The following is a 59,988-nucleotide window of genomic DNA, read 5'->3' as shown; positions in this document are numbered from 1 at the left end:
AGCTTCCATTTAGCCAGCAAAATACACCCTTTTAGCCACTTCCATTTGCCAAAGTGGGCTGTTCAACCTTTTACCCCCTGACACGACACATTATGATGGAGAACCATTATCGTGCATGCTTGTTTGTCTGTACGTCTCCCAGCCTCAAGCCGTATTGATCCATCTTTAGCTAATGCCTCTGAGGGGAGGGAGACCTGCTCTCCTCGGGACACACAGGCTGCTTGGGGCCATCGCTGCCAGGGCCGTGGCAGGGGAGCAGGAGGGTGCAGGATGGAGCTGGGCCATCGAGGATCCATGCACAGCACCTGCACGAATCCTCCCTGCAGCCCAGGGGAGGAGCTCTTGTCCCCAGCGAGCCCTGGAGGTGGCAGTGATGCTACTTACCACAGCTTCTTTTGCAAATGCTGAAGCAAGGCTTTGGGGAAACCTCTGGGGTGACAGCTCATGGACACGCAAGCTGATATTCATTAGCCAGTGCCCATGTGCAGAGCAGGCAGATGGGCAGATAGGAAAGGAAAAAAAAAAAAACACTGGTGACAGCATCTTCCAAAGTGCTCAGAGGGTTTTAAGGCTTTTCTCTTTCTGGGGTTGGAGGTGCTCTGGGTCTTACATGGGTGCTTCTGCTCAGAAGAGAGAAGTAATCCACTTGCATGGTTGTTGCAGAGGTGGTGTCCTCTTGCAGAAGATGGTTTGGAGACTAAGATGTGTTCTTTCAAACCAAACTCTGTGTTCTCCTCCCCGAGGCTCTGTCAGCTGGGGAGCGTATTTTTAGCTCTGCCATCAAAGGAGGCTTGATTGCTACTGTGATCTCAGCAGCTCGTCACTGGTGTTGCCTCTAAAGTCAGGGCTCATCAGATCGGAAAGTAACTCCCAGATGCAGGATAGGGACTCAGCAGACCTCCTCACTACAGATAAAAAGCAAAGGAAAACTTGGATTTTAGGTCTTCAGTGGAGCAAGGACAAGAGGTAGGAGGACTCGCAGTACCAAGTGCACCAAGCTGCTGGGCTGTCACATCTGGAGCCCTCGAGAGATGAGCTGTCAATGAGCTTGTGTGCAAACCCTGCTCTCCTGTCTCCTTCACAGCCTGGCCTGCCTCTGGCTCTTGTTTTCCAGCTTAGCTTCCCACTGCCACGCTAGATGAATTTAATCTCTCTGCTTATTTTTTTGTCTCATTCCCCGTTCCATTTTCCTAAATAAGCACAAGAAAGTGCTCTCTGCTTCCTTCCAGGGGGACTGCTGCCAGGCGGGGTCTGCAGCCTGCCCTGCTTGGGCATGCAGATGGCAAATGACCCAGCACCTGGTTCTGCACATCACAGCACATTTTTCTGTGCAAGGATCTCTGAAGATCCTGCCAGGAAGTCAGTGTTTCACTAAGAGAGTTGCCTGATTCCTGACAGGCCAGATACAGACATGATGGAAGAACCGGGACACAAATAAACTTTCCCCACGTGCAGTGCCATGGGGTGGTGCTGGGAGTTGCTGTTCCACCCTGATGTTTGGAGGAAATATCCTCCTCCACAGCACTGGTAAATTCTGTCCCCACCTCAGGAACTGGTCAGTCTACAACCCAACCTCCCAAGCAACTCTCCCTGTGTTTCCATCGAACTCCAAGGTACAAGGAAATGTTTATTTTTTCAAAAGCAGTTTAAATGAGTGGAAAGAATTCAACTATTACCAATAAACGCTCCAGAAAGTGATTTAACACTCAATGATGTATGTCAGAGTTAAACAACACATTCAGCAATGCAAGCTTGGGAGCCAATCACGCTGCCAGGCAGAGATGGATGAGGAGCTAAATTGCTCTTGGAGGGCCTTGCCAAAGGTTTTGTCCTGTGACACCACACACGGTATCTGACTGGAGTAGGGCAGATAATGACATTATGAATGGCTGTTTAATTTTGAGCCCAGGCCTTTCAACTAAATATGGATAAATAAATAAACAGATCCCAGCTCTTCTCAAATAAATACTGGCAATGGCGTTTATAGAACAGAGGGATTTTTATGCTGGAGAAAACTGAGAAGGAGAAACTATTTATTGGAGTGTAACGGCAAAGTTCTGTTTGCTTTATTTTATACACTCGTGCAGTTTTACTAATGGATTTCTGCCTGTGAGCTTGCTGTTTTTTCCCTGTGATTTGAAGAATATATATCCTTCCACTCCCACTGCAGGCAGGGAAGTCAGCTCGAAGCTGTGTATGGGTGTCCCTACGGAGAGCCGCAGTGCCCTAGTGAAGGGAGGCAGCCCTACTGCCCACTGTCCGACTGGGAACAAGGGGAGGTGGAGAGAAAGAAAGAGAAAGGGAGCAAAGCTTCTTTCCAAAGGCTGGTGTGGGCAAATAAACAGTATGTTATAGACTTGTGATAGAAGAGAGGACTGAATCTCTTCCATAAAACAAAAATCTGTTGGAGACGAAGCTTCCCCAAATATTTTCTCCCCGCTAAAGATGTCCTTGCTGCCAAAAGGACACTTCCATGAAACCAAAGGCTGGCAGCACTGTAAGTTTTCAAACTATTTAGAGCTGAGGACAGGCTATGACCCTGCTCTGTTGGTGTCAAGGGCAGATCCTCTAGCAGTTACAGATATTCTTGGAGTCAAAGGGATCTTCCCACTGCCGGCTCCTAGCCAAAAGCGCATCAGTGAGTCCCTGCCGAGCCAGGCTCCTCGCCGCATGAAACACCCTGCTTCTCGTGCTAGACCACCCTCTCTCCTGACATCATACAATTCTTGAATTATAAAAATATTTCTTTCTGGATATTTCTTAATTGTCACTGGCTGCTAGCAGATGATTAACTTGGAATCGACACCACAGGTCGGGATGCCTCCAACCACCCCACGCAATGGTCACTCACATGCCAGAGGAACGTGAGAGCAGCTGAGACACTGCAACATTGCCATTTAAAAACGGCACCACTGGTAACCTGTTCCTTATTACTGACTGCTCCGAGAGCTCTCGGGAGTCCCCAGGTCTCTTATCAGGCTTCCAGGCTTGACAAAGCACACTGACATTTGCAGAGCAGAGGCTGTGCTTGAGGCTCAGAGCGCTGGAAATTTCACCTCTGAAACACTTAAGTTTGCTCTGAGAATCCTTTCCCAGCTGATTTCCCAAGCAGATATGTCGGTAACAAGCTAAAGCTCGTACAGAGAGCACAGGTTTGGGGTTTTTATTTCTCCTTGTCTTAAGGCGATACATACAGCAGGCATTTAGATCAATGTGGGGTGAGCGGGGTTGTTCTGTCGGGGCTCTGTCGGTGTCACAGATGTGGCAGACTCCTGCAGAACCCTGTGCTCCATCCCACTGGATAAAGGCCAGATCCGTCCCCTGGTGCCTTTCTGTCCTGCAGTAATGTGTGTCCTCTCCCCTTACCCACGGAAGCCCAAGCGAACAATGTCAAATGGCACATGTTTTATTCAACGTGCCCACCAGTGTATCAGCAGAAACATTGCTCTGAGCCTTTCACAGGGGCTCTGTGGGGAAATACGGGCAGACAGGGGGAAGAAGCAGCTCCTCTGACATATGCTGATACAAGAGGGGCTGGAGAGCCCTTCTGCTGAAGGAGGTCACAGACAGCTCCGCGTTTCCCTTGGTATCAGGTGTTAATCTTACTGTTGTTGCGGCTAACCCGGTCTGAAACCAAATTAGCCTTTTGTTTGGGCAGGAGCTGTAGAGTTGGCGCTTTCTTTGTACGCCTTTGTCTTTCAGCTCTGCTATTGTGTGATTTCACCAGGTCTCTGAATGTGCTGGATTTTAAACAAGGCCTCAGGATCAGCCAATGTGGTGAAAGTCAGAAATGTCTGCAATAATCCAGAAAAGGAAAGGATTCTGGGTTCGAATGGGTGAGCAGAATTTGGTCCCTTGCATTGGAAAAAGCAAAGCTTTGTCTTCCTTTCAGTTTTCCCTTATCTAGCTTGAGATTCTTCAAGTGCCAAAAATAATATTGCATATTACTGCCAGAACATTTATCTTCTCGTTGAGCTCATTTCAGTGGAGGGATTTGTTCAGGAGGGCCTGGGAGGGGAAGTAGGATAGGTTTTTAATGCTCGTCGTTATCTCTAGTCTCAGTGTTTTGCAAGTTAAAAGACAAATCAGAAAAAGACAAAGTCACTCACACACACCAAGGGAGGTACCAATTTATCTTCAGACAACACAACCTCTATTTAATTTTCTATCCAGACACCCCAGCACCTTTTGCCAAAGTGTTACATGAATATGGGGCTGAATGAGGCTGTGGGAGGAAAGCATTTTTCTGCTGCTAATGGCAATACCTTAGTGTCACTCATGATTTATAGCCAGCAAAGAATGCTTTTTCTGGTCTATGTTCTGTTCAGTGTAATGAGTATAGGAGGAATAGTGAGGACGCCTCATGGAGCTCACAGGAGGAGACCTTCATTAGTTCAGTCCTCTCCAGTGTGGCAGCAAGGACTGTGAACATTAGAGGAGAAACCCTTTTGTTTCTAACTAGCTTATTGAAGTGCGTGAGCATGGAGTTGTCACCGTGTCACTCTGCTAATGTGTCAGCCACTCTGCTAATGTGCCACCAGCCCTCAGACACTGCTTGTCCCCGGGACGGGAGGGCAGCTCGGCTGCAAGGTGCGTCTCGCTGCGGTGTGGAAGGCAGAAGGATGATGGGTCAAAGAATGAGATTTCAAGCTATTAAGGAGAGGATGTGCCCCTGGATGAAATGTTGAGGTTAATATGTCTTTCTCTATGAAACACGGGGTAGATTATTGGCTCGGCTGGGACCAGGATGGGTAACATCAAAAGGGGACTGAACTCTGCCACGGCGCAGGAAGAACAGGGCCTCTACTAAAAAAGAGACAAGAAAGAAAGAAGAGGAAATCTGGATCCATCGTACCCTGTATTCTGTCTTAGACCACGGCAATAACAGATGTTTGGGAATGGGTGCCAACTTTGCCACTTTGGTGGTCCATTCCCTCATACTCCTAGCAGCAGCCACAACAGTTGTAGTAGAGATCTTAGGGGGAACAGCCCTGCCCAGACCATTTGTTGTCCATTTATAGGCGTTCCATTCACAAATTTGTCTGATCCCTCCCTGACCGTTCTGGCTGTTTCCTCAGCCTCCCGTGGCAGCCTGTTCCAGAAGCTCACTGCCCACTTTGTAAAGGAGCACTGCTTTTATCTGTCAAAGCCTGTCCCTGCTAGTTTCAGCAAATGCCCTCTCGTTCTAGCATGGTGCTGAACAGCAGCTGGACATTCAGCTTCTCCACTGCTTTCTTCATTTTATACAGCTTGATGCTATCTTCCTTCTCCAGACCTCTCCTCTTCCAGCTCAAGTCCCATTTCCCCCTAAGGCAGCTTCTTAATTCCTGATCATCTTATTTACTCTTCTGTGGACCTTGTCCAGGCCCACAAATATCAGAAAGGGCTGAATTTTGCTCCTAAGTCCCGTGAACGAGTCAGCTCAGTGAGGCATGAAGTGCATCCCCAGGTCTGTTTTTGAAGGCCAGAGCCACAAGGGCAGCAGATCCCTACCTCTCCTTGAACTCTGGATCTGATGTATTTATCCAGGGGCAAGGCTGAGATCCAAGCAATCTTGACCCCCAACTAGTGTCTAAATTGCAGCTTCATCTGTCCGTTCTACAAAGCAGAATTGTGAGGAATTGTGCATTTCAGGAAAGGAGTGACAAGTTTTTGTTACTCGGCAACTGTCGCTCCCACATATTTTGGAAGAATTTGAGAACATCCTGCACCTCGGAGAAATCAATAGCTTGGCTGAGGAGGAAGAGAACTGGCAGCAAGTCCCCAAAACTTTGAGCTGGGAAGAGCTCTTGGGGCTGAGGGAAGGAAAAAGTGCTTTATGTCTGCATGCTCCTCAGCTTGTCTCCTCAACGTGACTGTCTGCATCACTTTCTGGGCTCTTCATGGTGAAATAATCCATTGTTCTGCCATTTCTGTCTCACAGAGGCATTTCACAGCCATCTGAATGTGCTCTAATCCACCTGCCAGCTGCAATCGGCACACAGCATGGTTGCATTCCTGTCAGCCAAGACTGGAGCACCAGAAACAAAAACCTTCAAAAGAGGAATTGACAAGAGATCTGCCTGTGAAAACCAGGGAGGAGGCACTCAGGCCTGGGGGCTTGGTGGAGGTACAGGCACTGACCTTCAGAGCAAAGCCAGGCAGCGAGGCCAGGGCAAAATTTGACTTGCTTTCTGCCGTAGTGGCTGACTTCAGACAGGAATTCAGACGTGATTATTGAAACAATAATTTAGGGCTTCAGTTGCTGGGAGCTAATCTCCAGGGCTGAACTCAGCGGATGGCTGAGTAAGTGGACCCCAGCTAATGCATTTACGCAGCGGTTCAGTGTTTTTGGTCCAGTTTTGTTACTGACAACTTTGCTATGTGAAATCCCATTTCTGTTTCCTAGGTTAGATAAAAGAAAAGAGTGGTTTCAAAGTGCAGATCTCAACTCTCCAAGACAACCCTGCAGTACCCAATTAAGCAAAGCGAACGTAGCAAAACTAGCATGGCAAGAACTGACTGAATCTGTCTGCTGCTTGAAGAAGAGTAGGAACACAAGAATGCTGCAGCAACAAAGACGTCTTACTAGAGCACAGGGCTTGTCAGTCTATGTAAAATCTGCCTGGCACTGCAGGCCTTCGTTGTGTGAAATTCCAATTGGCTTCAAGCAAAATCAGTGGGAGCTGGGTCTTTAATACCCAGTGGTTTGTTTGGAAGTCCTGGTCTTTGCAATTATGTCATTAAAAGGACATGAGCTAATCTGCACAACCCAAGCAGACTGGTAGGAACTTCTCTCCCTGAAATGCAGCCATTTAAGTTTTTCTTGTAGATTTCTCAGACAGCGGGGAAACATTCAGGGGTATTTAGTCAGGTGCATGCTGTAAGAATAGTATAAGAAAAGATCACAGGAAATAAATTGAAGAGACCTGGAACTCCTCTGCCTAAACCATTTCTGATTGCAGGATGCCTCCTCTCTTCTGAGGCTCCTGTGAATGGGGATTTCACGCACTCCCTGCTCAGTCTGCTCTGAGCCCTTCACAATATCTAACCAACAGACCTTACTGAACTCCATTACCTCTTGTCTCCTGGTACACAAGGTTAGGAATTTATTACCTTCTCTACCACACCTTTATCTTTTTAAAGAGTATTATGCACCTTTTCCAACATCTCTAGACTAAAGCAAGCCGTTTTTCCTTTTCTTTCTCATAGGGCTCATATGCTGTACCTCTGCTTGCTCTTGCTGCTCTTCTCTGGGCTTTCTGTGCTCAACAGCCAGCAGTTTTGCAGGCAAACAAAAGGATTGAAGGAGGCAGAAGGGTTCTGCAGAAATGTTTGGCTCCTGGAGCAATCATGTATACTGGAATGCATAATTGGGAACTGCTCTTTTCCAAACACAGTGGCTGCCTCTACACTGTGGCAGGAGCCCAGGGTCTTTGTTTCACTGACAGCAGAGCTATTTCCATGTTCTGACTCATCGACGGCTGTTTCTATATGGGTGAAAGCAGCAGCACTTTGCAGCACCAGTCTAACCCTGCCTGGTGAAATCCACCGTGAAGTGAACTTTACCCTGTGAGTGGCACTGGTCCTGCAGAGCTCTGCCCCTTCTGAGCCTTGCCTCGTGTGGAGCTCTGGGTATGACCATAGCACGAGCACACATGTGGCTCCAGGATGCAGTGACACAACTGATGGGACACCATGAATAGTCACCGTGTCCAAGTTTGCCTTTCCCAAAGAAGCTGGTGTCTCCCTCCGAGTCAACCTCAGGACTAATCATTGTGCTGGTTGGTGGCTTTCAGCACTCACCATCCCCATTTTGAGTATTCACTTCCTTACCCCTTTTCATGTACAAACATGCCCAGAGAAAAAAACTTCAGGCAGTAGTTGGAGCCCTGCTCCTTGATCCAGAGGTGCTGGTGGAAGAGGTTGCAGCCTCAGCTCCGCCAAGGTGCTTGAGCAAACAGCTCTCCCTGCAGACCAGCAAAATGTGGGCAGTGCTGGCTTCTTACTGTCCCGGTATGCCCGTGCAGGGCAGCTCTAATTGCTGTTTCTTCCACTTTCCCTTAAAGAACAGCTCTTATATTGTACTTCCTTGTACTGTATTGTATTGCATTTCCTTGTATTGTGGATAGAAAGTTAAAAAAAATCAGCTGGTTCTCTCTCCCAGCTTTATCAAATCCTAGATGAACTGATCATAAACTGCTGAGCCTTTCTTTCCTCTTCTGTGGAACAAGGCAACTATAGCACTCGGAGGCTTGTAAAACATGTTGCATATGCTAGCTGAATAGTGCTACTGCGGTAAAAAGCATTATAATTGAACACATTATAATTACATTTCCATCAATCGTGTACTAAGAAGACAGACCTTACTTGGAAAGTGCTGCTAAATACTCACAGAAAAACAAATTTTGAATTCTCAGGGGTAAATATTTATTCCAGATTCTCAGAAAAGGAATGATTTGTGAATCCAGGTGTGGGAAGGTTATTAATGGCCACAGTGCCTGGAATTTTTCAGCAGCATCTGCTGCTTTCAATGTGGACCATGAATAGTTACTGAAGGATGACCACAGGCTTTGCTCCACTGCTCATAAGCATTTCTGAATTGTCTGGACAAGAATAATTCTAAACAACCCCTGACACTGTTATTTTATGTTCCAAGGAAGCTAATTAAAAAAGTGCAATTTTTAGCTAATTCGTATTGTTGTCTTATGCTGTTTTTTATTCCTCTCTCTGATGACTGCTCAAACGTGCAGTTGGAAGAAGTGGCTTCCTCTGCTGAAAGCACCGTGGAAGATGACAGTCTCCGTGCATCAGTGGGCAGCCTGAAGAGAAGCATGGGGCAGCGCTGCCACAGAGCAAATTTACAATGTCTCGTGCATACCCCAGCAATCATCAAAACAAAAAATTAAATCTTGGAACAGTGTGGAGGTGACCTCCTGGGACAGAACATCTATCACAGCCAGACTGGGAAGCTATGAAGCAGCTCGTTGTCATGGCTTTTTTGATCGGGTCCCGTCTTCACTGACCTGCGTTCTGTATTGCATCAATTATTGGTGGAGACATTTATTTCTCTTTCTCTCTCTCTCTTTTGAGGAAAATACTTTTTCCCCACCTGTGACCCTTTTATTCAAGGGTCTCAAATTGTTTCATGTTCCCCCAGAGGCTGGAGTCTCTCTTGGGAGGTGTTTGAGCATTTCTTTGTGGAAGTGTGACTTGCAGCTCATAGCACATGTATTAGCAAGCAGTTTGGTGAATCTCAGAAATAGGAAAGGTGGGTTTCCTAAAGGATTCTCGCTCTGGTGCCTAGTGACGTGTGAGCTCACACAAGTGCTGCTCTCTGCTTGCTGTGTTCTTACACAAAACTTTTTGAACATAACAGGTCTGAGCTCTGGCTCACTCCTCGTTAGCAAACACTAATGGGCATGGCACCAACTGCACGGGAGTCCTGTCATGGGGCAGAATCTCCTCCTTCTCTCCAATGCATTCACTCCTGCTTTGTCTCTTCAAGCTCTGTTTCCCAGAGCCCAAGGCATGGGTTCCCCCGGGTTGCTTGCTGGGCTGCTACACAGATGAATAGATCCTGCTGTGGGAAGCTGCTTTCTGTTTCTCAGCGTGTATTTCCTCTTTGTTACAGTCTTCTTATCATGTCTGGTCATACCCTCGTATTTCTGGTACCGCTCTGTCCTGGGAGAAATAAATCAATTAGCTGCTTCCTCACGTGCACACCTTTCGCTGTGCCAGCTCAGAAAACAGAATGCCAATCCTGCAGCAAAAATTCTTCATTTATGCATTCACACGACTTAAAAACGATTTACAAAAGCAAGTTAAAAATGTAGTTCCTAAACAAAATTTAATATACCGTTGTTGTTCAGTAGTTGTAACTCGGTGCAGATCCAATGTTTGCAATCCAGAATTGCAAGGATACGCTCTCTTTTTATTGGTCTGTTTTGATTTAAAAATTCTTATCTCTACTGAACTGTTGGCATTGGGCTAGCAGAACGTGCTGTATTAATAAACTCTCTTGGATATTTGTAGCCCTTTTATAAAGGGCAGGACTTCTTGAGGGTTAGAGCTAGCACAATGCTACACAGAGCTTATTTCTTCTGCCCCTGCATGGTTGTGCTAATCCATGGGAGACAGATGCCTTCGGGCATTAACGAACAGGTGCAGCCCCTCCAGAGTGACAAAGAAATGACTTTGCCTGGCACTGCCTCGTGGTATATTTTCAGAAGAGACCGTATAAACAAGCCAGCACTTGTTATAACAAGCTTGGGGGTGTGACTTCATTCCTGGATATCGTCCTACTTTACAGACTACAAAACCTCTTTAGGCACCGGAGCTTTGACGGCTGGAGGCAGCTTGACTGCATCTCTCCATGTGCTCTGCGCTGCTAGGGGTCTGCTCAGGAGCCCTCCAGAGGGACGAACGTGCCAAGTCACCGTGAGGTGCTATAGGAAAAGAGGCCCTGGCACCAAGTTCTGCTTGCCAGGGACTTGCAGACATTTAGAAATGTCGTGCAAGCTGAGCCACGGCTCGATGTTTTTTTAATTCCTGTAATCAACAGACAACTGCTGAATGCGATAAGGCGAGTGTCTGAGCTCGAAATGGAGCAGGGAACCGGGGAGGGGAGGGGAGAGAGACAGCAGGCAGATACCAGGTAGGAGGTGCAGATGTTAAAGCTTTGATGTTCTCCTCTTCAGTGGAAACAGCGAGCAGAAGATTAACAATATTGCACTCAGCAGTGGCATTATCCTGTCCAAAACACCAGGAGAAGCAGTTGTTCTGAATGTCACTGTGAAAACATGAACCATTGGGGTACTTGTTTCCTCTCTCAGCTGCTCTGTTTGAAAACAGATTAACATCACCGAGTCCAGGATTGCACCTTTTGTATTTGACAGTGAGAGCTGCTTTTTGTGCTCAGGAAAATTGCAGCCCTCCTCTTGGGTGCGTGGCACTTCAGCACTCGTCACACCATCAGCGTGGGGCAAGCCATCAGCTCCCATGGAAGGGGAAGGTGACAGATTTCTTTCCTGGCCATGCTGCTCAGGGTCCTGCAGCTCTGCACGCTGTCAGCATCCCTCATCATTTTCATACACACTGCAGAGGAGAATGAACACGACTCTGGAGGGATTCCTATGTACCCTGTGTATCTCGAACTGGCTGTACTGGTATCTGAGTACTCTGTGACACAGCACTAAGGGATTCACATTCTTCCATTGTTTCTCCAGGGCAAGATGTGAGTGCAAGAAGTGCCTTGTTCTGGTGGCTATCTTTAAAAAATATGTATTTCATTATCTTGCAGGAGGCAACATTAAAAACAAAAACAAACAAACACGGCCCCATTGCTTTGGGACCAGAAACCAATGGAGTTTGTCATGGCTCCCAGGTCCTGAGGGAGCTCAGTTTGCAATCCCAGCTCAGCTCTCACAGGGCTCTGCTCTCTCCTACCCAGGGAAGTTTTACCCTTTATTGCAGGCCACCAGCTGTGCTGTGCCAGAAGAGAAGCTGCTGGGGTTTGCCTTCACTGCTGGCACTGCACAGCCTTTTACAGCACATCCATGCTGCAGTGACGGTAACTTCTGCCAGCCTTTCCCAGTCGGCTTGAATCCAGCCGTGGCGAGGACCAGCAGTGCTGTGACACACTGGGGCTTGGTCCTTGGTTTTCCTGAGGAATAATTACCCAGCTCTTCCAGAGGAGCCTGCTGCTGCAGCTCCACAGCTACCAAATCCCTGCCCGTGCCAACTCATTTACAGCTGTGTGCCTGCCACGTGGGCCTTTTGTCTGTGCTGTAGAAAAAGAGTTTAGACATTCTCAGCCAGAAAATATGGGCCAAGACCTTGACTAGGACTTAAAGATTCCCTTTTCTTGTTGTCTGTTTTTGAGAAAGAAGTGATGCGGGGACACCCTGGAGTCCTGCTGTTCTGGTGACAGCTGTGGCTATGGGCAGCAGTGCTAAACGCTTCAGTTCCACAGGGACAGGAATAGATGTCTGTCCAGTTCACCAGTCGTGGGCTAGGAATATTTTAGGACACCCTACATGTCACATATTGTTCTGAACTCTCAGAGATGCAGGTTTGCTGAAAGCTGTAGGACATAGGTGGAGAAGTCTACAAATTTAATTATTATATGGTGGTTAATCTGGGACTGGTTCCTTCCCAATCCCCCCCAAAAAACTGAGATAGGGTTAGAATCAACTATCTGTGTCAACCAGTGAGCAAATTCAGTAGGACCATGGGATACTGATCTTCAGATAATCTTCTTCATCTTTTTGTGTTTCTTTTTTTTTCATCTTTAAAATGGGGAGTGAGAAGCAGTGTTTACCTGCCTCGCATGACATATTTAATTACTGCTGTAGGGTAAGTTTCACTACTTTTGCTGCTAAAGTGCCACATTAGAGCTGCAGCCGCAAATGCCAAGTCTTCAAGTAGCTTTTCCTTCATGGACCACATAGGCCAAGTCAAGCTTATCACATTTAACAGGCTCGGCACCAAGGACACTAATTTCCCAAGGTGATGACTTTGTAAGTGGCAGCTCCTCCCTAATGAATGTATTTACCACTCAATGAAACCCGTTTCTGTACTTTACAAGCTGTGAAAGGATCTGGGCAAACACTTTGCTCTGAGAGAAAAAAAAAAAAGAAAGAAAGAAAAAAAAAAAAGACAAAAAACCAACATGGATCAAACTCATTACCATGTTCAGTAAAGAATGGAGGCAGTTATCTTGACTAATTTCGGCAAAGTGTTACATGCTACTTAACTAAATTGTAAAAATATAAGGCAATACGTCCTGTCAGAGAGAGCAGCACAGCGTGAATACTGGAAAATAATAACACTTCACAGCTGCAAATTGCAAGAAGGACAGAATTCATGTGCCTTCTGGGGGATGAGCTGTCAGGCCCTGTGCCGGCTCTGTCTCCTACTCTCATTTACGACCCAGAAGATAACGACTCCCTCCTCTCGCATGGGCATGGCTGCTGTCAGAGCACATTGCTGCTGTGCCTGCACAGCCTGCCCTGTCCTGGCTGGCAGTCCTGCTCTGGACGGAGCTGCTCTGCTTTTTTCACGGCTAATTCTGCAGTTCTGCTGGGGCCTGGATGCTGTCGTGAATGTGCAGGGTGTCAGGGCTCCACCGGGTGTTTTGGGAGCAAGCAGTGAATGCAAGACAGTGGCAGAAAACTAAGAATCCATTTCTTGAAGCGGTAGGCGGCATCTTTTTTTTTTTTTTTTTTTTTTTGGTTCTCCAGGAAGAATGCCAGCAAAACCAGGGACAAGGACACACTATTCTCAGTGTTCCTGGGGAAATAAATGAGTAGAATAAAAAAGTTTATTTAAAGAAATATTCAAGGCCCTATAGAGACAGTGTCATAGTCACAACTCTGCCTCTAAGAGCCACCAGCACTGTATTCCACTCTCTGAAAAGTACTCTTGTGGTGATGTGCGGCTTTGGGGAACTTTTCCTAGTCTTTTAAATAGTGGTGAGTTTATTCTTAAACAGGAAGTCATTTTATTTGTTTATCCTGACGCAGTTTCCTAGATGGCTGCCTACTCCATATGAAGCTGTACTGGTTTTTGGATACCTGCAGAGGTATCATGCTCCTCTGTGACAAAATGGCAGCAAAGCTGGATGTATTTCTTCGTGACGGTTGTGAATGGTTACCCTTCAATTTCACTTTCCAAATCTGAATGGAATTAAAAATTTCAATTTTCATTTGAATTTCAAAAGCTCCCCCTTTTCCTTCTTTATTTCCTAATAAAGAAGGAATGGGAATGTCTGACGAGCCTTCTTTGTACTGATCATTATCTTACACAAATGTATCACAACCTCAGCTAGGTTTCTTCATAAACCCTCTAGACAGTATTAGTCTTTTTAACTGTGCTTCTTCTCATAGCTTTTATTATTTTCATCACCTAACATATAATATTTTCATACCTCATTTGATAGAAAAATGGGCAGAGATCATATTTTACTTTGAAATATGAAGGGCGCCTCTAAGCCTTGGTAACAATTTTACTGAAATAACTAGAATAGAGAAGTAATGTGAAGCATTGTTCCTATTTTATTGTTTAGGAAAATTTAAATGGAAGTCTTGAAAATGTTTTATATAACCCCTTTGAAAGAAATGCATTTCACTTATTGTAAAATATGTGCTAGTTTGACTATGGTTGAATAGATTTGGTTAAATGGCGACTTGGAAACTAAAGCCATTTCAAAGAAGAGAGGCGGATCCTGCTTTAAAAAATACAGGAACCCTGAGCACTATGTGAGGCTATAGCAACCTAGCTGAGAAATTGAAATTTTTATGATCCTGCAAGACTAAATGAGAGGTTGGTACAATAACTCTTTCGATTTAACAGTTATTTCATTATAGATAAAACAAGAAAATACTTTTTGCTACCTAATTTAAACCAAATATACCACTTTTGGTCTCTTTTCTTGTTTGATAATTTTGTGCTGTGAGTTACCTGTTCAATACAACAAAGGCAGCCACATTTAAGAGCCAGAAACTTGTGTATATAATTAGAAACTTTGAAAATGTTAACATTTTTGAGATCCCTGGTGTTTGTTCTTGCAAACAGTTCCCAAACATACCAGAATTCATCAGAAATATAACAAATCCCTTTGTGCTTTTACACTGGTGCCTTTTTAAAAATAGTAACATTTTAATTGCAACATTTATGAGGGAAAATGGGCTCCTTTAACCTTCTGCAGGCAGACTGATGCTCACTCTTTGTCTCCATTACTCCCTGCTGCTCTGTCATGTCGTTGCAGTTATGGTCAGCACAAAAACCATGAGTGGCAGTGAGATGGGAGCTACAGCAGATGTGTGCAGAGCCATGGTCGAACTAGTTCAGTGTGTGTTTGTGCTCAAATGGCTGCATAACCCCATGGTCACTATCTTGGAAAGCATTTCTGCTTGAGGGCTAACACAGAGATGATGTCCAATTGCATGCCACTCACTGGGAAAAGGCGCCTCAGCCCCACCGTACCAGAACGACATGATGTTGATTGAACAGGAGACAGGATTGAGCCTTGCAAGGCTTCACAGAAGAGGGAGGTCTGGATGGTTGACAGTAATAATAATCTGCTACGATATCTCATTTATTTAAGCAGACTCTGAAGTCAAGTCTCTCTGAAGTCAATTCAGAAACAAATGCTGGTACCTGCTGTAGGTCAGCAGTTGTCTTTTGAACTCCTTCAAAGTGGCCCTTGTACTTTATCAGCAAAACGAAGGGGGAGAGCCCTGTTTAATCTCCAGTGTTTTCTTTTGCAAGGCAACGGTGCTCAGAGCATCCTGAGAGCAAAGCAATGCTTCCCTCCTGAAGCAGCAGGCACTCCTTTGTAACACTCCTTGGGCTTACAACAGATATTGCTGTTCAGCAGTTTCCTTTGTTCCTCCAAACACTATTACAGAATAGTTAAATTAATTTACATGCTGCTAATATCGCTTTTCTGAGATAAAGCAGTGTGTCCATGGAAGAGTCAAAATGCCCAAGTAAGGAAAAAGCTTGAGTTTCTGACACAATGGACAATGTTCATGCAGTGAGAAGCTCCTGTGAAAAACGAGGGAAGCAGGGCTGCTTTCCCTCCCCCCCCCCCCTCCCCCCCACCATTTTTTTTCTCTCAAATTATTTTTTTTCCCAGTTCATTAGTCCTGTGAAGCCAACCAGCCTTTTCTTCCAAACATTTGGCTAGGTAATAATTCCAACAAAATTCTAGGAGTAACATATTGATCTGGATAAAATACGAAGCTTTGGAAACGTACATGGTCTGGATTAAGCTGCATAGGGTTTGATGCAGAACAGACAGTTTGCACCAATTATCTGTGCATAAACACAAGCAGACCACATAAACGGCTGCAGAACTTCAGGAGAATAAATAACTGGTTGCAGATTTAATACTGGCTGTCATATCACTACTTTGTGGGTTTTACTAATGACTTACTAGACAAGAGGAGCCCTTATTCTGCTTCTCTGAGATCTGAGAAGGCAGAAGATAGATGTGGTTTACATTTCTCTAAAGTTAGAACTCATGATGTAAAACACAGAAATAGACATGAATAGAAAAAAAGCCAAAATGTGTAATTTAAAAAACGTGTTAAAGTAATAACTGCACGATACCCCGCTTTCCAGAGGGTTCAAAGAATTGGCTACGTGTATATAGCCCTATAAGGCTGTTTGTTCCCCGGAGAGCAAAATGCTAATTTTCAGTGCTTGTGAACAGCAGGAAAACATGTACTGTGTTTTGTATGGCAACTTTTGTTCTTCAGAACTGAGGGATAAATGTTGGAGAAACGCTGGGAATCGGAGATCCCCTGGGCGTTTGGGTTGGCTGCACTCGGGGCGACACCACGCTTCGTGCCAGGAAAGTCTTCACCACCGGCTGGCTCTGGACCAACCACCACCATGGCATTGTGCTTTTGGGGCCGTTCGGGTGGGTCTGAGTTTTGGGTTGCCACCTTACTTGCCCCATGGCTGGGAATGGGAGCGGGACCGAGGGTGTTGGGAGGCCGAGGAAACAAGGAGCAGCGCTGTGCCCTGGTGTCTCCCCGTTACAGGAGGAGAAGGGGGCAGCTCTGGGCACTGCTTGAGGAGAACCAGGAGGGAGAGGGGCACATGGTGCTCGTGAGGGGCTGCGGGCGGCCTGCTCGGTGCCATTGGGGAAGGCAACATGGCGCTGCTCGTGATGTGTGGTGCTTGGAGAACGGCTGCGGACAGCCTCACCAGCCTGACTGGTGTCACCAAACAAGCCCATGGGGTGCTGCTTGTGCACACTCATCCCTTCCAGCTGCACGTGGCAGACACCCAGCCCTCATTTCCCACAACGCGTTTTACTCCACAGTCTTTTCCTTAACAACCTTGTCCCCTCCCGGCCACCGTCCCTCCCTCTCCCACCACTTCCGCCCTTCGCCGGGCAGGCGGCTGAGCCCCGCCGCCGCTCCGCCAGCCGGAAGCGGTTCCCGGCAGCACTTCCGGTGGCGGCGGGAGGCCGCTGAGGGCCCGGTGCGGTCTCGCCTCGTCCCCGCTCCCGGCCCGGGCCCAGGCCCCGCTCCCGGCCCCACCATGCGGGGCCCTCCCGGCCCTCCCCGCCGCCTGCCCGCAGCCCCGCCGCCTCCTCCCGCTCCCCCGGCTGCGATGTGACCGCCGCCGCCCGGTGAGCGCCGGCCTGGCCCCGGTGGGGCTCGGGGGGGGATCCGAGGGGCCGCTGTGGGGGCCCCGCCGCTTCCCTCAGCGCTCCCCGGGGCCTGCCGGGGGGCAGCGGGGCGAGGTGAGGCGCCCTTGGATGGCCAAAGGTGCCTTCAGGGCTTCCTGAGGCGCTGCAGCCCTTCGGTGCGCTCACAGGACGGTGTAAAAGTCACGGTAAAATGGGTGTTTTCTCCTCAAAATAAATAAGGAGGCAGCTCGCAGTTCTCTGGGCTGGTTAAAGTCGGGCCTGCGAGAACTGCTGTTAGTTTACAAGGGGTGGAGAGGAGCAGACTGTAGGGAGGGGGAGAGGTTTCCATAAAGCTGCACGTCCGTAACGCGAGGTGTGTGCTTGCTGTGTGCTCCTAGCAATGGAGGCTCCCTACGATGGCACCGAGGTAACCGTGGTGATGGAGGAAATAGAGGGCGCCTACACCTACGCGTCGCCCGTGCCTTCGAAGAAGAAGAAGAAATACAAAAACCCCGGTGATCATGGAGAAAAAGCCAAAAAGCCTAGGTGAGTTCTTTCTGCCTTCGTTTGTTTTGTGTTTTGAGTGCGGGGGCAATTTTTCTCCCTTCAGTTTATAAGAATAAACTTTGTAGTACATGTGGAACGCTTAATAGCATAGAAAACACAAAAAAACATAGCCTTACACTTTGGGCTCACTCTGGCGTGCCTTTGAGTGCTAACAGTGCTTGATCTAAGCTCTGTGTCCTCTAGAACAATTTCCCTTAGGCTCTTTCTCCTTACTGCAGAGGTTCTCTTCAAAATCTTAGTTTTTACTTGGTTTAAAAAATGCCTTTGCAAGTAGAAGTGAACATAACATGCTTATAATTTGTCCTTGGGACCAGTGTAAATCTTAGGAAGTTCTTTTTCCAAAGGGGCTGCTGTAGAATGCCATTAATGCTTGTCGCTGGTTGCATTTCAGATCCGCTTACCTCCTGTACTACTATGACATTTACTTGAAAGTACAGCAAGAGCTGCCCCACCTCCCTCAATCCGAAATCAACAAAAAGATCAGCGAGAGCTGGAGGTTGCTCAGCGTGGCTGATAAAAGCTATTATTTGGAGAAAGCCAAGCTAGAGAAAGAGGGTTTGGACCCGGTAAGTCTCTTTTCCTGCAGTTCTTTCTCGTGTGAAGAGAGGGAGAGGCCGGCAGCTGGAGCTGCCGTGGCACGTAACTGCTCACACAGCACTGGCCGTGGGAGAGTCGTTTAGCTGCAGATTCCAGTTTGTGTTTCTGTTTTATGACCGCCTGAGCAGAAGCAGCATGTGAGGCAGTGGATTTCTTTCTTTTGCCTTCTGTTCAATTAAGGGATCGTGTTTTGAAATTCAGGACGGAGATGTCTGGTATCTGCTGATGAGAACAGGAGGTTTTTGTGTCATGTCATCAGGGTGATGGGCGGTAAAGTGGATGATAAAAGCAGTGCTGAGAGGGACTGCGGGCTGTCATGTGGAGAACTTGTGGCAGTCTACTTCAGGAAGCCATTTGAGCTTTAAGATCTAAAATACTGAAGGGCAGGACTGAGAACTGACTCCCTTTTCCCTCTTTCATGTATTCCATGCTCTGTTCTTTCCAACAGAACTCCAAGGTGTCCACTCAGACTGCAGTAGTTCCAGACATTCCAGGTTTCCGTAAGATTCGTCCTCGCTCAAATGTTGTAATTATTCCCAAAACCACTCTTCAGGAGGACCGGAGCCGGCAGCCACTGGAACTGTGTGTGACGCAGGGTCAGGCAGCGCCCAAAGGCTTGACAGCTTCCCCCAATATCGCAAACGTCCCCCGTGATGCTGTGCAGAACATCCTTTCTGTGGACTCGAGCCACCTTGGCATTTCCGAGCAGTGCATCGCCATCGAAGGACTGTCAGAAGAGACAGCTTCCTTTGCTCAGGCAGAGGCTGTAGAAGAAGTGGTGGCGTCGGAGGTTCTCTCTCACTACGTTGGGCCCGTGACAGATAAAGTGGCCGGAGACGTCCTCCTGGATGAGGCTTCTTTGGAAGTAGAAGGGCAGCCCTATCAGACGACTCGGGTCGTTATCGAAGAGACTCTAGTTAGCAGCTCCACGGACATCTCCAACGGGAGCATCGCTGTGGCCCGTCCCCAGGTCTCAGATGGTGTGTCTGTGGTGACCGTGGTGACCGGGAGGGTGAGTTACCCTAGGGACCCTCGGAATCCTGTCAGCTTCTCCTGAGAGATGTCCGACTGCTGTTTAATTGTTTTTATTGAGATTCTTGGTGGCTGCAGGAGGTGCTGTGCAGTAGTGTGACAAACAGCAGCTTTTTTATCTTGGTGATTGCTGCATCTCTGCCTCCAGATTCTCTGCTATATGCTGCCATCGCTCATGTCTTAAGATGACTCCTAGAATCTTTAAAAACTACTTCTTTTAACAATAACTGGGGTGGCTTCCAAAGTTGGACAACGAGATTTTGGGGTGAAGAATTACATTACCTCTGTGCTTCTCAGAGCTGTTTTCCTGGCTGCAGAGAGAAGGGAGTTTTAAGTTGAGGTGTTAGGGATTTGTTAGCTAAACATTATGCTATGAAGTTTTGGGTCTGCTCTTTTCAGTTTCAAGTTGAGAAGAGTTTGATGATTTCCAGAGCAGGCCTGGTAAGGCTTTTGAAACAACCGCTCTACTTTCCTGCTTTCTGGTCTCACCAGTCCTCAAGATACATGCTCAACAGCAGCGTTCGTGAAAGGGTGGGACACGGGCTGCTTTGTGTCTTGTTTTTTTACATGTAATTTCCCTTCATTTTAGGATACTGAAGAGAGCACCTCCTCCACACCTGCTACACAGTTCATTATGGTACCTTTACCAGCTCATTCCGTTGTGGAGAACCCAACATCAATTAAATTGGTAAGAAATTCAGTCTTGTGGTATCTCAAGATACGCTTGTGTTACCGTAGGGCTGTCTTAAAGATAGTAGAGTAGGGAAGGATTTGATCATGGTCCAGTTCTTGAAGGTAGCCCAATATGAAACGATCACATCAGTCGATACATTTCTTGTCCCTGCCTTTGTGCCTTGTGTATGCTAAGGGAGCTCTTTGAGTTATATTCCTGCTGCCTTCTCCCTAAACGAGTTCTTGGAAGCAGGTGGGAGTGCATAACGCTATCACAACCCCTCTGGCTAACAGCAGTTCCTTTGTTGCCTTTTTCAAGGTCTGAGTAGCCTTGTATGGCCTCTACTCGGAGGCATATCTGTTTCATAAAATGCCAGTGTCTATCCCTTCGAGGGCAGGAATCTGCTCTTGTGACAGGAACACGTGAACTCCCCAGTCATATGGTGGCTGTCACTATCCCCACGTGATGGGAGAGGAGCAGTAACCTAAGATTTTGAGAATCCCTGGAGAAAAGTTCATGTGGCTTGTTGCACGAGGAGCAGTGCTGTTATTTCTCTAATCTCACTGCTCTGACCACCTGTATGTCTGTAATCATTGTGAGACTTCACCGTGCAGTCAGCACAGCAGCTCCTTGTGGTGTGTAAGGTCTCATGAAGTCCTGTTCTCTGTGTTCTCTGTGTTTCCAGCTGGTGGAACACTGCAGGTATTTATAGGGGTACCTAGCCTAATATTTGTCCTGGTGTCTTAGGAAGGATGGAGATGCATCGGGTTTTTGTTCCTGAGAAGAACCTAGTTTAAGTTGTCTTTTCCTTAACAGTAGCACTTGTGTTTCTAGGAAAACCAGTCCTAGCAAGGGACTTATGGCACAACAGCTCCCTCAGGAGCAGCAGGTAGAGAATTTTGAGAAGTGCTGTGCTGACAAAAATGCTGTGTGTAGGTGTAGCAGTCCTGGCAAAGACTGGTTCATTTGTCTTTAGGAGCAGTGGCTGCTGGTGCTGCTGCTGTTGCAGCAGTTTATAGGTAGTTATGGTAAAGCACCAGGGAGCATTTTACCAGTATATAGAACAACAAATTACCTTACTGATGAAAAATACCTCCATATCGTGAGTGTTTGTCTTCAAATATTGTCACTGACATGAATGTATTAATTGCACGTTGCCTCTCTGTGGACTGCTGTTTGAATCATTCTTATGTTGTCTTATTAAGACTCAAATTCATAAGAGGGCTCTTAACGTCATGGAAAGCATAAGGTCAGCTTCTCCTGGAGGTTGTGTGCGTTGTTCGTCTCTGCTCTGCAATTTCATCCAAATTCTGGTAATACTGAAGGTTTGCGTACAGACTGAACGCTTAAATTCAGCGTTAACTGCGGTGCTGAGTCATTGATACAGCTGCGTGCTGGCTGATCAGTAAAATGAATAATAGCAAAGGGCTGGCAGAGTTGCTAGATAATGTTTGTGAAGTGCTCACCGGGGAACAAGGGAGCAATGAGCACAGCTTGGTGTTCTCTCTACAGAGCTGGAAAAATTCTTGACAACTCTTGTTTCAGACAACCACCTATACTCGCAGGGGACATGGGAATTGTACCAACCCTGGCTGCTCCTTCACTTATGTCACCAGACATAAGCCACCAAAATGCCCAGCATGTGGGAACTTCCTGGGAGGGAAATGGATCCCGAAGGTAAACTCGCTTTTCCTTCTCGTTCTCTTCAGACAAAAAGTGCTGTTTTTATGAATGCCTGTGATATTTCTAGGCCTGTGTTTGAAGTTATTCTACAAATTGAGATTTTTGTGGTGGAATTTCAACATGGTTTTATCAACAGAAAGAAACAATAAATCTGAGCAATGGTAGGTGTGTGATCATTTAGGAGCCATACGATAGCTGGTCTAGTGGGAGTTGAAATGTCAGGTATTGTTGGTTCATGGGTGTCTGATCATTCTTGATGTCCTGACCTTTAAAAGGAGATTTCAGGACGTTGGTGTAGTTGTGGACATGGTTGTTGAATTGAAGTTTTTATCCACGTGATGCCCACTCCACGTAAGTTACTGGAATCTCCAGTAGCTATGCACAACAAGTAGTTGCTCCTTAAACCTTGGCAATGTAAAGGTAATTAACTGGGCTCTGAACAGATGTGTTCATGAAATTTATCTGCAACATGGCCCCTCAGGCCCAAATTAAAGGATGTTCTCAGTGTGAAAACTTGTTCTGGCTGTTAAAATTTCAGTGATTGTGTGTGCATTTGTCCTGAACCGATGTATCTAGATTCATTAAGCATTTAGGGGAAAGAACTTTCTCAGCACGCAAACCGTAGAGTCTGATCTGATGGCAGAGCTTACTATGTGCTGGGATACAAACAGCAACAACATCTTTTGTGCTGGAAACCTGCTGAAGTAGATGGGTGGCTAGCTGCAAAAAGGTGTTTCTGCCTGAATATGGCATGCCTGCTCTGTTAAATCTCACGCTGTTTTGAATTGAAACATTCTAGGGGGAAGGTTTTCCTTCTGTCTTACAGTTATATGCTGCTCTTCTGGGAACATGCTTGCATAAACAGTTTCGTTTATTCTAATGGTGTCATGCCTTGGAGAAAAACATGCAGCAGTGTTTTTTTTACTGGTAGTAACATCAGTAGGACTGAAACTAAGTACATACATACCTTCCTGTTCCTTAAAATGGGATTACGTTAGAAGATGTCTGTTTTTAGAAACCTAGAATATTCTGCTGAGCATAAACTCTTGAGAAAGCTTAGAATCCGTGTTTATCACGCCAGAAGCTCTTGACTGCTTCTTTGATAGCATTTGTGTATTACCAACTCAGTGTTCCACCTTACCTTTACTGAACTCAGTACAAAGCTCCTGTAGCCTTAGTCTTGAAGGTAAAACTTCGCTTAAAGCTGAAAAACCTTCCTGAGTAATTCTGTATTTCCTGGCTCCCTCAGATTAATGCTTTGCTGAGTGCTCCTACACCCCTTTGCACTACACTGCAATTTAATCCAAAAGATGCAAGTTCTGTATCTAGCTCCCTTTGGTTCCTCACTAGCATGGAAGAACAGACAGCATCAGAGAGCTGAAGGTAGGAAAGGGGAGTGTAGGAGTTGGGCCCTTGTTCCAGAGGGTGGTGGATGAGTTTGTGATGCTGGCACTAATGGTGATATTTAAGAGAGTTTAAGGAAGACTGATTTTTTTCAATGTAAAACTGTCAGGAGGTTAGATAAAATGTTATCAGGGTCTTTCCAGTTGTAGAAGATGTTTCTGCTCTCATGTGCAATCCATTGCTTAAACACTCAGGATTTTGGTCTTTTGATATCCAGCATTGAATAGGCCATGGCAAACCAGGCTGTGTGAACAGAACTTACCCGTGAAAGCCTAAACCTCTGAAATGTGCTCGTCTTCTTGTTTCCAGGAAAAGCAACCAAAAGTCAAATCTGAGCCAAATTCAGGCACTTCTCTGAAAACTCCAGCAACCAAAAGAGGTCAACAGTCGGTGCTCACAGAACCGGCAGCTGTTTGTGAGAGCACCTCGAAGTCTGCCCTGGAAAGCTCTGAAGCGGTCAGCCAGCTGCTGAATGCTGTGCCTGCTGGAGGGCAGATGCAGGAGACGGAGTGGGAGGAAGTGATCGTCTCGGAGGCTCACATTCTTGCAAACAGCGTGCTTGCTGAAGACAGAGGGACTGCTGCAGGAGGAAGGGTTGGTCAAGAGAGCCAGCCGCAAGGAGACTCTTCTACAGAGCAGGCAGAAAAAGACAGTGTAGGGCTGGGAGTGCCACCGTCTTCTGAGGTGCTGAGTCCAAATACCTCTGCAAAAAAGCCAGTGGGGTGAGTTACAGAGGTGTATGATGTCTGATGTGTACTGATGGAACTAATCCAAGAAATTGAAGGCTGTTGGCAGTGCTTCGTGCAAGACCTTCTGTGTCCTGTCTGCTTTCTGCCACTTCAAGATTGTTCTTTTGAAATGGTTTTGTCCATCAAAGTTATTTTTTTTTTTAAAGTGACAATGAAATTGTTGTGGTAGTCACAGGGCAGATGTATCTTTAGCATTATTTCTCCTTTCTACTGCAATAGCTCTGATTGTTGCGCTAATAAAGCACAGGAGAGAGGAGAAAATTGAGGGTGAGAGGGAAACCATGGAATTTCTTTCCAATTGTAGCTCTTGTCTTTTAGAATTGATGCTCCAGCTGCTGCACACAAAGGGCAAGAAGTAAAGAGTAAACCAAGACCGAAGCCCTCCTTGCTGGCTGCAGCAAGGCCCATGCGAGCAATTCTGCCCGCACCAGCCAGCGTGGGGAGAGAAGCCAGCACTGAGCAGGCTAGCAAGAGACAGGCGTTTGCAAATACTGGTAAAAATACTGGTTCTCTGGTATGCTTTGGGAGTGGTTGTCTTTCCTCTCTATATTGAAGTGGTCTTTGTCAAATAATAAGATGTGTCTGAAAGGAGATAGTGAGCTATCCTAGGTTTAAAAAAAAAAAAACAGCAAGCACCCATGATTTCTTTCTAACCAGAAGGGCAGGTAAATGGGATGTGAAACACCTGCTTGTGTCACTTCAAGTTCAGAGGAAAAAAATCTGTGACTCTGGTTTCATTTACCGAAGAAGAAGAAAACAGGACCTGTTTTTTCTTACCTAACCTGCTGCGTTCTTTTCTTTCTTCAAGACAAGCATCCCCCTGTGAGAACGTCAGGCTTGAAGCCCAGTACGCTGAAACAATTGGGTCAGGCAGTTCTGCAGCCACCAAGTGCTGAGGAGCAAAAGGTATCTATGGCTTGTTTCTCGAATGCACAATTCTTTCCTTGGGATTATTTTCCCCAAATGAGGGGTATGAGCTGAATACTGAGGAATAGAGTATGAGAATGTAGCACCCTTATGATGATGGAAGTTGTGACCGACAGTTTTTATGAGATGGCTCTGAAGGAGATTGAATACTGGATGGTCAAGAGTAGGAACTCAGATGAGAGATGTTGGTGGACAGTCCTTTGTCCGGCTGCTTTGAAAACGTTCTGGTTACTTCCAGAAGATATTTGAGGATCTGGTCGTGGTTTGGGAATCTGACATGTAATACTGGCTACTGAGGGACTCTGTTTTCCCTGTGAAAGATGATTGAGTAGGAAGCAAAGCTTGCTAAGATGCTGGAATACTTCTACCAGAATTTTAAAGCCTTAGTATGCAGAATCAGCATGTTGTAGTCCCCCGATATTAAATGAACATTACCAGATTTCCTGGGGGGAAGAAAATGCTAATAGGTATTTGCTTACAGGATATGTGTATTCAGTAGTAGGTGTCTCATAGGTGTTCTTTTTTGTCTTTTTGTCTTCTGCTTTCAATCTCCAGCTCCACAGCACTTTGCCCAACAGGGCATCGCAGGTTAAAGTAGTGGAGGTCAAGCCAGATGTGTTCCCTTCCTACAAGTACAGCTGCACTGTAACTTTGGTGAGAATTTGTCAGATGGTCTGAGTTGCGCTGTGGGGTTGTCATCTCTGGGATGAGGTTGTTCTGTGGCTTTTGTTTTACTGACTTGCAAAAACATTATCCTGTATTTAACGTGAGCATTTGTGCTGTATATGTCATCTCCTGACCTAATCTGGGCTGTCTGTGCCGTGTTGCAATCATGTTTGGGACCTTGTTAAGAAATGGATTTTTCTTCATACTCCGGCATAATTTGCATCGCCCCCTTGAGTTAGGTGGGGAGGTTCAGTGCTTGCTGAAGGAGTTTATTGTGTGGAGTGTCTGTGGTCTCTGGGATTTGCCTCAAAACATTTGGGTACTGGTTCAAATGTTATGTACAAAGTGATAGGGCCTGCTATTTAACCTTTACTCTAAGTGTTAGAAACTGGGGAAAAGCACATAATATTGAAAGCAGACTATTGTATAGTCTTGTTAGTATGTAAAAGTCACGGTTAACAAACGTCATTTTTGTGTCATTCCAGGATTTGGGACTGGCAACGTCACGTGGCAGAGGGAAATGCAAGAACCCCTCCTGTAGTTATGTGTACACAAACAGGCACAAGCCACGAATCTGTCCAAGCTGTGGCTACAATCTTGCCAAAGACAGAGCTGAGAAAACAGCAAAATCCCTGGTAAGCTTCAGAGTAGTTTGTCTTTCAAACCAACATTGCGGAGTGGGTGGGGAAGTATCTTAGTTTGCAAGTTCCCATGGGAACATGTTAATTTTCTTTTTCCATTATGGTAAGTCTGTTTCTAACAATAATGTCATACTGAAAATACTCGTGGTGATGTTTTTACTGTTCAGCTTCTGCAACAGTGGTGTTCCAGGCTCACAGTGAGACAGACAACACTCAGTTCTACCACTGGATGTCTCTGTAGCTTAAAAATGCTTACGGTGTGTTACTGCGTGCTGGGGAAATCACCCCTAAAGTCACATTTGTTGTGTCAGCTTTGTGGAACCTCAGACTTCATCAAAAAACTCCCAAGCATGCTCTGCTTTGTGACCAGTTTGTGGCAAATGTCAACTCAGTTAGTACATCTTGTATTCGAGCTTCCTATTTTTAGGGGTTTGTAGTGCGACTTACTTCCAGGCTGAATTTATTTCTGGATGTAGTATTTTCATTCTGTTATAGAACGATGTTGTTCAAGATTTCTTCTGCTCTTGTACTTGGATATAAATAGTGTGTTGTGGATCTTGTTTTGTTTGCTTCTGAGGTAAACTTTTTTTTTTTTTTTCCCCAAAATTTCAAAGTTTAGCTTTTCTTGTACAGAATTGTCTTGCCATTTAAGAAGAAAAAAAGAAAAAGCTGTCCTGTTCTTAGCTGGAATGCACACTCAGCATTATAGACAGACAACTGCATTGTAGTCTGTGCAGTAGTTTTACTCTGTTGCTTGATTTTTTAAAAAAAAAATATTTTGAAGTACATAACTTTGTATATTAAAAACATAAAGCAAAAAATAAACTGAAATGGCCTGTGTGAAATCCTCATGTAAGCAGATGTGTAGGGAACAGCAGTACGCTTAGCTCAGCTTGCATTCTGAGAGGCATGTGGCTTGTCTCTTCCTCTTTTTTTTTAATTTTCTTGTTTTAGTTGTGCTTAACATTCCTATCACACAGTTTGTTGTTGTCTCTGCTTTTGGACTGATCTTTTAAAAACAGGTTGAAATGTTAGCACAAGGGTTTATGTGATCAAACAGCTGAGCCTGTTTGTGTTCTCTCTGTTCTTCTGAGTCACTTTGAGTTCAATTCTCCCATGCGTGTGCACCTGTATGAAAGAACTGTGGCTGATCAATTGTAATCAATCTCTGTATTCCATGCATTGCAACCCCCAGTTCTAGTTGAACACTTGTCTGTTCTAGTTCCTGGAGAGTTATGCAGGCTGCCATGGCTGTCTGAGCATGGTGTACAGGAGAATGTGCCTGGTAATTATTGCTGCCTTTCTCCATAGGTTGCTGAGTGTATTGAAATGTTTGTGTGCCTGTTGATGGTTGTCCTCCCTTTCCTAATCCTCAATGCCTGCAATAACAATCCAGTACAGTGATAAGTCTGTGGGTGGTTTAGCAACATAATTGGAGTTCCTGGAAAGGCTGGGCTGTAATGAATAATTTCAGGTAAAGTAGCTTAGGCTTGAAGCTACTGCCTGCGATCACTGATGGAGCAGAAAAGTAGAAGTCAAGCCTATTGGGTACAAAGGTTACTGTGATTCTCCTACCTCTTGTGACTTTTCTGGACTTCTTTATATTTCATCCCCACACATGCCTCATTGGGAATATGTTTTGTTTGCTCTCTAGGAGGTCAGTCCAGGCCAGTCTGATGTGCTGAACACCAGCGAGCCCTTAACCCCATCCCAGAAAGAGATCCAGCGCCAATCCACCCTGCAGTTGCTGCGCAAAGTAATGCAGATCCCCGAGAATGAATCAGAACTGGCCGAGGTCTTCACGCTCATCCATGAACTGAACAGCTCGCGGCTCATCCTGTCCAACGTGAGTGAGGAGACGGTCACCATAGAGCAGACCTCCTGGTCAAACTACTATGAGTCTCCATCTGCGCAGTGCCTCCTCTGTAACAGCCCATTGTTCAAAGGGGGACAGAAGTAAGATTCTGTTTTAGACTTGTGACTCTTTCACCCTTGTGCTGATACTCTGTGTTACAAGAATGCCTGAAATAATACTTAGTTTAGCTCCAATATTGAAGCTGGTGTAACTGGCAGTGAATAAGCTATGTGTCTGTGGAAAAGGCGTAGCTTGATAGCTGTGAGCAGTTTCTGTTTCTCTTGTACTGTTTAGTTTGTCATAGTTACCATTTCCGTCCAGCAGGAGAGCTTGATCAAAGACTAGCTGCTAAGTCTAGATGTAATTTTTTCTTTGAAATGGAGTCTTCATTAGTCATCCCCTCTTTGTTTTCTATTCTGATGTTTTTGAGGCTGACAGGCAAAATTGTGGGATTAGAGATGTGTGTTGTGTGATTTCCTTTTTCCCTCTTCCCAATCTGAATGTTTGCTGTGTGGATCTTATTGCTTATGATGTTTTCATTCTTTTTATGGTTTAGCGTGGGCTTGAGTGAATCCTTTCTGGAACCTATAACCAAATTGAAACCTGAAAGATTCTCAGAGACTACTAGTGTACAGGCTGGATTACTTTACCTAATTTTGTGTAAAAACCTATAGGATGTTTCCTCACTGCGTCTGCCAAACATCTTCCTGTTGCCTAAAGCCTGAGCTCAAACGTTTCCAAAACAAAATGTCATGTAGTTTACTACTGTGTTTCTCTTTTCTGGAACCAAAAAGATTTCCTTGGTACCAGTTATGGGTGTTTGATTTGGTCATGCTAGTACTAACTGAGAATCTTCTAGCAGAAATGCTTTTTATTTGTAGCCATTTTTGCAGGTGAGTGCCATGTTGTACCCTGTCCCTGACTTTATCACTTCCAAACTGTGCATTGTAAATCCTCACTTCTCTGCTGCTCTGCTCTGCAGTGCTCTGAGTGCAGGACTCTCACATGTGCCCGCATAGGCTCTAATTAAGCTGCTGCCAGTGGGAAGGAACTAGCTTTGGATTTAATTCCCATTTTCTCAGGTGGACAGTTAACATTTCTGCCACGAGGGCACATCTGGCATTTTCCTGTCTGAACTTCCCCCTTGGCAGCCTTGTTGTAAGGGAGGTGGCCTTTCAGTACCTGTGTGTGCTGGGACAGACTTGGGCAGAGCATGTAACTAGTCACTGTTTGCTGCTCTACTGCAGCAGGGCTGATGCTGCTCTCAGGTCAGCTGAGGCTGTAGCTTTTCAAATCCTATGCACTCAATACGTGGAGCTGGGGAGATCCTGTAGTGCTGTTAAAAGAACGTGAACAGTGACCTGACTGTCCCAGGAATCCATTCAAAAATGTAATTTTATTTTTTTTGTGTGTTGTGAATTGATGTGAACTGGCTTAGACTGACATACTAACCAACTGATCTGAACTAGAACAACTTAAGTTACTGCAGTCCTGGACTGAAAAATCTGTTGGCTTAACTCTGAGCTGTCTTTTGCTTGTCTGTTACAGTTCTCTTGCTGGTCCTCAGGAGTGCTGGCTGCTGACAGCGAATAGATTACAGGTGGTTACAGCTCAGGTCAAAGTGTGCTTGAACCTGCAGTGTCTGGCCCTCCATAGCTTCATGGATATTTATACAGGTAGGGAAAAGTGAGCGTACCAACTTACAGCATGAGTACAGACTAAACCCTTCAGAAGCAGAGGGACTGTATCGGGACATTGTCATTGCACAGAAAAGTCTCTTGCATACCCCACTGTATTAAACTAGAATTATTTTTTACTTAAATTATTCTGCAGTTTCCATAAGTAAACCTATATGTGTGGGGAAAACGTGTGAATACTCTGAGGAGCACCATACGCTGCTTCATTGTTGTAGGTCTCCTCTGTCTAAGTGTTAAATGTTGGGTTCTGCGAGGCAGTCCCTGAGTTCATAGTCAAAGACATCTCTACAGTGCTTTATTTGTTAGCATTGACTAGTGAGAGCTGAGCAGCAGTCACTGTGGGCTTCCTGCAAGGCAGCATGGAGCCAAGGAGATAGATTGGCTGTTGTTCCTTGTAGCTTTTTTAATTTAAAGACAAGGCTAGAAAAGAATTTACTCGTGCTAATGTGCAAAGGGAATAGTCACATAAGCTGTTTTGAGCTGTTTTCATTGATCCTCTGAACTGTGCTCATCAAAGTGTTTTGCATATCATTAAGAAAGGAATTCCTTTTCTTGTGAGGAATATCTGGAACCTGACAGACAATGACTCTCTTGTTTTAACTGCAGGCCTTTTCAATGTGGGCAACAAGTTGCTAGTGAGCCTGGATCTTCTGTTTGCAATCCGAAACCACATTAAACTTGGAGAGGATCCCAGAGTGGCTGTTGTCAATATTCTCAACTCCGTTCAGGAGCAAACTGGTGGGTTTTCCCTCTTTTATTTATTTTTTCATTTTTTATTTTTTTTAAACCATAACACACCAAACTTTGTGACCTGCTAATGATTGTTAGGTTGTAAAAAGGAAAAACCCGCCTCTCCTGGTGTGGTGTGTTTCTGTTAAATCACTTCCTAAACCCAACAGTACCTCTGTGACCAGTTCTCTGTAGCAATTCTCTGGAGGACAGGTTTGTTTTTATTCTGCATAGGAGAGGTTCTGCTACCTCTCTACTGCCTTTAGGAAGTGAAAGCTCTTAACAGTGGCATGTTCTCCTTTCAGAAAAAAGCCTGAGCTCTGATGAGCAGGCGCAGCTCCAGGAACTGCTGTGCAATGGCTACTGGGCCTTTGAGTGCCTCACTGTCCGGGATTACAACGACATGATCTGTGGAATCTGTGGCATAACCCCCAAGGTGGAGATAGCCCAGAGGAATGTGGAAAATGTCCTGGCATTGAAAAACATAGAGGTAAGCTTTTCACAAACTTTTCATCCTGTTCAAAGCAGATCATAACGACTTCTGCTGAGTCTGGTCTTTGTAATGCATGATAATTACACGAAGCCTTTGTGACCAGTTTTCTGCTGATGCTTGACAAGAGGATGTGGCTGGAGTGGTGATGCCTGCACTTCCTCTTAGAGGTGTTTGGGGAAAACAAGATCTTCTGTCTCTGGACCACAGCTTTGGTCCAGTAGCCTTTGATAGTAGGAATCTTTGATGAATTTTGCAGGACTTGGCATTCTTCCTTTGATATGAAGGAATCTTTCTTCCTTTTTTTTTTTTCTTTTTTTTCTCCCAACAGCAGTTTCCTTGAGGTGCTGTTTTCCCTAATGGTGAGAAATGCCCTAGTAGTAGTATGTAGCATGTCTGGCTTTTATGTCAAAGAACTGGTTTGGACTTTCACGCAAAGAAAAGTGATTGTGGGGAACTCCAAGACAGAAAAGGAGCCTGATGTCATCCTGTTATACTTGGGTTGCGGACACTTCTGGGCAGTCCTTGTGTTTTGAGTGAGCCTGATAAAAAAAAAAATCTCAAATGAGCTATGGTTATTTGTGTTTGACCAGTGTGTTTCTTGCTCTTTCTAGTTTACTTGGCCAGAATTCTTGGCATCAAGTGAAGTGAATGTGGAAGACTTCTGGTCCACAATGGAGACAGAGGTGATTGAGCAGGTGGCTTTTCCTTCTAGCATCCCCATCACAAAGTTTGATGCCTCTATTGTTGCTCCTTTCTTCCCTCCACTGATGAGAGGAGCAGTGGTGGTCAATACTGAGAAGGATAAGAACTTGAATGCGCAGCCAGTGCCAGGTAATTACTGAGTTGTTTATTAAGAACTACTTGATGTGGTGATGTTTAGAGCTGTATGACTCTGCAAAAGTTATGTCTGCAGAGATAAGAGAAGACTGCTGGGAGCAGTCCACCTGTTCCCAGGATACTTTGTAGCTTGAGCTTTGACGTGCAAAGTGAAGCTTGAATACACTGCTGTGCTCTGATGCATTTGAAATATGGGGGACATGAGAACACTGCACTCTGAATGAAATAACATGGTCTAAATGCAAGGAAACAAACACAACTTGAATGCCAGTCAGTATTGTTTCATGTTAGACTGATTCTTGCTGTTGTAAAAGCTGTAGGCAGTGCTTGGTATCTCAGTCTCAGAAGGGGAATAAGTCTCCAACAGGATGTGAAAAAAGCCCAGGAGATGGATGTGTTAGTCCTGATCAGTGTGGTCAGCATTCAGTATATTCAGGGCATGGACTGCATGTAACAAGAAGCCCTGAGATGAATAAGCTCAGATGAACAAGAGCTAAATTCAGTCAACACCTGGTTCCCTTAGCATTTTAGGTATTAGGCATTCTGGAATTTGTGAGAAGAAAACTGGCTTTGTACGTTTAACAAGACTGAGTTGGCTTTGCAGCCAGGGTTACAGCTGTCTGTAGAGAGCTGAGCTGCAGAAGGGCTACGTGGGCTTTCGTGGGAGTGGAGCTACAGAGAGAGAACCAGGGAGGAGCTGTGAATGGCAAGCGTGGAGCTGCTCGGTCCAAAAGCAGCAGTCACGCTTCTCTGCGATCTGCTGTCACTTGTTTATGCTCACATCAGTCCAACCAGTTCATTAAAGGTTACAAGCAACAGGCTGAACAAGTGCTCGTGGAGCCCCCAGTTGTGCTGGGCTCAGTCTGCTTGGAGGCAACCTCACTAGCAAAAGGTCAGAGCAAAGTATGGGCCGTGGCTTCTGCAGTCTTCCAAAGAAATTACTTTGGTGACTTCCCTTCCTGAGAACAAATGCTTAGACTTGTTTCCTGCCTTTGTAGGTAATGGGAGTGCCTTGGTGAGGCTACTTCAGGAAGAAAACTTGAGGCTCGAGATGATAAACTCCTACAGCGAGGAAGAGCTGCAGAGCTTTTTGACACAGTGTGACATCCCCTGGGAGGCTTCAGATACAAAGGTAATGGCTTGTTTACCCACACACCGCTATTTAGGAATGGAACTGTTTGTCACTATCTTCCCTTAGTTTACACTTGTCATGCTAGATAATAAACTTCTCATCTGACTGTACTGGGGCAGGAGTGAGTTAGAAATGAGCGCCTGCAGATCATAGGATTACTAACACATTGGGAAAGAAATTGAACTTCTGTAGGCTGGGAAAAAAAAGGAGGCCTGTAATTACCTTGTCCATATCGGGTAATTGCTTGTCAACCTCGTGCTGGCTGTGGGATTAGGAGGTTATTGGACAATGTGCAAGTTAAGATTTGGAAAATCTTGCCTGCAGCCTGCTCCCTCTTTTGAAGAGTCCGTTAGTTTGTCATGTACTGACTTTCTCTGGGGCCTGTCTTTTCTAGAAACAGCTCTGTTACTCCCTCCTGGCTCTCTATGGCTTTGTCCAGAACGGGACAAGCATCAAACAAGCTTCTGCTCATCACACAGGAGGCAAAGTCTACAAAGTGTGCCCGCATCAGGTGAGAAGGGCAGGGGTCAACAGTGGTCCTTCTTGCCTTGCTATTCACTATCAACTGAAACAGAAACGGTGGGGTGGGTCTGAGCCCTGGATGAAACATGCTGCCTTGGGGGCTTGGAGTGTGAGCAGTCCTGCAAGATATCTCAATATTGACTAGGGATCTGAAACCTGGGTCTGATGCTGCTGCTGAGGGGAAGTTGTGCACAAGATGAAGTGATGTATTTGATGAGGAAATAATATCTTTAGAAAAAGTGGTTGTCTGGTCACTGCATTGTCTGGAATACCTGATAGGAAGCTGAATTTATTTTTCCTAGTTTCTTTTGTTCTGTGTGGCACTAATCCCTTTCCTTCCAGGTTGTGTGTGGCTCAAAGTACATAGTAAGAGGAGAAAACGCACGGGATCACGTGGACCTGTTGGTTTCCTCACGTCATTGGCCTCCAGTGTATGTTGTCGATACGGCCTCCTCGGTGGCGCTGTGTGCAGACATCTGCTATCCTGACCTGGCTTCCCAGATGTGGGGCAAAAACCAGGGCTGCTTCTCTGACCCTATGGATCCTCCAACGGTTAGTTGTGTCCACCTACGTCATGACTCGTAGCTTTGCCGGTGCATAGCTCCTGAGCAGAGCTGAAAGTGTTGTGTAGCTTGTGTTGTATTAGGTTCGCACTCTTTAATGGGGAGGGCTGTGCTGGAAATGCACTGCAGCAGTTCAGCTCATGAATTTTGGAGCATGTAGCTTATTTTGTCCCAGCACCTCCTCTCAAACTGCTGCTATTTCTTGAGAAATGGGAGGGGAAGAGAGTTGCTAGTGCCCTTGGATTATCTCTGAGAGCAAAAGGGTGGGGAAGGGAATGTATAGAACCACCTTTGTGGTATTCAGGGGAAGCATGACTTGGCCCTCCCCCTGTCCCAAGTTGTAGATCTGGTTGGAGTTGAGCTGAAGAGTAGTTTTATGTTGTGCATCTTAACTGTGGGGAAGGTGGTGGTTGTTCTACCTGGTGTGCATCTCTCTCTCTCTCCCAGTACGTGTCCTGCCCTGAGCTGTTAGACCAGCACTACAGCGTAGACATGACTGTGGCTGAGCACTCCGTTCAGCACCCAATCACCAAGTCAGCAGCACGCCGAATTGTTCACGCCGGTTCGGAGCAGAACAGCCACCAAGATCCGACGTCTCAGCACCACTGCATCTCCCTGTGCCGGGAGCTGGAGCCTTACAGCGCCATCATTGCTGCCATCAGCGACAGCAAAACTAGCAACGTCCGCCAAAGGCCCATCACCTTTGAGAATGCCACGCATTATTACCTCTACAACCGCCTCATGGACTTCCTCACCAGCAGGGAAATCGTCAATCGGCAGATCCAGGAGATCGTGCAGAGCTGCCAGCCGGGGGAGGTGGTGATTCGGGATGCTCTCTACCGGCTCGGAGTGGCCCAGATTAAAACAGAAACGGAAGAGGATGAAGAAGAGAAGCAGGAGGATGATAAAGACATTGCTGAGTAACGAAACAGCTTGTTGGTTTCTCTTTCTGGTTGTGTGGACGGGTGGGCTGGGCCAGCTTCTGCAAGGTTTGGGCAGCTGTCTGGCTTGAGAAATTTATTTTTACAGGTTGGAGGTGTGATACTGATGGCTTTGACTGCTGTTAATGACCAAAGAGCTGTGTGCTTCCAGCGTGTCACAAGTGCTGCTGTGAGTGGGTCTGCCACGCTCCTTGCTGAAGGCTGCAGTTCCCTCCCAAGGTGTGCGGTGGACTCACTCTTCAGCTCTGTGAAATGTTGTCCTCCCTGCCGCTGGTGAGTGGAGAAGCAAGAGGTGTTTCTGGTAGCAGGGAGTACGCGTGGTCAAGCACACAGGTTTCTTAATTCTGAATCTTGCTTGCTGATTTCTTTGTGCATATTGGTGGCAGGGCTGGGGGTGTGGAAGCAGGCACGAAAGGCGGACAGCTAAGAATTCTCCTCAAAACGTTCAAAACAGATGAGTTTAGGACACTGATTCCTGCTTGGAAATCCTGCAGAGCTCTCGTGTTGGCTGCTAAGAGTCCTTAGTTGAGGAGGAGGAGCCACCACGCAGCTTTAAGATGCCCTCTAAGGGGAGCCTCTCTGGAGGCTGTCCTGTATCCAGGATGGTGATTTGGCTGCAGGTTTCTGGAATTATTTGTCCCCTCACGTGACCACTAATAATTTAGAAGCTGAAACACATAGCGAGTGAAGGGTGTTCTGTGTGCTAAGGTAAGAGTTGATCAGGTGAGCCCCAGGGAATCGAGTTCATTTGGGAGATGTATGAGGTGATGGTTACAGAAACAGGAAGGATATTCAGATTTCTATGCTGTCCTCCTGGACACTTTTATTTTTTTAGTTGTTTTGTTTTGTTTTGTTTGAGGACTTGAATTTCTGTTATTCTGCTCTTAGAACTGAATCACAAAGACAGTTTGTGGGATCAAGGAGAAGCAATGAATGCAGGGTCACCAGAGTGAGCAGAGCTCTGCAGTCCTCCCTTACAGGAGGCCCTGGGTGAGTTGCATCCACGCGTGCAATCGCAGCACTCTGTCAAGTGTCATATTTGCCCTGCCTGTGTCTACACAGCCCTTGTGGTTTAGAGGAGCCTCTTGCTGCCCAGGTTGCTTTCTCTGCTCCTACAGCATGTCTAAAGAACACTTTTAGGCTCTGGTTTTAATGCTGTGTGTTGCCTGCTGTGAAGCTGTTGCAGGCAACAAAGCTGAAGAACACATTTGCTGTAATCTGGAGAGGAGGGGGATGTTGGACTGCTAAATTGCCATCCAAGGAGTTTATTTTGTCTGAGTGAGCAGTGGGGAAGATTCAGAGGCTTGTGGTGTGGTTGAAAACTCCCTTCTGTGAAGGGGAACCTATTGAGTACCGTACTGTAAAAGTAAATGTATTAAGTCTGAGCAAATGCAGTAATTACGGCTTGGGGTTTTTCTGTTAAGAATATTAACTTATTATAAGAGATGTTAGTGACTTTTTCAGTCAGTGATAAAATTTAATAAATTATCTCCAATTTTGGGGGTGAAACTGTGGCCAAGTGAGTTGTTTTTTTGCCTTCAACACCTGGAGGACTGCAGTGGGAGAGGGCACAAATACAGGGTGTGTGTTTGTGTGTGTAAATCACGCTTCCAGTCTGCACAACCATGGTGGTAGCAAAAAGCCCAGTAGTCTCAAAGCAATGCGTTATGAGAGGAAAGGCAGCTCAAGAAATTCCTTGGCCCTTTCACTAGTGTCAAAAGCAAGCCTGTCAGAACAAGATGATCCCCTTGTAAGAACTGTACTTCACTCTATTTAAGCAGCAAGAAAGTAGTTTCTGCAGTTAGAACGATCACTTCTAGCACTTAAAACACAAGCATAGGTGTCATATCCCCCCCTCTTGACTCTGAATGTGATTTGAAGCTTGAATGTTCCTTGTGTAACTCCTGGGGCTTTCTGTGGGTATATTTCTTTTGAAGGGACTTCTCAGTATTGTCAAGGTTTCTATGGTCTAGGTAGTTTGGAATGAATCACAGCATACAGAGTTGTTTTGAAAAGTGATCTGAATTCATTTTTCTATCTCCAGGTTCAGCAGAGTACAGATTGAATTAATAAGGGTAGGGGAGCACTGGCAGACCTGTGGGCATGAGCTGGTCAGCTCCCCAAAGCTACCTGCTCTCATTCTGCAGTTCCTGCACAGGGCAGCTCCTGGTGACTTTTGGAGGAGAGATTCTGGGGCAGGTGACAGGAACTTCCCTTCAGGGTGTGTTTTATGGCCTGAGCTGGAGCTCCTGCTGCCTCTGAGCCAGTGCTACAGGTGGTTCTCCTGCAGTAAGGTTGAGTCTCTGCCAGACTTCTGCCTCTGCCCTGGGCATTGAGCTGCATGTCCCATGTCTCAACTACGGTGAGTGTTGTCAGTTATCCCATCATCATGATTGGAATTGCTCCCCCACTCTGTGACTACTTCATTTTTCTGAATTACAGAAAGGCCATTCAGAGCGAAGTGCTTTAAAACCTTGCTTTTAATGCTTTTGTTTTTGGCATTACATAAGATTAAGTGGTTTTGAGACCTGGTAATGAGAAGTGTGATGAATTGGCACAGAGCTGTAGGATATGAGAGGATGGGCCAATGTGTCACACTTGCTCTGATCCATTTACCTCTGAGAACAGTCCTTAAAGCCCCAGGAAGACTTGTTCTGTTAAACATATTTTATTCTTTATAATGCTGACAGGTAGAAATACATTAGTATTTTATTTAGTAAAGAGGAATGAATCACTTGGTGTTAGCATGAAAACAGATTTAATATAATCAGAAGTGGCCCACACCTCATGATCTGATGAGGGCCACGTACTGTACAGTAGTTTTGTCTTGCTGTCATTTTCCTGAGCCATGTCAGTGCTTGTATTTGTAATGCTGATCCTTCACCAGCTGAGTCAGGTGAAGCTAAGAAGGTTCATTAGCTACTTCTGATAGCTACACAGGACCAGGTGGCTGTGGCATTAGTAACCCCAAAAAAGGGTGAGATGAGAAACAAGTTTAAGGGCATTAGGCCCTAGCTTATGAAAAAAAAAAAAATTACCTCAGCTTTACTATTAAAATACACTCAAGAAAACATATAAGAGCACATCTGTAATCATGACAAAGGCAGTGAATTGCTACATATTTAATAATTCAAAGGTTTTGTAGAATATGATGATTGTTTCCAGATCTGTTTAAGCTGCCATTCTTTCCTGGATTGGGATTGTGTTCAGTGCTCCTGTGGAAGAGCACGTTGCTCCTGTATTTTGCCTGAGAAACAACTGCCCCTCTCTCCTGTGACTGGGGCAGGTAAAGTTCACAGAGCCCTGGGCTCATCTCCTTGTTGCACTTCACCCAAATAATCTCTGCAGGAGCTGCAGAGAGGTAGATTGTATGAGGAAAGCAAGAGGTTAATACATACTTAATGCTTAGTAGAGGCTTTACCTGTATCTAAACGCTCTGCAACATCCAGGGTCAGACAAGGGGAAGAGAGCAGGACCACCCTGAAAGAGGGCTGCCTCTGGTGTGAGGCAGTTCCCACCGCAGGATTTACTTCAAGATGTCCTCATAAGACGCAAGGTACAGTCACGCGAGCGGCTTTTGGAAATGTCTTTGTAGGCTGCAACTGGTATTTAAAAAACAAGAACACCCCCTAATCCCCTTCAGGGGTGGTGGTGGGGCAGGTGACAGGGACCTCTGTACCTTGTAGAGTTATTAGGATAGGCATGCTGCAGACAGGACTTTCGAGACCCCACGGTAAGTCTTAGGTTTGAATCATCCCAGCACCGTTCTTTCAGCGAGGGAGTCAGTAACACTCATACTTCAGAAAGCACAGAGGGGAGAGCCAAAGCAGAAGGCACCTGTGCGGAATCATGCGCTCTGCAGAACGGGGAGAGCAGGGATCCACCCTGGGCAGTGGTACCAGCTAACAGAACTGATAGTTGTTACTCTTAAGGAGGGGCTGGCCGCTCTGCTCTTGTTCACAGGACTCCTCGCAGCAGCCAGAGGTGTCGCAGCCGCTGTCCTCCTCAGCAGTGGATGGGAGGTTTGTTTGGTCCTTGAAAGCAAAAAAGAAAAATGTGTTTCAGTCCCTGGGGAAATCTGGATGCCTCTCTTTTCACTGTTACTAAACTACTCCCATCAGATAAAGGATGTCACCACAGAAATCTGTGCAGAAGCTACGTTGCTGCAGGGAGAAAGTCCCTCCCCAAAGGCTCTCACCTGTTCCTTGTGCATTTCCAGTTCTTTCTGAATAAAGCAGCAGATTTGGTCAAAGGTAGGTCTTTGTGTGGGCTCCAGGCTCCAGCACGCTTGCATGATGGTGTACCTGCACAGCCCAAGAGGAACAGAACTGTTGCAATGCTGCTGAAGAGTCTGCACCCCCAGGCTATTCACTGCAGCATAGCAGGGTGATTTGCTTTGTATTTCAGGCACACAATACTGAGCAGCCCCTTATCTTTGTTCTGTTTTCCTGTCTAAAACCCATGGTTGGTGCATGGGCAGTGCTCCAGGGGATGGAGAGCACTGGAGCAGAGAGCAAACTTTTCCAGTCTCCTCATCTATCTGCAAGAGGCTTTATGCCTCGGTATTTTTCCTTTAGCGTAAACTTGCTTCCCTTCCTGTAAGCTACTCAGGCTTGTCTTCTTACAGGCTAGAGTCAAAAGCAACTGACTGAAAAAAAGAAAAAAAAGCTGCCACACTCAGAAAGGTAGAGATTATGTGAACTCAGCCACCTTCCTGTCCAGAAATGGGGGATATGGGGCTGAGCATCATGACCAACTGCCCCAGGTCTTGTTCTACAGGAGCAGGGAGGAACCTCAAGGACAGGCACATCAAACCCAGGGCTTGCCTGGGAGGAGCAGCAGCTCTGTGACCAAGGTCCCTGTGCTGTCACAGAGCTCCCCATAAAGCAGCTCCAGCCACCTTTTCACCCTTTCAGATGTTGCATGCATCTACTCACATTTCCAAGGGAGCGAAGTCAGGCCTCGCCATCTGGTATCCCTGCTTCACCATGCTGTAGAACTTGCTGTTCACCACCATGCCAGGATATGGACTTTTACCTGTGACAGTAACAGAGGTGGTGCTCAGCTCAGTGGCTCCAACACCCTAGCCATGGGGGTGGTAAGATGTGGCCTGCAGAATTGACTGAGCCAGTGCTGCTCCATCTCAGGGAGTTCTGAGTTAGAGCAAATCATCCCTCTGGAAACTGAATGCAGTGTTTTATAGCTTTGATATATCCTAGATTTTTGCCAACTTTCCTTCTTTCTGGAAAACTTCTCTGCAGAGAAATTTAGTGGTAAGCTATGGAAAATGAGGGAGGCTTACAAGCTTCCCTGTTCCTTACCAAGTGAGAAGATCTCCCAGAGAAGGATGCCGTAAGACCACACATCGCTCTGCACTGTGTAAATGCAGTCAAAGATGCTCTCTGGGGCCATCCACTTCACGGGCAGCCGGGCCTGGAAAAGCAGAGTCCTGCAGACTGGGGCAAGCTGGCAGCTTGTGCCATAGCCTGTCCTTCACGCTCCAGTTGCAGCCACCCTTGTACCTCCTCCTGTCCCCATTTCAATTACTTACATTGCCTTTGACAACGTAGTTTGAGTCATTCATGATGTCACGGGCCAGGCCAAAGTCACAAATCTTGGCTACTCGTCCGTCTGATACGAGCACGTTCCTGGCTGCCAAGTCACGATGGATGCACTGGGGAGAAAAGAGCACAGCTGAGACCCAGCCCGTTGCCTTCAGCACTATCAGCTCATTTCCCTGCTGTGTGGGGCTGCCACCAAAACAGCTCTTACAAAGGCAAGGGCAACTTGTATTGATTGTAAGGCATGTGGAAGAGGCCCTGTGTTCTGGAGAAGGAGTAGGGGCTCTCTCCTTTCCACCACTTCACTTGCAGTGCTAAAACATTTTGGCCTTTCATGCCCTGTAAGTCATGGGCCTTCATTTTCCCTGTGGGGGCAGACTCAGAAGCAGAGGCTGTTCACAGGGCGTCCCCATCTGAAACCATCACACAGTTGCTCTCTGATACTCCAAATGAGCCAGCTCTGGCAGATAGCTCAACGGCCACTTTCAGTTCCCTGTCACAGGGGAAAGCTGCCAGTGCAAGAGAGCTCTGCATCAAGGTTCCCGACCTCATGTAAAAGCTGGGGAGGAATATTGGGACCAGGTAGTACAGCCCTGGCTTCCCCCTGGACAGCTGCCCTGCCCGAATCCCATGGGAGGCACAGGCTCTGAAGGAAACACCAGTCACCACAGCCCAGCGTGTCTGCACCCAGCAGGTGGAGGAGAAAGGCCCGTTTTCAGCAGCTTGCTTGGGTTTGGCTGCCCCATCTAAAAACCTCGTGAGCCCTGTGCAGACAGGACGGCAAGCCCCTGCTGGCTGCACTGGTGTTTCCCCCGGGGGCATGGCTGCCCTTTCAGTACTCACATTCTTCGATGCGAGGAAGGCCATGCCCTGGGCCACTTGGCTGGAGAACTGGAGCAGGTCGGCGAGATTGAGGGGCCGGAGGTCCTCTCTGGTTTCAACTTCCTCCTCTGAGCTTTTCCCTGAAATTCAAACAGCAGCTTTAGAGTCGCTAAAAACATGGTCAATAACGCAGGCTATGCTGTATCCCAGTTTCCTAAGAGCTACGCCAGACCAAATGGCCAGACTGACGAAATCATGCAAATAGAGAAACGGGCCTTTAACTCACCCCGGCCTTGCGCAGAATCTGATGACGCTGATGATGATGATGATACGGGCCTCATTTCAACATAGGTTTCCAAACCCTGGCTCGCAAAGCCACTGTCACTGAGTCAGAGAGCAACAGAGACAGAGGCAGGCCGTTAGCAGCCTCCCAGCAGTGCCTTCTGCCCTTCTCCGCATCCACTGGGTGCAGAAACCACATCCCTGCCTGCAGGAAGTGGCTCAGCGAGAGGCTTCGGGGCAGAGGGAAAGTCAGCGCTGAGACTGGTTCAGAAAGGGGACCTGGGTGTCCTGTGGTGTGGGGCTCCAGGTACTGATCCCCTGTCACAAAGGGACTGCCACAGAGTGCTGAGGGGTGCTCAGCCTCATGCCCTATAATATTCAGGTGCCCAGCAGTGCAGGAAGCCAACAAGTTCCGTTTGCAGACTGCGGGACAGCAGACTGCAAGGAAACCTGGATTTATTCTGGGGTATTCAATAACTGCTGTGAAAGACTGAAAAACTTGGAACCAGAACCAAATGCATGCATCCCCAGTGGCTTTGGCATCCCGGTCTTCTGCAAGTTCCCAGAGCTTTGGTCTTGACCTCTCCCCAGCACAGCCTCCTGCACACCTCTCCCAGCAGACACCCAGGCCCCGTCTTGCTCAGCCCTGAGGCCATCAGAGCTCTGCTCTTACCTGCGGATGTATTTCTTCTCCAGGTCAATGTTTTTGTAATCAGCAGTGCTGTCCAAAGAGGTGTCCAGGGATGAGTCCTGGATAATTATGGATTCAGCCTTCCTCCGCAGGAAATTCAGCAGGTCTCCGTAGCGACAGTACTCGGTGATGACGAGAATTGGGCCTGGGAGAGAGGAAGAAGGGGTTTGTTAAAAAGTGACTGTCCTGAAGACTGTTTTCTCTTGGAAACCGATCCCTGGAGGTGGCTGGGGCCTGGAAGAAGCAGAAAGGGGCAGCAGAACCCATGCAGCACATAAACATGTCTGAAAACGGCCAGCCCACAGACCCTTGCAAAGTTATAGGATCAGAAAACACCACCAGGATCACCAGCTAAGCCTGGTAACAGCCTCGGAGGAGCAGGCCACAAGAGGGTTTTGTTGGGGTGTAGGTTTGTGGGATCCTACCTCCATAGGTACACGCTCCCAGCAGGTTAACGATGTTCTTGTGGTGCCCCAAGTGACTCATGATCTTCAGCTCAGACATGAGCGCCTCCTGCTCATCTGTGTCCGCCGATGCTGCAAGACAAGGAGAAGGGCTGGGTGAGGGAGCGAGGAAGAGATAAGGTATCAACAGAGAGATGGAACAAAAGGAGACATGCAGAGAGAAATTTGTGTCCATTGCCCAAACCTCTGGCCACGTGTCTACAAATAATGGCAGCAGCATGACTCCAACACCCAGTACTTACACACGAACACCTGGAAACCCAGGTTTTAAAGTCTGGGAGCACCAACACATGAACACACACTAAATCCTGCCCAATAAAACTTGGGGGATTTCAGCCTCTGCAAGTTGGCCCAAACTTACATTTTAGCATCTTCACAGCCACTTTGAGAACCGAATCTTCTTTGCCCAGCCCAAAAGCGGTGGCCTCTACCACTTTTCCAAAGGCTCCGGCTCCAAGAGTTTTCCCTGCAGAGGGAAGGAATGTGCTTATAAGATGCTTTCTGAAAAGAAATTGAGCACTTGTCCTGCACTCGGTTTTGGGAAGGAGGTCTGACAGGTTGGGGGGTTCCTGCAGGGCCCAGACAGGATGAGTAATCCTTAGTCAGAAGGTGGTGAACGTCTAAGGGGAACTCTCCTGCGAGCAGGGACGGTATGAAAGAGGCCAAGTGCAAACATGGGCTCATGAACTGTGCATGTTAAGGGATGACCCCAGATGTACGAGGACGGATGTGATCCTCTCAACATTTTTCAGAGTTATAGAGGGCCGAAGAGAGGTGGTTCCCTAGCATTTGCCACTGTGTGGAAGAGAGCAGCAAGGCCAGGTTGACAATGTTGCTGTAATGTCTGGCTGCAGCTCTGGATGCTGCTTGATTGCTTTAGCTTTGTCCTTTGGAGTGTTTAAGCTCTCTGGGGTGCTTCATGCCAGCAGGGAAGGTTTCTTACCAAACTGGAGGTTATTCCTGGGAAACTCCCATTTCTCATTGTATGGCAGCTGAGTGGGATCAATAAAGATGTAGTTATTCCCTTCACAGGCCTCAATGATCTTCCACCGCACCTGGTATTTAGGTTTCTGTAAAAAAGAGATTCCAGTTACTCAGTGTTACTCGAGTCCTGAGCGTTCCCCAGTCCCTGCAGCTCTCACCCCAGGCACAGAGGGAAGCCTTAGGTTTAACTCTATCAGATATTTCTTGCTTTGAACCTGGGCTGAGCGAGCGATGTTCAGTCTAGACAGCCTGGTCCCTTGGCTCCTACAAAGTCCCCCCAGCCCTCACCCATGTCTAAGGGAGACCCCCTTGCATTTTTCATTTAAAGCAGCCTGTTGCCCTCACTTGGGACAGCAGAGCTGGGAAAGCCAGCGTGCCCACAGACTGGTGGCTGAGCAGTGCCCAGGGGGAGATGTCCCCGCTGCGTCTCCTTCCTCAGCACCCCGGGCTGCTGAGCACCGCAGAAGAGCGGAGCTGGCCCAGCCCTGCTTCCCTCGCAGGGGAAAAAATGGAGAAATAGAAGTAAGAATTTCTTCTCTTTTCCATGAATCTCACGGCAGAAGTAACCAGGCGAGGGCAGAGAGAAGCAGCGCCAGAGCCTGTGGGCAGAAGCAGCTGCCAGCTTGTGCTGGGTGTTGTCATTCACGCTGCGAGGCCCGGGGACCCGGGCTGGAGGCACAAATACAGAGGAAGGCAGTGGAAGAGCTTGGCACGGGAGCACTGTGCTTGGCTTTTGCTCTCACAAGGAGGCACGCCTGCAGCCCAGAGGGGCAACAGTGGTCTCAGGCACGGGGAAGTGTGGGTGGAGTGACCATGGCTGTGATGAATCATGTAATGTCCTAGCTACTGGGAGGTGTGTGCGGACATGCTTCTCCTCACCACTTCCCCTGGATAGCTGCAGAGGAGGATGCAACCATGGGTAGATGCTCAAAGCTGGGTTTGCACAGGCATGAGGGACAAAATCTGAGGCAAACAGATCTCCTGCAGTTTTGATGCAAAGCAGCTGGTTCTGTTTTCTCTCCCACGCTTGCTTCTTTGCCTAAGAGCTGAACATGGGAGGCTGCAAGAAGCAGAGTTTCTGATGGGAGGCTGCAAGCAGCACAGCTTCTCACAGGGGTCCCTCGTAAAAAACACCACATGCACTAGGCATATGCACTGTTTCCTGCTCTTGGAGGGGAAGCATTATTGCTTTCTGCTCTATAATTCCCCTAGCATTGCAACAGTCAGTTCTGGCTTGAGAAGACCATACAAAATACAAGATTTATAAACATATTCTGCTTTTCTTGGGCTTGCAAGGCCTTCCTAAAAGCTGTTTTTTCAGAGCTGTGCTTACACATCCATCCATCCCTCTTTCTTCCTGGACTACTGGCCTGTGAAACTGCAGGTGCGTGTTTGGTTGTGGGCTCTGCTGGGTCTTTTGACAACCAGCACCAGAACTCTGCTGCAAAATTTGCAGCCTTAATGAGCTGTCAAAGGGAGAGTGCCAGAGAACCAAAAAAGAGGAGATTTTCACCCACTGATAAAGCAGGAGTGGCTATTGATTGGTGGAATTTATGGAGACAGCAGAGAAGGAAACCAATGCTAAAGATGAGTCTTGTGGAGAAAACAGACTAAGTTCTTATATAAAAATAATGACCAAGTCTTCCTGGAGACAAACGCCTTCTAACATCAGCCTGTATCCCCATTAAGACAGCTTTTTATAAAGCAGGGAGGAGAAAAACTTAGATGCAAGTTGCAAAACACTTTTTTTTTTTTTTTCTAGATAATTAAATCTGTATATTTCTGGTGACTAGAGCAAAACCAGTTGCAGCTGACAGCAGAGAGTGAGCACCTTTGCCTGGCACCAAGCAATGTCTGCACTGATTTCTGGGCTATGAGACTGAGTGACCAGGGTGGGAGAGGCGTTAACGCACCAGTTTTGGGGCATGAGCCTTGCCCTGCAGCAGGAAACTCATAGTGGGGTGAGAGGCAGTGGGGATGAGGCAGGTAGCTTGGCTTGCCTTGCCTGGTACCACCGAGCTGAATGCTTCCAGCCTGTGGCTGCCAGCTGAGGCAGCGTGGGCTCAGGCTGGGCCAGCCCCGCAGCCCTCGCTGTGCAAAAGGGAGTCTGACCTGGTTGTACTTGTAGAGGAGGAAGAGGAGTAGCACGAGCAGCAGGACCGATATGCTGATGCAGGTGGAGAGAATGGGACTGAAGAGCTTGTTTGGAGGGGCCATGACATTTCCTGGAGGATTCAAAAAAAAAAAAAAGGGGGGGGGGGGGATAAATAAACACTCCTGTTTCAGTCCCTAATGCCCCATCTCTGGGAACATTTTACCCAGCTGTTCACTTAGGCTTCCCATACAGGCAATGAAATGTAGCACTAGCCTCAGAGACACTCAAAAGGGCTGGTGGAAACCAAGGGGAGTTCTTGATACAAAACCCAAGGGTGCACCAGCCCCCCTCTCCTGCACGCCTCTTTCTACACAAACAGCACCAGGAGCAGAAGAGGTGCTGGTCCGGCTGTCTCTGGACCAAAATCTCTGCAGCAAGAACAGACCCAACAAAAAATGTGACTCCTGGACACCAGCAGGCTGAGCAACAGCAGGCTGTGCTGCTGCAGTTAGAAAGCTCTCATGGCACGGCTCAGCCTTTGGCACCAGGCTCTGCCCAGCCAGCAATTCCCACAAGGCGTGTAGGAGTAGCAAATGCCAAAGCCTCCCACCTCCTGTGAGGACAGAGGGCCTGGGGAATCTATTCCACACCTCTCTAACAAGACTGTAAGGAAATACGTATAGACAGGTCCCCAAAAGCCAAATTGTCCCCCACTCCACTATGCTGCAAGTTGGTATCTTACTGAAGACCGAGTGAAGCACGTCAGAGGTGTTCCCCTCCCTGTTAACGGCCACACAGCAGAAGGTGAAATTGGCACCCAGGTCCTGGAACGGGAGGATGCTCTCCACCTCCACCTCTTGGAAGGACAGCATGCTCATCACCTGGGGACTGGAGTCGTTCAGAAGCAGATTATACTCCTCGTTGTATCTGCAGAGACACCAAGCAGGAGAAAAAGAGAGTTTCTCTGCTGTGCAGTGGCTCAGAGTGACCTGGTGCCTGTATCAGGCTAGGGAGGAGACACCGGGCAGTAGGGCTGCAGCTCTGTGAGGCATGTCACTCTCATCCCAGCTGAAGACCTCTCCCTGAACATCCAGTGACATTACTGTTACTGAACGGGCCAAACTGCTTGCAAACAAGCCCCTGTGGTGCTGCTCAGCAAATTCCAAGGCAAGCACACACCTCAGCATCTCGTGGTGCCCAATATCTTGAGTATTTCTTACCTATCGGAGTAAGTGGGGCACTGGTACCACTCGATGCGTGGGGCAGGGTAGCCAACGGCGATGCAGTGAAGGTTGCCGGAGTCATTGGCTGGCACCCAGACGTTGCAGACCCTCGGGGGAGCTGTGGGGGAAGGCAGAGAAACAGCAAGTGCTATGAGCAGAGGAAGAATGCATTCCCTGTCCTCTGAGTTACTTTCTGCCTGTGGAACCAGAAAACACGAGGAATCCCCGTGCTCTGCCCAGTTTTGGGCTGGGTCCCAGGTGCAGAAATTGTCTCCTGTGGGTACTGGGCTGGAGGTGGCCAGGAACCCAACCCCTGCTCAAGGCGAGCAGGTTTTAGGAAGGGGCAATGCCAAATACTCACATTTCACAGAGATACTGAAGTTAATTGATGCTTCGGTCTCATTGTTGATGGCATAAAATGTATAGAGACCTCTCTCTCCTTCCTTCAGGCGGCTCAGGAAGAGCGTGTTGTTATACCTGCTCCCACAGAGAGAACAAACACCATGAAGAAAGCGGTGCTGAGGAAACTCAGGCACTCGGACAGTTTTTGCTCAGTGTGTTGCAGCTGTTTGCTGTGCCATGGAGTGGGTGAACGCTTCCCAACACTTCCCCAGCCCGTGAGGGGAATCTGCTTTCTTGCTTCTCCATGGGAAGCAGACAGTGTCTGATCCTACAGCACTGCTGAAAAGCTCTTCCTCAGAGGAAAGGCCTTTTGCCGTCACAAAGTGCAGTATTCTTAAAGGCTATGGTGGGTGAATGCTGAGAAAGGAGAGTTTAACGTCTACATCTTTGCCTTGGAAAGGCCAGAAGATGCTGGTCCTCCTGTCTTTGAGAGGATGAGTTATTCACTTTCTTAGCCCATCAAGTTATGGTCCCACGTGCCTCCTCCTTTCTCCCCAGCACATCTCTCAGACCCCAGTGCAAGTAAGCGTTCACCTTAAAGCCATTATGCTCGCAGAGTGAAAGTTCCTCTAGAGGATTATTTTAGGTTTCTAAAGAAATGAAAGGGAAATTACCAAAACTCCTCACTAAATAGGATAATCCTCTTTCCTTCATTCTTCTTCTGGCCTCAGCTGGCTGTAGGCTTTGGAAGAGCAAAGCTACATCCCCCCAATTAGGTCATATCCTCATACTGATGTATCTGGCTTCTCTTGACATAGGGCATATAGTACTTCTTGTTATATACACCCTCTGGAGCACAGCACATGGGACAGTTCTGAGGAGCAGCAAGGGAACTCCGTTTTTTGTTCTGCGTACCCACCCCTGCAATTTCTTCTTGTGGGGAGAGTGCGAACTTGAACAAGACCGCAAATGCAATAGTGACTTCCACAAAGTTTTCTAAAGAGAAAGCTTTTAAGTTAGACAGAGGTGGTGTCCTCCTTGACCTGATCAGACCTTCTCACTGTGGTTTGCTAACAATGCTGGAAAGAGAACACAGAAAGGCAAAACAGTTCCCCTCTTTAAAACCAGTCTTCTCTTAGCCAGTAGCAAGGGGTCTGCCTGTCTCACATGGAAAGCGTTATTGGAAACACACTGTGGCCAGTGTAGAAGAGAGAGAGAGCACATACCAGTTGTTTCCAAAGATCATTTCGCTCACTTTGGTACTCTCTGAGTTCTTGAAGGGGCTTTTGTGCTCCCAGTGCCAGCTGACAAGTTTTGGATAAGCCTCAATCTGGACCTGGAGTTTCAAATCTTCTCCCAAAGCAACTTCTTGGCTGGTGGCTTGCACTGGGGTCAGAAGTATATAACCTCTCTCTGCAGGATGGATGAGATCATGACCATCAGCAGGCATATCCACAGAGACTTGAGACAAGCTTACAGCAGCTTCATAAATAGACTATTGTTGGAAAGAGCAGCCTCAGACTGCAGGAGGGAAGGAGGCATTAACACAGAATGAATGTCTCATGTTTTCAAAGAAGTACTTTTAGGAAGTTGTTCCTTTGTCATGATGGCTCATATCATGCCCTACCTGAGGAGAGCTGGAGAATCTTAGAGAACTTGCACAGGACAAGTTTTTTGTTTTAGATTTGTTTATAGACACACAGAAATTGAGAAGAGCTTTCTGATTGTTCATCAACCCCCAAAAATGTCCCCCTGCTCCTCAGGACAAGGAGGAAACACCTTTCCTACCATCTGCACAGTTCTCACGTTAGCCTTCATGCACAAGTGAGAATGGTGTTTCTGGCAACAAGAAACAAGCTGGAGGGAGAAGCAGCAAATGCTTAAAGCTAGGCATGGCTCAGTCCACACCTTCCTAGTTTGTTGGGGAAATACCCACCTACTACGCGAAGCATTGTCGAGGCATTCTTGAATCCTGCTGAGTTGTTAGCTATGCAAGTGTATTTCCCACTGTCTTCCAAAGTCACCGCTGGAATGGACAGGACGGCATTGATGAAGTAGTTCTCATCTACAAAGGTAGGGATTTTTGTACTCCTGACCTGTCAGGCAGAGAGGAAATACCAGTCACTTGGAGGCTCAGAGGTTGTTACTGAATTATATTTATAACAAACATACCCACCACCCTCCGTCCTGGGCTACTAAGCTTTGTTATAGAGCTCTTGTCACTGAAAGTCACCTGCCTGGAGACCAAGAGGCGTATTAAACCCAAGTATTCAGGGCAGATATTCCACAGCAATTAGGGTCACACCTGTTGCGAGCCTTCTGACTCCAAGTTGCCCTTACAGTGTGTGATCCAAACACATCATATAGGTTGATTTCAACTCCTTAATAAAGGCATCACACAGAAGGACATCTAGCAAATCTTATCCTCTAGCTACTTAAAGTCATCACAGCAGACAATCAGAGACTTTGAAGTGTGTTCCCTTTCTTCACCCTATCTTTTCTCTTGGAAGCCATTTGTTTTGAATGTTTGCTGCTTTATAAGCCCTGGTGGGGCTGAGTGGAGATCAGCTGAGGGAAAGGATGTGCAGATTCCTACAGTGTGTTTTAGTAGCTACTTTGGCTGGGCAGTTCAAGGCTGTGCTGCAGATGACTTGTGTTTGGGCTCTCTTTACCACCCTATGCCTCCTGTCTTCCAGAGAAGTCCTATAACCTCTCAAAGTTGCACACTTTAACTTACATTCTTTGCTGCTGTCACCCATTTGATGTCATACTTGTGGGACGGAGAAATTACTCTGCAGGTGACTTCAAAAGGTTCACCCACAATTCGCACATGGTCTATTGGGTCCATCATCACCGATACAGGCTTCTCCAGTGCTACAAAAAGACAAGCAGGGAAAGACTCAACATCAGCTAGCCCAGTGACACCATGTGCTTTGGAGTTTCCCCAGGGCTTGGCCACCATCTCCTTTCCATCCTCTTCAATTTCTTTAAGAAAATCCACCTCCTTCCTTTGGTGCACATGTCTATGGGAGGCAGTGCAGGCTGGGGAGAGCACAGCAGGTAGCACTGTGGGTTGGAAGGGAAAGAGATCCTTGTGCCGTGGTTACATCCTGAGTAACAAGGCCTGAGGGCTTCAGAAAGATGCATGGACTTTGTTCTGTGATAATACAATAATCTGGATACTGCTGACCTCATGGAGACCCACCTAAAGGAGACAGTTTGCCAAAAGCTGAAGAAATTTTACCTCCATTAAATACCTTTTAAGGATTGCAGGTTCAGAAAGTCTTTTCTACCACTGGCTAGGAGCTTTTCCTTAACTATCTACTGTGACCAACTTAGCTACTGCTGTCCCCCTGAGGACAGCAACAATCCTAATCCTTTACCTTCGTCCACAATCAGTCTTATTCTTGATGACTTCTTTATTCTTCCGTTTATCACCGTTTGGCATCGGTAATAACCCTTCTGATGGCGTTGCACATTGTATAGCGTTATTCCCTTCTCAGTACTGAAAGAATAGTTGGTTCCAGGTGAGAGAGGAGAGGCGTCATCCATTATCAGCGTCACTCTGGATCCGTACTCAGGGGCCGTGATGAGGCAGGGGAACTCAGCATTACCACCTCTGGTCATAGAGATCCGGAAAATCGGGGTGTACCACACATTATCGGGATCTGTGGAGGAGACACAGCAAGCCAGAGAACGGGATCAGAAAAGTATGCTTTGAAGCTGAGAGACGCATTCCAGCAAAGCTGAGTTTCCAGCTTTGCTGCTCAGTGGGAGTTCAATGTTGGGGCAACTCTGCTCAACGCCTGCCTGACTCAGCCTCCAAAAACTCACATGACGAGCCCAATTCCAGCTAAGGCATTTGAGGAGAGCAGAGCAAGAAACTCACAAATGTGTATAGATGAGAGACTGGGATGTATACTTATCCCTAATAAAACTTTTTGTTGTGATACTAGTTTTGTTAGACCTTCAGCTTCCCTATCCAGGACAGTATCCCTGTACAAAGGAAGAGATGAACGCAAATTGTGGAGCTAGCAGAACATAAATTCTGGGGTAGAGAAACACTTGGGTTTCAGCTCACATGGTAAAGACATGGTTCGTGCAACTCTCCCTTACTGATGGTACTAGTAATACGGTTCTCTGTTTTCCAGATCTCACTCTATATTTACAACAAATAGACTTTCATTGCCAGATTTTCATCACTGCTTTTTCAGGAAGGGAAGACAAAGTAAATGGAGGAAGAGGTCCAAGCCGTTAACAGAAGTGCTTGAGATACAGATGCCCAGTACCTTACCCCAGTGCTCCAGCAATGGGCCCCACTGGATGTGGGTTTATATGGTTGTGGGTGAACCACTGCCCTGCTAGGAGCCTGCACTGCTCCCCCAAACACACACAGACGTAGAGGGGGCCTGCACGATGGCTGTGCACCCTGAAAGGGGGCCATTCTGCCAGCATACATGGGAGGAAGGCAGCACGGTTACCTCGCACGAACAGATGCACAGATGCGACATCCTGGTTGCTGCTGTTGACATAAGTACACTTATAGGTGCCTGTGTCCATGTACGTGGCCTTCGGGATACTGAGCGTGCTGCTGGTGTGGTTGCTGGACGTATGTTTTTGGGTGTTCCATTCAACTCGTGACTCTCCTGAGCAGCGCAGGGTGACTGGGTCACCGGTGTTGACAACCAGAGCAGGGAGGTCAGGGTCGATCACTGGGGATGCTGAGCCTGCAAAGGAAAGAGATGGTGAGGATGAAAAACTGATCTTGCTCTGCTGGAATTCACAGTGCTGAGCATGGAGTAGCTCAGCATCAGCAAGAAACTGGGCTTGGGATGCATCTTGGCATTTTGTCTCGCATCATTCCTCATTACACCACTCCAATACAGCTTGATACTCCAAGTAACGAACCTCAGGAAACGGAGAAAACTCAACAACTGAACACTCAGAGCACTGGGAGAGGAATAACACCCATCTGGAGCTGATTAGGCCAAATGCTAACTTAAAAATTGTTCCAGTTGGGTTTTGCCTATTATTGCAACCATTTTCCTTCTGTGGAAGAGCTAGAGCTACATGAATTCGGTTAGCCCAGAACACCATTTGCTGAAGTTTAGGCCAAGCCTTGTGGATGGGGCTGTTTCTGTTACATCAGTGCTGTGATGAGCTGCAACAGGCCTGGAGAGCAGCAGAGCAGGAGCTCAGTGCACGCATTTTGAGAAGTCTGCTTTTTGGCTGCTGGGCAGTGGATTTTGAAAGACACCTAACTTATCATTGATGGAGTCAAACAGCGTGTTTTCCTCCCAGTTTCCACCAAAACATGGTGGAGTGCGTCAGCATTATTATTCATGTTTGGTGGTGGGAAACTGAGGCACAGAACAGCTCACGCAGGCCCACGGCTGCAGTCACACACGTTGCTCACCAGCCCGTGCTGACGCTGGCATTGCAGCCCCGCTGGATTTCTGATGCCACCTCTGCCTTGAAGATGGCTTCCCCGCTGGCTGAACAAAGGGGAACCAGGCTCCCACTCCAGCCAGAAGTGTCAGAGGGAAATATTTTTCCCCGTTTTGCCATGTCAGCGAGTTCTTTGAGTCACCACCTATATTTAGGGTGGGGGGAAGTGAGAAATGAATCAGTGCCACAGGGCTGGGGAAGAAGCCGTACCACCACCCCCACGCCAGGCCTTCAGGGAGGACAGGAAACACATTGCAAAGGGCTATCTGTGCTCGGGGGGCTCTGCACCCCCCTCTGGCCCCCTTCCAGGGCTATTCTCCCACTTCTGCTTTCCTTCACGGTCGCTAACCCATCCTAGCACATCTTAAAGAAACACACACCAGGGTTCAAATAATAGCAAGCACAAAGAGAGCTGCCCAGTTTGTGAGCCTACTCTCCTTAGTAGAGGAGAGCAGTGCAGGCAGGGCTCCTCTGGGGTGGGGACAGTGGAAACAAGGGCAGATTCTGGTCTTGGGATGCATCAAACTCAACATCCAAGGCAGACATATCCTGTCCTACCAGCTGTGCTCGGGGCTTTAACGCCAGAGCCCATCCACCAGTGCTCAAAGAGCATTATTTAAGCAGTCACGGACTGATGCCTTCCTCCAGGCAGGGAAGGGCCAACCCCAAGGCCCTGGGGAGCTTTGCCATTATGTGACAGTGATGTAGTTGCCCAGGGAAAACCCAAACAAGGCCCAAATCAAACATGCTGGCCCATCGGGAAGAAACAGAGGACATGGACATGGAATATTTGACATTCATCCCCCCCCCCTTTTTTTTTTTTTTTTTTTGCGAGTGAGACACTTCTTTCTATGGAAACAGGAAAAAGCTCATTTATTTCCAAAGCGGAGAAAAACATATCCCAGATTCCTTTGCAAAGCCACATTTTCCACATATCTGAGCTACAACATTCCTCCCTCTTTGCTAATCTGTTTTCTAGGAGGCTTGACATGTTTCTGCTGCTTTTACTCTGTCACTGGATGCTTTTGCCTCACCTCCTCCCTGCTTTAGCTGTCCCCCCACATCCACGGCTCCAGCAGTTGGCTGGGGCAGCCGAGATCTGACTCTGAGCTGCATTCCAGCCAGCTCACGGACTCATGGTGTAACTGGTCCTTGGTGTGACCACAGCAGGAGGATAAGAATTGTGTCATGCAGTGTCCTTGCTGTCATCAGCCTCCAGTAACTCCCAAGATACTTATGGTACTCTCCATAACCCTGTGCAGTGTAGAAGCCAGCAGCCTTTAGGCCATCACCCCAAACTCCTGCCGATGGCACAGCCACCACAAGGATGGATGGGGCAGACACTAACTGCAGGACACTGCCAGGTGAAGGCCACCACAGCATCCACTCCTTCGTGTGCACTGGGGGATGAGTCAGACCCATGGAGCCTTTTCCAGAAAGGGGAAGAAGGGCTGCGGGGGGAGGCTTGCTCCCTGCTGACCAGCGTGCAATCTCGCACGAAGCCCGAGGATGTCTCTCTGCTGCTCCTCGGCAGCTTCCGCAGCACTGACGGTAACTGCTGGCCGAAGGTTTTACCACAGTTGGGTTGTGTAACCATGACCTCCAGTTACAGCTGCAGGCTCCATCCCTGCTTCTCCCATCCCAGGGGAAACATTACATTAGTCTCCCGTGGGTGTGGAAGTGGTGAGGAAGTAGAAGTGGAGGCTGATAAGACCGTGGCTCAGGAACCCTGCCACGGACACCCATCATTAGGGCCTTGACTTGATCCTGGAGGTCTGAGGACCTGGGGAGGGACTCGTGAGGCCTTAGCTCCCCTTGCTCTCCCCTCAGTGATGGGAGCAGGAGGTGAAGTGCTCAGTCTCTGAGGACACCTCCAGAGTCATATACAGTATCTGGGTGGGGGGGGTGCTCAACAGATCTCTGCCTTGGGGTTCTACATCAGAGGCAGAAATTTACCCACAACAAAAAAGCAAAAGAATCCCCAGAAAGATCTCTCAAGCCAGCCAAGAACACATATGAGCTGCTCCGGTTTTGAATCCTTTCTCTGTTTAATCTGCAGCTGGGATCTGAGCCCATGACTTATCTCGAGCAAGAACCCAGATCACAGAGGTTGCACCACATCAGTCCTGGGTATGTTCAAAAGATGCACTTGAGATCCACAAGGCAGGAGAAGGAAGTCAGTCAGGCTCCAGCTTGAGGCTATGGTTTTGGACAGCCTTGGCACGCTTTGTGCTTGTCTGGTACTCTCAGACAAGGGTGTCTAACCCCCTGCCACGGCAGACAGGGCCTGATGAGGATGTCACAGCTGGTGACCTGCATTGCCCAGTGCTTCAAGGAACCTCTGGAGACATCCTGACAGATATTATGATCTCACAAACATACATTATATATGCCTAGTTCCTATGATATTAAAAAAAATAGCAAATTGCTTCTACAAGCCAGTCTGAGGATGCACACTTCAAATTCTTTAGTGAGGTGACTGGTGGGAGAGCAGTTTGCTCCCACACCAGCACTTCTATCCAGTCAGCTAAAATCATACAAGATGTAAACATTCAGAGCCCTGTGCTCAAACCAGGGCACGATAAGAAAATGTTAAAGTCCTTCCCTCCAAAATCAGGCTGTTGAGACTCCTGCAAGTGAGACAAGCAGCCTCACTAAAAGACATTTAAATATAACTGCTCCTCAAGAGTCAATCTAGAGCTGCTGGGACTGGAAGAGAAAGGGTCTGAAGCAAGAAACAATCAACAAGTAATTTGGGCCAGACTTCCTGAACCAGATTTGTAACAAAACACTGCAGCTTTCAAAGCCCATCTTCCAGCACAACAGACCCAGTAAAAGCCTGCACAGCATGTAGAAGACATGACTTAAAGTGCAACAGCAAGAGGGATTCACAGTTCCTGGGCTGAAAATACGACAACATGAGCTCAAGAGGGATACGCTGCTTGCCTGTTCTGTCCTGAATGTCTTCCTCACAGGCTACCCCCTCCTCTCCCACCAGTCTCATGGTGAGGGGAGCAAACTCAAGAGGAAAATTAAGCAAAGAGCCACACAAGATCTGGGAGGTTATCAGTGCTTAGACACCAGACTACTAGTACAGGTTGCAGAATAGGGGCAGATTTCTGTTTAGTTGCAAACCTCAAAATAGGCTTCACGACTTTCTTGAGGTTGATGGGTTATCACCTCTTGGCCATCTCTGTAACCTCAAAACGCAGTCACATTCACCTTCCCCTCCTGATTGCCTGAGTTCTGTTTCCATCATAAGGTCTAACACCCAGCTCTACATGTGTGCCAGCACCTCCAGAGAACAGCAACCCCCAGACATCTCCATCCAGGTGTGGGGTTGACAGGAAGGTGCCGATTTAGCCAATGTTCCTGACTCTCACCTGTCAACCAAGCACTTCCATCTCTGGCCCAGTTTGGACAAAGGGTTATTTAAGAGAGGAATTCCCTCAGGACACTTTCTGCTGAGCCTCATCTTCCTCCTAGCCCACCCCCAGACTCAAACATGGGGAAGTTTCCCTTTCCCATCTCCCCACCACCAACACTTTCCCTCCCCTACTTGCACCTTTCCATACCACACTGCCGTACGTCAGCAGTGCTGCAGGTAGTACCAAGTCAGCTGTCACACAGCTGGGCTCCAGGGCTGCACGGACCAGCAGCACACTCTTTTTTCCACAACCACCCTCAGTGGTGCAGCAGCCAGCTCTAGATGGAAGCTGCCCCAGTGTCCTCAATAAAGGCCAAGCTGGCGTCTCTTCCAAGCCATGGAGCACACATACTCCCTTGTCTGCTGTCTATCCTCACTGAGGCTCCTCGAGCCAGCCCATGGCTCCCCAGCTTCCCAGAGCAATGACCTTCACGTTCCACAGTGAAATTTTGGTAAATGCAGTCAGGAGCCTGGTTTCACCCTCCGCAGGCAGGAGCTGAGCACCCGTTCATCCAAACCCAGCATCACCCCCTCCCCAGCCCTGCTGGGGCCATCTCCCCACCCCACCCAAGGAGGCACTGAGCACCCACAAGAAACCCTCACTACATCCCAAAGCTGCCCCAGAGAGACACGGTGACCCCAGAGGGCTTTGGGCGGCTGGTGGACCTACCGTGCCAGACGCCAGCTGCAGTCAACAGCAGCAGGAGACCAGGGCCCATGTCCCCAGGGACCATGGTGTCCCCACAGGGAGCGGGGACACGGCTGAGGGATCCACTCGAGCAGCAGGCGCCTCTCCTCGCTGGCACCGTCCGCAGTTCTCCCTCAGCAGGAGCTTCTCCTTTCTGAGTTGACCACAAGTTAAGAAATTCCTTTTTTTTGTTGTTGCTTGTTTGTTTTTGAAACGGGAGGGGAAAAAAAAAAAAAAGACATGGTGCTTTGCGACGTCACCAGTGACAAACCCCCTTCTACTGCCAGGCTGGGTACTCACAATGTGCCCCTGGGCCCCCACCACCACCAGGGCCACCCTCCTGCCACAGACCCTGCCTCAGGGAGAGGGCTCAGCACCAAATTGCTCCCCAGGGCTGGTGGGGGCTGTGATATTGCACAGGGCTTGAGGACGATCCTGATATGGTGGTTGCAGCCACCCAGACCCCTGGGCACTGCTGCGCTCTCATCTCTTGCCTGGGGACACAAAGAGATGGGATGGGACCCCCCTGGGTGGCTTCATTTTACCTCAGAAGGACAAGTTCCACCTCAGTCCTGGTGGTTCGTGATACCTTCAGGCCTATGCAGGAATTTGGTGGATTCCCCCACAACCATCCCACAAAGAGGATTCAGCCTGGCACAGATTCCAGGTGGGAAAAGACCTGTAAGGACAACAAATTATTTTGCTTTAACCAAAAGCACAGCCCCCAGTGCAGAGAGGGGTCCTGGGGCCACATGGGCTCACCCCCAAGTCCCGCTCCACCACCCTCCCCAGCATGTTGGGGTCTGGCCCTGCAGCCCCTTCCCCTCACCTGTCCCCATCTCAGTTTGGGGACACAGGCAGGTCCCTGCTGTTGTGCTGCCATACCCTGCTCCAGGCTGGAGCACACAGCTCCTCTAGCACCAAGAGGTGGTCACAGGGCTCAGGCAAGGACCCTTTCTGCCCACAACCCCCGTCTGACCCAGCTGCTGAGGAGGCTTTTTGAAGCTTTCTTCCAATTAACAGCCTGACAGGCACCTGGGAGCAGTAATGAGACACTTTGTTAACCCTCTCCTGGGCAGCACACACACCATAGAGGGTAGGACTGAAGCAAAACAACTCTCCTGGGGATAGTCAAGTCAGCAGGACATTCAGGGAGATGACACGTGGTGCCCCTCGCTCTCTGCTCAAACCCCAAATAACTTCGTGGCACACTCCAAGTTCATGTCAGTTCACAGCAGTGCTGGGCTGGGAAGTTGCGGCCACCACCTGCCAAGGCTGGCTAGCACAGCTGAGGAAGGCCCTGTGTGGCCACCTCACCGTGCCGCTGTCCGCCAGGCGGTGACGGGGACAGGGGCTGCAAAATGCAGGCACAAAGAGCCAGGCTTTACCGAAGTGAACAAAGCAGCTATGGAGCCTGGATTTGCAATTCGAAGGTGCCAAGCTGAGGAGTGCTCCTCATGCCTCTGCAGACCAGAGGGGAAGGGGTTTGGGGGTCTCTACAATCACAGAGGTACCAGGAAGAGAAGGTCTTGGGGCCAAGAGATGAGAGCATGGCTGACTGTGCTGGACATGACTAAGAGTCATGGGAACGTGGAGAAAGCTCTAGGTTTTGGCTGGAGTGATGGCTGGAGAGCACGAGGGAGACCAGAGAGAAGAAACAGCAGTGCTTGGCCAGAGAAGATTTCCTCTCAGCAGTTTTTCCTGGCAGGACACGGAGAAGGAGAACATGAAGAGGAGGCACCGTGGTGTGCTGGGGGGCTCCTGTCCAGGGCTGGGGCCTGCTGAGTGGCTGAGCCGCAGGAGACGTCTGCCTGATTACTCTTTCCTCCTTCAGAGCCAAAGGGGCTTTTTAAAGGATGTTTGTTTCCCTCCTTCTTCTTCTTTTTTTTTTTTTCTCTTCTTTCTTTTCCAAGAACAAATGCCAGCTCAGAGAGAACTGACTCACCAGTGTGAACAAGTATTAAACCAGACAGGTTTAATTCAGAAAAGGGAAACAGTCTCTTAGCTTCCCTTCTTCTCTTGGAGGAGGCTCCTCGTGGAGCCTGCACCCCAAATCCTGTAATCCAGCAACAGCAGTGCTACTGGGGCTCTTGTGTCCAGGCTGCTCTGAGCAAAAGGGGCAGCAGGGATGCTCACAGAGGAGCTGCAGCCTCACTTGACATCACTGGATGCTCAGAGATGTCAGTGGAGGCCCCAAGGGGATGTGCTGGGAGTTTTTGGGTGGGAAAAATGCCCTACTGGGAGTTCCATGTCCTCATTCCCAGCCCTATGGCCCAGTCTTGGTGCACCTCTGCATGCAAAAAGTCCTGGCAGGCAGGGACTGGGCAGTGGGCTCGGGGCTGAGGTCTGCCAGCTCCCCCTCCCTGCTTCCTCCCAGGCCTTTGCTGCAGCCTCTGGAGACAAAATGATTATTTTATTTTATTTTATTTTTTTTATCCTGCTGATTCAGCTTCTGGAGAAAAATGCCCTGTCTGGCTGTCACGGCTGAGCTGTGCCAGGTGACTCAGATCATATCTGGGGAGAATCAGCCTGAGCTGGTCAGGCAGCCTGCACACCTCCTCTCTGGCAAACCAAGCAGAGACAGGAGCCCAGTGCTGGAAAGGGGAGCCTTGCAGGGGCTTGGATGTGCCTCCTGCTCCAGCCTGGGGTCTTTGGGTACACAAGGAGCTTCCAGGAGCTGAGGGAAGCTGCCAGCTGGGACTTACACCAGGGCAGCACCATGCAGCCTGAAACCAGGGTCAAAGTCATTATATTAGAACCTCAAAATCATCTCTGTGCAGCAACCCCAGCCTTTCCACGTGTGTAAGTCAGAGCTGGCTGCAAGCAGCTCTGCTCAGCAGCCTGGGGTCGTGCTGAGGAGAAGCATTTGGAGTGGAGCCACAGAGAGGAGAAAACTTGGGGATGGACTCAGGAGGAGCCTGTCTCCCGTGGGGCTGGGGACCTCAGCACTCCCGGGGAGGTGGCTGGGGGAAGGTGGAGGGAGCAGGAGGAAAGCAGGGGAAGGTGGGGACCTGAGGGAGTGCTAGTGTGGGAGACAGACTTCAGGGTTACATCTTTAAAGGGTATTAACTAAGTCCTCATCACAGAAGGTTGGGAGGAGAAGCCAGCTCAGAGGAGAGCCT

At 47.8% G+C, this 59,988-nt stretch overlaps 2 protein-coding genes across 3 annotated transcripts; one reads left to right on the top strand and one right to left on the bottom strand.

Moving 5' to 3' along the window:
* Positions 1 to 16,960: 16,960 nt before the first annotated feature.
* On the top strand, positions 16,961 to 36,347 carry HMGXB3 (HMG-box containing 3). 2 transcript variants are annotated; one of them, XM_084295068.1, is made up of 20 exons: positions 16,961 to 17,131; positions 17,530 to 17,677; positions 18,090 to 18,264; positions 18,744 to 19,265; positions 19,917 to 20,015; positions 21,546 to 21,677; positions 23,397 to 23,809; positions 24,155 to 24,330; positions 24,645 to 24,742; positions 25,319 to 25,417; positions 25,915 to 26,064; positions 27,725 to 28,026; positions 29,474 to 29,601; positions 30,229 to 30,360; positions 30,657 to 30,841; positions 31,456 to 31,675; positions 32,680 to 32,813; positions 33,208 to 33,324; positions 33,678 to 33,887; positions 34,346 to 36,347. In XM_084295068.1, the coding sequence occupies exons 2-20, from the start codon at positions 17,532 to 17,534 to the stop codon at positions 34,820 to 34,822; spliced, it is 3,915 nt and encodes a 1,304-aa protein (XP_084151194.1). In that variant the 5' UTR covers positions 16,961 to 17,131; positions 17,530 to 17,531; the 3' UTR covers positions 34,823 to 36,347. The 2 variants fall into 2 exon arrangements, with proteins under 2 accessions (XP_084151194.1, XP_084151193.1); XM_084295067.1 differs by having other exon boundaries at positions 18,744 to 19,307.
* Positions 36,348 to 37,483: 1,136 nt separating this feature from the next.
* CSF1R (colony stimulating factor 1 receptor) lies at positions 37,484 to 56,971 on the bottom strand. Its single transcript, XM_084295071.1, has 21 exons — positions 56,849 to 56,971; positions 51,785 to 52,030; positions 50,687 to 50,971; positions 50,041 to 50,177; positions 49,240 to 49,399; positions 48,530 to 48,716; positions 47,323 to 47,438; positions 46,959 to 47,079; positions 46,481 to 46,665; positions 45,756 to 45,868; positions 43,603 to 43,729; positions 43,021 to 43,125; positions 42,621 to 42,731; positions 42,178 to 42,340; positions 41,509 to 41,606; positions 41,244 to 41,362; positions 40,391 to 40,513; positions 40,161 to 40,272; positions 39,777 to 39,876; positions 39,038 to 39,143; positions 37,484 to 38,873 (listed from the first exon to the last, which is right to left on the bottom strand). The coding sequence occupies exons 1-21, from the start codon at positions 56,910 to 56,912 to the stop codon at positions 38,742 to 38,744; spliced, it is 2,910 nt and encodes a 969-aa protein (XP_084151197.1). The 5' UTR covers positions 56,913 to 56,971; the 3' UTR covers positions 37,484 to 38,741.
* Positions 56,972 to 59,988: the final 3,017 nt, after the last annotated feature.

The sequence above is a fragment of the Netta rufina genome (genome assembly GCF_964035555.1).
Source record: "Netta rufina genome assembly, chromosome: 14".
NCBI classification, from domain to species: Eukaryota; Metazoa; Chordata; class Aves; order Anseriformes; family Anatidae; genus Netta; species Netta rufina.
This window is presented reverse-complemented; position numbering and strand designations above follow the sequence as displayed.

Bases quoted from the DNA above. Each gene is read 5' to 3' on its own strand.
- CSF1R (XM_084295071.1), bottom strand. From the start codon at position 56,912: ATGGTCCCTGGGGACATGGGCCCTGGTCTCCTGCTGCTGTTGACTGCA. The intron at 52,031-56,848 runs GTAGGTCCACCA...TTTCCTTTGCAG, and splicing joins TGCAGCTGGCGTCTGGCACG to GCTCAGCATCCCCAGTGATC. The intron at 42,341-42,620 runs GTAGGATCCCAC...CCTCTCTCCCAG, and splicing joins GGGAGCGTGTACCTATGGAG to GCCCAATTCTCGTCATCACC.
- HMGXB3 (XM_084295067.1), top strand. From the start codon at position 17,532: ATGGAGGCTCCCTACGATGGCACCGAGGTAACCGTGGTGATGGAGGAA. The intron at 21,678-23,396 runs GTAAACTCGCTT...TCTTGTTTCCAG, and splicing joins GAGGGAAATGGATCCCGAAG to GAAAAGCAACCAAAAGTCAA. The intron at 26,065-27,724 runs GTAAGCTTCAGA...TTTGCTCTCTAG, and splicing joins AGAAAACAGCAAAATCCCTG to GAGGTCAGTCCAGGCCAGTC.